The following is a 70684-nucleotide window of genomic DNA, read 5'->3' on the forward strand; positions in this document are numbered from 1 at the left end:
TCCGTTCCCTTTCCTCCCCCTCCCCAGGACAATCCCTGCTGAGGCAGTGCTGGGCTGACTCTGTTCCTATGGCTGATGGTTTCCACCCTTCCCTAAGCACTGGCTTTCACCCCAAACAGCTCTCTCGAGGTCCGACCTGCAGCTGAGTGTGTCTCCTCTCCACTTTCCAGGTCTTAGCTTAGTGCTTGACTTAATCTCTTCCCCCACCAGCCCTGCCAGCAGTAGCAATACTGCTCATCCTGGGGACTGGCCCTGCTCCCAGCCCAGCGTCATCCAGCTGTGGAGATGGATGATGGCTCTGGGGAGACACAGTGATCTCCTGCCTGTGAACTGTTGCTGGCACTCCCTCATCTCTCGGCTCACTGAGATATGTGCTTTGAGCCTCTCAGCCAGATGAGCAACTTGACATCTGGTTTGAAGGGTCAATGTCGGCCACCTCATCTTTTGGAGAGCACCCTTACTTCTGCATGTGGGGCTGTTGTGTGCTCTTTGTCCTGCTCTGCCCCACACTTCAGACCTCTATCTACCCCAGTTGTTCCAGCCCCCATGGGAGGCAAAATACACAGCAACTCAGGGCCACAATCAAACTAGGAATTGCAGATGTCTGGAGGACATTACAACCTCTCTAACGTAAGCTGCCCCTGCAGTGGTGAAGCAATGTGTCTAAGAGACCTTAACAGAGAGCAGTACATACCTTGAAAGAATGGTTCATATCATTCCTCCTCCATTACTGGATGTCTGTGGAGTGGTCCAATCTTCTACATGCTGCAGAGGACGCTGCAGAGGGCCAAGTCATGGAAAATGCATGGCACTGTGGCGTGTCATGGGAGCTTCAGGATGTTGAACAGTCTTAGAGATGGAAAAGAAGGTGTCTTCCTTCTGCAGAGTGATTAATCTCCTGAGTAGACAACTTGTCTAAGAAGATAATTGCTCAGCCTGAGGGAGGTTGGATGAACCATTCCCACTCCCCAGCATGTCCTGATGACAGGCTGGAATGGGGTGGGAATTCTGCTTTTCCCATGAAGCTGAACCACAGTGTGGCCAAAGATGTAAGTGCTAGGCAAAGTGAAGTCAGACAAGAAGGACTCTGAATCTACAGACTTAAAATGAAGATGTTTCCCTTGAGGATGGTCTCAGTTGTATCTTGGCCTTTTGATCATGTTATGAGGATCCTCAGAGGTCACTTGATCAAATGCATCCAGCTCCAGTTGTGCACTGACATATCAGAGCATAGCTCTGTGCATTGAATGTGTATCGCGTGTGCATTGCTGTTCTTTATCAGGCCTGGAAAAATCTCTTCCTCCCACTGTCATGGAAAAGTGCAGAATGTTGAATCTTGACTTGTCTACAAGCCAGAGGTGAGTTGTGCATTTGGTGCTACTCTGATCTCTCCTCCCTTTGCTTTACAGCCCTGGGATTCCTGCACCTGCCAGATCCACTCCTGATTTATGCTGGACTGAGAAAAGGTGGGATCAGGACCCAGCATGTTTCGGTGTGATGCCTGGATAGAGTCAGATACACATATCGACCCTGCTAAATGTCATAATGCACTAGGGTTTTGTTTCCTTTAAATCTTTTAAAAAGCAATAAAAGGACCCAGAATACTCGAAGCACCAAACATCTAGCAAAGTGACAGGCTGTCAAAGCTGCCTCACCAAGAAACCCTGGGCCAAGCAAATTTTAAGCAGGAAAATTTATTCCTGTGTCGCTCATCTCTCCGAGTGAAAAATGGCCAGGGCTCCTCTTTTGCATGAAGTCTTGAAACCACCACAGTGCTCAAACAAGCGGATCGGCCTGAAACAGAACCATTCATCATCTGGAACAGGCAGCAGCGACAAGCACCACCACCAAAAAGAAAAAAAAAAAATTAAGTTGTGGGTTTTATCCAAGCTTAAGTGATCCTGTCCATTAATATGACACGACAGGTTGCAGAGCACGCTTCCCTGGCTTGGCCGGTAAACGGCTTCACTGATATCTAACGGAGGTCTCCAGGAGAGCGGCTCTATTAGGTAGTCACCTTTGCTGCCGTGTACCTCTGCATGGGGTTTCCCAATTCCAGCCCCCCACCAGGGAATTTTTCCAGGGGATTTTGGTGACAGACATCTGCTGCGCAATGTCTGTGCTGAGTTTGTGTTGTGTTGACTTCCAGCATGGAGCTCAGAGCATGAGGGCAGGACAAGGAGTGGAGAACAAGAAGATGCAGAGGGAGCACTTTCAGAGCAGAACTTTCCACCCCTGGAGATGGGTTGGGAATTGGGAATGGATTTTGCTGGAGATGGTTTTGAGTAAGCAGGTTGACTCCAGATTGGCTTTTTTTTTTTTTGCACTGCCTGTGCCACACTTCCAGCTTGACTTTTGTTTGACTTTGGGATGGACTGCTCTTGAGCTTGAAGGACATGATCCTTGTAAAGCAACTAGCTCTCATGGACCCCTCTTCTTTCCAAGGCTGTATCCCATGGGATTCTTCCAAAGAGTCCTAGGCCTTCTCTCCACATGTTCAGGGCTCTGATGCTGCTTTTTGTCTTGTTCTCTTTCCTCAAGATCCTGAAGTTCACCATTTCATGGTCACTGCAGCCAAAGAAAATGCACACTCTCCAGCTCCCTCAAGAGAAAAAACCTTTACTCAGAGGCTGTGTGTGGCTTGTCCATCCACCAGATCCGAAGCTTAGTCTTAGTTCAGGAAGGTGGAGATCAAACAAAACGGCTTTTGTTTCAAGTTCGGACTCCAGATGCCCTGCCAAGGCACCGAAAAAAGCCACATCATCTGCACGGTCTTGTTCTATGGGCGCTGCAGTGCTGGTGGTGGTTCCTGAGCTAAGCATACCATTCCCAGGACACTGGTCAGCGACACCAGCCTCGTCACACAGCCTTAGCTGCCAATTGAAATGCTGAACTGGTGATACAGATCCCTGCCCAGTCTAATCTCAATCCCTAAGCCCAGCTGAAGGTTGCAAAGCCGTGTTTGAAGTGGGGACACCACACCTGGGACTTGCACAAGGTGTTTCTATCTATTCCCTCTTGTGTCCCTGCCAGTGAGCAAGAATAAGCTCCATAGAGATGGGCCAGTGGTAAAACCAGTTTGTTCTTGCTGGTGTTACAAGATGGTAGTGGTGGAGTTTGGCAAGGTGGACTTTTCCAGGAGGTGACAATGATGCAAGCAGATGGTCGCAGCTGCAGCCTGAACATCTGACCTTCGTTCCGGACAGGGGTGCGATGCTCTTTCCTCGTGCCCTGCTAGGACTTTGCCAGGTCCTCACATACGGACTCGTCACGTGTAACACAACCGTGGCCACTTGCAGGGCAGTTCCGCAAACTACAGGCGGATGTGGATCATGTTTTAATTTAGAAATGCTGACAGGTAAGGAGCTTAGGTCCAGCATCATGGGCAAGTATATCTTGTGGACCTTAATTCCCATGGCAGTTTCGAACGAAAAAAAAAAAAAAGAAAGAAGAAAACCCCTTCACTTTCTTCCCGAAGTCCCCTGCTCTCAGAGCTGTATTTAAAAGGTTGGGTTAAAAAATGTCTTTAAAAACCAGACTCCCCAAAGTATGCTATTGGTCCACCCAGTGTCAGTCACACAAGATGGAAGGGTTGCCATTTTTCACTCTGTTGTCTTCTCCATCTTTATTTGTGTAAGAAGCCCTCTGGAAGCACAAGGGAGCTGAGGAGATGGGTGTTTCTGGTCACTATGTGCCATCCTTGCCCAGCTGGTGCTGCGCAGGAGGTCAGCTGAGATTTCAATGTATCCTTCTGGCCTCTACTACCCTGTCAGCATTATTTCTTGCCTCATGCAAGTCCCCTGCTAAAATCAGACCCCAGCTGTGCCTGACGTTGCGCAAAACCCAGGTCCCAGCCTCGCAAGCTGTCCTGTGCGTGATGACAGAGACCTGAGGGGGCTGGCAGGGGATTTGTCTCCTGCAGAGCTACGTGCAGTGGATCTGCGGTGACGTGGAGCTATCTGCGGCAGATCCATGGTGATGCTTTGTCCCCCAGCCGCCCGAGGCTGTCCCACGTTTGCAGCCCCGTGTGGTGGCCTCTTTCCTCCTTGCAACCCCACGTGCATGTAAGATGCTCTCAGGAACTTGCACGATGATAAAAAGCCCAAACAGGAGCCTGACAACAAGTTTCCCCACTGTGATGTGACCCATGGGTGCAGACATATTACCATCACCCCAACCACCCTGCTTTGGCACTTGCTCAAGCCTGGGGAGACCATGGAGAGGTGCAGGTGCTGCAGCCCAAACCCAGACATGCCACACAGCCCCACCACTCACGCGGGTAGAAACATCACAGGCTTCAACATCTGCAGGGCAGACCTTTCCCTCCCCTTCCCTAGGACTTTGCAGCTCAAACAGATGTAGGATCCTCTGCAGTTGGTGGTCTTTTCCTTCTCTGTCCCGGTCTTTGCGAACCCAAGGATTCACTGATTGCAATGTGTTTTGGGCAGAGCCTGGCATCTTGCCCTTGGCTGCACTGTGCGGGGTAGAAATGCTGCTGGGAGAGGTGGACAGGGAGCATCAGCACTGGGAACGGCACCGCTGATGAGATTGCTTTTATCGTGCTCCTCTGCTGTGTTAAAGCACATAACAAAAAAACCAGTCCAACCTTTTATTTTAAAACAAAATCTATACGTTGGGCTTAGCCAGACCTGAGAGCACCTCTTAATTTTTCTTTAAATAACAAGTTGAGCGCTTGCCAAGGCAAGAGGAGGAGAAAAGGGAAAAAATCAAAAGCATCTTCCTAACATGTTTGGGAAGCCGAGAAGTCCCCTATTACACAGTCGTGGTATCAAACAGCCTTTTTCCCCATGCAGATAAAATAATTCCCTAGATCTAATTTTAGACGATTTGCCGTTTTGTGTGGAAGCTTAAAAAAAATTTAACTGGTGTCTCATGAAAGTCAAATCGAGTTGGGTCTTTTTCTTTCTTTCTTTTTTTTTTTTTTTCCTTAAAGATGATTTTCCCCTTTAGATTTTAATACATCTTGGTGTTCTCACTAAGTGAAGCCGTGAACAAAGTCCTTCAGCGCAAACTGAGCTCCTCCTTGGCTGCTTTCATGCTGTGCTCAAATATGAGAAGGAAATACATATAGATATATGTATATGTGCATGTGTGTGAGCAAGAGATACTTAAGAGAGTGGTTTTCTTTTTTCAAATATTAATGCTTAACCCGACCCACCTTTACAGTCCACCTCATTATTCATTTTATCCAATTTAGAGATGGGGAAACTGAGGCACACCGACTGTGCCTGCATTATGACAGATCCTGCTTGCTCAGCTCATGGCCTTGCACCTTGGCTCTGCCTTTTGGGCTGGATCCTGGTCTCAAAGCACTCTTGACAGGACAAACCTCCTCCAGTGACAAGGTACATGCCTGGACATCTGGGGAGTGTCATGAGGCAGAACCGCTCAATGACACTGGCCCCACACAGGGAGGTCCCCGTGGCTCCTGAAGTAATTTGTAAGCAATTGCTGACCAGTCAAGCATTTAAATACCTTGCAGACTCAATTAAAAGGTTTGGGGGAGTTGCTGGTTTTTGGGTTGTTTTTTTCCTAAAAGCTTTTTAAATACCAATAAGAAAGTCTTTATTCATTTCCGCTAGCGTGATTGGCAGAGCAAGGCTGCTGAAAGCCTAGGGTCATTCGGTGAGCCATTAATCCTGCTGGACATGAGCTTTGTTAGCAATATTTTCTTCTCCAGCTGGGTGAGATCCAACTATCACCGAGAGCCTGGTGGAGTCAGACCCACCTTTGGTCTGAAGCTGGGGCAGCAAGTGTTAAGGTCATAGGCACAACACCAAGTCGGGCATATCTTTATCTCTCCCTGTGAGAAACAGCGTAGAGCCAAGACACGAGGATTTTGTGACAGCAGTTCCTCTTTGCTGGGCATTTTCTTCACTTTTCAAGCACTGCTGCCCTCTGCATTTGGTAAAACACAAAGATCTGGGCAAGTCTTGGCTGTTGGTTGATGACAGAGAAGACGTGCTTTGAAGAGCCCTGAAGACGGGCAAGGCTCTTCCAGTTGCTGTTTTAGCTGGCCCCATGAATTTGGGTCTTTCAGGTGACTGCTTCAGCTTTCCTTCCAGACCGTTAGATCCACAGGGGGTATTTCACTTGCAGCATCACGTGTATTTCACTCTGTGTTGAACCCCCTGGCTTCATGGAAACCAAAAACTGAGGTGCCGCAGCTCTCAGCAGCTGCCTACTGCAGGCAGAAGGCAGGACACGCTGTGTGATGGCTCATGCTGCTGAGGTCCTCGCAGCAGCCAAGAGGTTCTTGGCTGGCCAATCATCTCCTGGGCTGGAGAGGAAGGCAAAGCCTCCCCAGATCCTTGCCAATCTGCCCTGGTGAATGAGGTTGCTCCTCTGTCCCTCTCCTGGGATCAGTCAGTCTCTGAGCACCCGCCAAGTGGTGGGAGGATGCCCTGAGTTCACCTTCGCTTCCTCTCCACGACATCATATTTTCCACTTGGGCTTGCTTCTTGCACTTCTGGCAGTTTTGGAGTATCTTTAGGAAAAGCAAAGCTTGCTCTTTGCCCTCCGCCACCCTCCACCACAGCCGTCATCCCAATCAGTCCAGGATGCTGTCCATAGCAATACTCGTCATTGTCAATACTGTCTTTGATGGCTGGGTTCACCAGGGTCAATATGGTCAGAATTCACCCCAGAATATTTTACAGTGGTTGTTACAGATAAAATCAATCAATCCATGAATGACTCGTTACCAGCAAGCATGGGTTGGGCCTTCTGCATCCCACTGTGGTGTGAGGTTGTGGGATAAATTAATTTCGCCTTTTTCTTGCCCCACCTCATTCCCCCTCTACACCCCTCCCCTCCTTCAAACATTCATATTTCTCATCCCAAGCCTTGGAAGGTGCCTCTAACGAGCCAGCTGGGGTTCATAAGCTCTTAAGCAGCTCTGGACATGCCCACGTCACAGAAGCCATCGCTGTGATAGCAGAGGTGAGCAGGACAGATTTTCAGAGGAGCTCATCTTCCACCGTGATGCTCCAAGACTTGGGCAGACGTTGGATTAGGTTCTTATTATCCTTCCCCAGTTATAGCAACGCATAATCCAGAGATGATGCTTTTGACAGGCAGAGATGAGCGAGTAGACCCATCCCTCCTGCCACTAAGGCGCTTTCAGCAGCTTTGTAGCCAGCCAGGCTCCCCATAATCCATCGGGGATGCTACCCCAACTCTGCCCTGGGTTTAGCTTGCTTCTGGTGAGGTTGGCAAGGGTCTGCACCCTTGCTGCTGCTGGACCATTTCCCTAGCCTTCAGCTGGAGAAAATGAGCCCCTTTGACCCCCTATCAGAGTTATGAAAGGGTTTCCAGTGGGACCAGAGGATTTCCAGCAGAGACAAACAGGAGGGACCATATCTAAGCACCCTTATCTCGCATCCCTGGGGACGGTGGCTTTGGGACACAGCAGCAGGCCAGCAGCTCCTCGGATTTTTCCTCTAGTGCAGCAACTGACTTGGCACTTTTGCATCTGTGTACTAACGAAGCAGTGATTAATTTCACTGGGCCACGCTGGGATCTTATTAAAGAGAGAGCAAGCACATCCCGAACCTGTCCCCGGCTCCCCTAGAGCGGGGCTGGGCTCTCTCCTCTCCCCCTCCTTGCTTTTCCACTCTGCCTTCTCTCTCCTACTAAATTAATCTCCATTGCTCCAAAGGTCTCTCTCGCACACACCGCTGACCCAAGCTCAAATTGATTTTTTTCCCTTACCCCTCACCCCCTGCTGTTTTCTGCCAGCAAAGCAGAGAGAGGATTTTTTTTTTACTAGTATTATTTTTATTTTTTATTTTTGGAGTACTAAACTTTGACCTTCTGGGCTCTGGAAAAAAATAATTTAGAAGTGAAAACTAATTATTTCAATGCAGGAAAGTGGAGAAGGAGCCTGGAGGGTGGGGGCCTTTTTTACTGACTGCTTAAGGGGTGAAGTTATCAAGCCAGCTGCTGGGGTTTCATTCTTTCTTGGTTGCTCCCTGCCTGCCCCAATTCAGCTGGGGGCTGGGGCCATTTATTTCTTCTGTTTCAGACAGATTGGGGCAGCAGCGTCTTGCCCGGTGGCTCTGCGATGTTATGATGGTCCTGGCTTTGGATAGCCCTTCAGATTCACCCTCTTTGGTGGATATGTGGTGATTTTCAGCAGACGAGCCAAGCACGATGCTCTGAATTATAGTGATGCTGATTGTGGTGCCTTGGGAAAGTTCCTGCCTCTCTCCCCCACTCTCCACCTCTCGTTAACAAAGAGGGCCGTTGCAATTAGGTCGTCAGCCTGGGAGCTGGGGATCTGCTGCGTGCCAGTCTCTGAGCTACCTGGGAGAAGTTTCTGCCAGGACTCGGCACCATCTGCAATCCCGGTGCTTGTCGGTTTATCGGCTCAGTGGAGCTGGTCTCTTACCGCATCCCTCCTTAGCACCCCACTTCACTGGGGGCTTCTTGATGTGGCCAAGAGAGAAATGAGTGCTTCTGTAAAGCTCCCTTCAAGCGGAGATGCTAGAAATTGCCATTCAAATCCTCTTGCTGACAATAAAGAAGGCTACCTTGGCAAGTGCCTGCTTTTGATGAAGTTTTTCAGGTCTCCAGAAAGAACCAGCAGTGGGAATGTTTCCTGCAAGAGGAAGCCAAAAGTTCACATGTCTTTGTGACAAAGACATTTAAAGTTTTCTATAAAAGAAGAAATCTTCATGCTAGGGTGTGGCAGGATGGTGGGGATGAGAGCTGGTCAGTCTCCACTTCCAGTCCTCCGCGTAGAGGAGAATTCACTGGCAGAGGCAGCAAACGCCTGCGTGAAGGAGAAGGAAATATTAGCAGTCCTGTTCAATAAGTTATGGCTGAATTAGCCAAGTAGCAGGCTCATGGCATTTTAAGAAAATCCACAGGACAGAGGGAAGAAGAACTGGGCATGGGAAGGGGAGCTGCAGTGGAGTGGTTATGTCGGTTAGGGTGTTTCTGATGATCTAAGACTGCCACCAGCCTGAAGGGGATGGCTTTGCTGATGGGGCAAAGCTGTTGGTGGTCCACAAGTTGGAGGAAACCCTGCAAGGGCCTTGTCCTGATGCATTGGGGCACCTGAAATGCAGGGTGTCCCTACAGCACCAGCCGACAACTCTGTCACTGTCCTTGGGTGTATGTTGTCTGCTGAGGGCAGGCACAGACTGGTGGGTGCAGGGAGCAGGAGGACAGAGGAAAATCAAGGGGTGACTCTGATCTACTGGTCTCCACCTTGGGGCTGAGGCACCAGGGAGTTTTGTCTCCTGGGAAGTTGGAAAGGGACGGAGGGATGGATGGGGCAGCTGAGATCAGTCAGCGCAGCTTCTCCTGGCTTGCTTTGTCAGCACAGCTGCATCTGCCCTACAAGTGTCCTCCCATGAGTTCCCCATCTCCTGTGGGGTCAGGCGTAGCACAGGGTGTGCTGGATCCTCCCTCTCTCCTCTTCCTCCCACACCTGAGCCTAGAGGTGCTGCAGGAACCTGTCCCATGGAGAAGCACGTGGGAGCTTTCCTTTACTTCTGCATTGGGTAAAACATACCACTTGCCCCGGCAGGGCCTCTTCCCTCCCTGCACAGCATCCCCATAAGGAGGGGACATGCAGCCAGGATGCTCTGAAGTCTGTTACATGCAATGAGAGGGCCGTTCTCAGCCCAGTGCATGGAACAGTTGACTCACCTTGGCCAAAGAACAGAGGAAAATATGTGTCCATCTCTACTCGCCCTATGGGTCTTTCTTCTTGTTGCGATGCTTGGACAAGGAGACAGTCATGCTCTTAGCAGGTGCACTGAGGGCAGTGTTAGTTAAACCGCATCAAGGCCCAAGGGGTTTTGTGCAGATGAGGGTCATTCTGCTCTTCCTTGGTACGAGTGGGTCTGAGAAATGAGTGGGAAAGTTTGAAAGCCTGGCCTGATCACGTCACAGACAGGAGCTCCGGGAGCGGCATCCCGGTTCTGCTCAGCAAAAGTCCTCCCTGGCAGGGACAGGACGGTCAGCCTCCTTCCAAGGGTCAACTTGGTGTTGGATTTCAGCTCCAGGGCCCAGGTGGGGAAGCTGGCCCCAAAATGCCTCCGTGTGTGAGCACAGCCAATGCACCAAGTCAGCAGCTTTGGAATTGGCTCCTCAGCAGCTTCTGGGGGACGTCTCAAGGACGATGCTCCTGCAGAGGCCACATGGGGCTGGGACGCCAGGATGCCACACACAGAGTGGTATGGCCAGTGTGTGGCAGGGGTGGAGTGGAAGGAAGAGGGCAAGGAAGAAGTGCAAGGAGTTTGGGATGGACTCATCCCTGAATCTGGTGTACGAGCAAAGCTGGGATAGGTGGGTAATGGACCAGTGTACGCTCTAAAGTGCCTCCAGGGCATCTGTTCATCAGACAATTTGCCTTCCTGCTGAGCAGCACCTTGGTCAGGGAGTGAGAGGTTCAGGATACCCCTCACCATACCCATAAAGCAGGACTTCTGGGGACAACCCTGCATGGGGACAGCCCCTGCTCCAGGGACTCCCGGTGCTCTTGAAAAAGTGGAGAGAGATGTGACCTTGAGGAGGGAGACAGAAGTGACCAACCCATCACACAGGGACTCTGAGGCACCAGGGATCACCACAGTCCCAGCCTGGCGCATGAACAGATGGGGAAGAAAAAGGCACCAGGTTGATCCCAGGCAGCACTGCTATCCTTGACAGCAAGATTTGCCCTTCTTTTGCTGAGCACTAAAGCTCTGGTGCCACGATGCTGTCAAAGACAAAGACAGTCCAACAGGAGAATGAGACTGGACTTTCTAAATATCAAAACCAGCCCAAATTCCAGCCTCCTTTCTAGACTCAAATGCAGCCCAAACAGAACTTTTTCCTGCCCCGTCCCCCCATCCCTGAAAAATCATGGGAAAACATTTCCTGATCTCCTTGGACACCAGAAGTGATATTCACAGCTTCTCTATCCTTCTTCCTTTAAAGAGGTCTCGTGGTCTGGAGGGGCTTTGCTCCTTGCACCCCACCAGAATCACCTCCCAGCCACCACCGTCTTGCAGCAGCCCACGAGCAAGTACAGGAAGCCAAGGATAAGAAAAAGGAAGGTATGGGGAGCAGCAGGGATGGGGTCAGCCATTCCTTGAGCTGGATAAAGGTCCTTGCTTGGTGCTGGAAGAAACCAGCTCCTTCTCCCGTGGTTCTTTACCGTTGGCACTTCACAGCCTGGAGGTCGGTGGTGTCAGAAAAGGGTTGAAGCATCCAGAAAGGAAATGCTTTGGGGGCTCATCTGCAGGGTGAAACATATCCAAGTGGTTATGTTGTGTCCTCAGAGGCTGCTCGGGTTTCTTCTGCTTTGCTGTGCAAAACAGCCTGGCGTTGGATGGTAGGGGAGGGGAGAGGTGGTAGCTGGGGAGGATGTTTCCCAGCAGAACTGCTAGGGAACATGTCCAGCTGCTGAGCAATATGGGGATGCAAATGCCTGTGTGCTGCTGGTCCACAAATTAGGGGATCCACCAGCGAGCAGGGGAGTCTGCAGGGCAGGATGGAGGCCATGAGCTTCCCATGGGGCATGGTGGAGCCGGAGGAGTGGGTGTCAAGGTCAGTGGCTGAGGTGCATCAGGTCCTTTGGGATGTGTCCACATCACAGCCACGTGTATCAGTGCAGGCAGTGCTGGTGCAAAAATAGACACAGCCCCTTTGCCAGAGGCTTCAGAGAGGCTGGGAGATGGTAGGAAGGCAGTTGGTCATGCAAGGTTAGGGCCAGCCCAGGCACGCCAGAGTGATGCTGCAATCCTGGCAGATACATCGGTGTAGGCATGACCTTCGCCTGCCCATTTGCCCACGTCTCTGCTGTGCATTGCAGCCAGGGCTGCAGGGAGGCCAGGTGAGAGCACGTAGCTGATTGCCTCCACAGCATGTGAAGAGCAGTGGGATTTTGGGGTGGGGGTCCCTAGGTGTCAAGGCAAGGCTTTCCCGTTCCTTAGCAGAGCGGCTTGGTTTGAGTCGATGGGATCCACTCAGATGCCTGCAGCATGTGCAGAAAGGAGAAACAAAAGAAAAAAAAAGAAACAACAAACCAACACACCCAACACCACGTTTACCCAGATGAAACATTTATACGCCCATTTGATCTTGGAAATGTAATTACTGCCGCTTGCCCATTGATTGCAGCGAGGCGTATTGACCAGCCCCGGTGCTTGTGGAGTCCTTATCCAACTCCGCTGAGATACGTATCGCTGAGGCCAAGCCCAGAGCCAACTCTCCCCGTGGCTCCAGCCCCTTACGGTAACCCCACCTTCATGTGCATCACCCTAGGGGCAGCAAATGCCTTTTTGCTCTCAAAAAGATTGGTTTAGGACGTGGTGTTGTTTTTCTTCAGTCACCAGCTTGGCTTCTCTGGGGGCCGGATGGATTGAACCTGCATCTCTCTGGGACAGGAGTGTCTGGGGTGAGACTTGCTGTGAAGCTGCTCAGCTGGAACCAGGTTGAACCTGGAGAACCTGGAGAATGGCTAGTAAACAGCATGGGGTGCCAAGTGGACAAGCTGGGACCACTGGGCACTTGGGCTTTCCATCTGAGGAGATGCCTATTGCTCTGGCCCCAAGGATTCAGGAAACACCAGCCTTCTTGAGGGCTGCCCATGCACCTATGGCATCCGCAAATACACACGGGGATTCCATGCATGGGGATGTGTGGGGGACAGCTCTCTCGTGGGCACCAATGCTTTTGGGGCAAGTGGAGGCATCACACCTCCATGTGCCTCCATCTCCCACCCACCGCTGGCAGCCCTGTGGGGTTTGTGCCCATTCTGCTGAGCTGGTTGCGCTTGCAGCTGCGTGTTGGCAGGGAGAGCAGCAAGCTCACATGAGCAGAAGGTCCTCACTTCCCTCTGGACGTATGGGTGCATCACTTCCCTTGGGTTTAGGATGGAAAAACCCGGAGTGAATTCATAAACCTTCCCTGCCCCAAGGCAGCCATCGCTTCTGCACCGACCTCTATAAGCTCTCAGCTGCCCAAGGGTGAATATGCACACGCGCGCACACGTCCAGCGTGTTTCCCATCCTCCGTGCAAAGTCACAGTGCAATCATAAACAGGGAAAAGCCCTCTAATTTCAGCCTCAAAACTCCCAGAGTGGATCAGATCAGTCACTTTTTGCACCCCGTTTGCACTAGTGAAGTAGTTTGTAAGTTCGGTAATAAGGGCATGAAAATCTACAGTTTTAATGCACGTGGTGTTTTCTCTCACCAATGTTTATTTTTATTGAAATTCTCCACGTTTTCCATGAGAAAATGAAACTGCAAAGCCTCAACTTCCAAGTTTTTGATAAATGAAAACACTTTTTAAAGGCAATTTGATAGTTTTTAACAAACATACCTAATCTTAAGGGTCTTTTCCATCCTTAACAATTCTATGATTCTATGAAATAATGCTTTGAAGGGGTCAGTGGGATTTGGGTTTTTAAAGAAGACCGTCCAAACACCACTTTTTTGCTGGAAATTTTTCATAAGTAACAAACTCCATTTCCCAACTCCTTCTTCTTCAGGTGAAGGCTTATGCAGGCTCCAGAGGGTTTTTATCTTTTTTTTTCCCTTTCCCTTTCTCTTTTTTCTTAAAAAAAAAATAATAATCTTTTCATTTAATATTTCTGAAGGAAACCTACCGTTAATCTGTCCAAATGCTTCAAGTAAGGGCCGCCCGGTGTGTGGTAACAGCCGTCTACCTTACAGCAATAATGCCGCAAATGGATCCCCGAGGGGAGGTGAAAATCCTGATATACTATCGGCCGCGGATCTCTTTCAGTGGAGACGTAACCACTTTACAACCAGGTAGGATTGCGGAGAAAGGGGGGGATCAAATTGGAAAGGGATGAGTTTGGGGATGAGTGCATTGCTACTCCATAAATACGGGGTTGGGGCAGGGGACCGGGACCTCTCTGGCTGTGGGTTTTTGAGGTTGTAAGGAATATGAGCAGTGGCACTTGCATGGTGATGTTGGGGGACACCGTCCAGTCTCTTCTGGCTTAAATCCATGCAAATTTGGTCATGCCACAAAAAAAATCCCTCCTGGTTTCCACCAGTGAGCCCTGCATTAAGCAGGGATGGGCACAAGGTAAAGACCCTGTGGGGAAGGCTCAGATGGAGGATAACATGAGTGGGGTTGCTAACAGGGAGAGGGCAGGGTGCTGGGGTTCATTTCCCAGAAAAAGACCCCCTTCTGCTACCGGACACTTTGGGAAAGTGGGTTCATCCCTACCCTGCACCTTGGTTGCAGAAAGGGGTTCACACCGCCGGCCCTTGGCGGTGATGCTGCAGTACATGGGGCTGTGTTGGATGTGCTCTGCAGATGCCTCTGGTCTCTGAAATCCTGAATTTGCCCTTTCTGAAGCTGCTCCCAAAGCAAGGCAGCCCCATGGGGGCACATGGGAAGGTCCGAGGGTGTGCAGGTCTCTAGGACCATTCCTGGTCACCACCACCCTGTTGAGCTGGACCTCTCTGGTCTTACATTCTCTGTTTTCTTCTGCTTTGCTGTGCAAAACAGCCTGGGTCTGGCACAGGCACTTTATGCTCTCAGGATGCAAAGGGATGAGGAAAGGGTTAAGACGATTGAGGGCTGCTCAGGCGTCCCTGCTGTGGGGCTGGCAGCCCCCCACCGTGGTCTCAGGGTGGAAAAGAAGGCTGAGGGTTAAGGACACCCCAGGGAAGGCTGCCTCGCATGCAGCCCATTTCTAGAGGCTTTTTCCAAGCCGTGCTTTATTTACCTGTTCAATATCAGAGAGCAATTCCCACTGCAGCCTTAACATTACACGCTACAAAGTGCTAACTCTGCGAAACACGGCTTCCTCTTAAAGGAGCACATGCCGTAACACCCTGCACCCCACTGGCGCATGGGGCACCCGTGCACCCCCAAAAATGCCCCACGAGGGGCCCACAGGCTGCACAAGAGCATCTGTATATGGATTTGCACACACAGCATCTTCCCACACGCACACAAATAGGGTGCATTTGCACGCTCGGAGATGGATGGCAGCCCCACGCGCACGCCTGCAGCAAAGCTCTGTTCATGGCATGTTGCAAGCATGTCCTGTGCGCGCACACACACACACACACACACACAGAGCTGGAGGGGAATTTGCTCAGATGCTGCCTGGAATTTGCTCAGATGCTGCTGGGGGCTCCGGTGTGCTCGTCCTGTGCCCATCTGGTTCCGAACCTGTCCCTTGGAGGCTATCCAGGGAGGTATGGAAATAGGAGCCCACTGCAGCAACAGAGTGCAAGGTAACAGCAGAGGGCAACGCATGAAGGGGCAAGGAGATGCATCCCAGAGTTCTGTGTATTGCTATTTTTTTTTCAGTGGGGTCTGGGTGAGCTTCAGTGAGAAAAGGGGCTGAGAAACCACTGCCAGGACGAGAAGACACTACAGGCTGGAGAGTCCTGTGCAGCACCTTACACCAGCAATGTGCCTGTGACCCACGAGGGCGAGACAAGTCTCAAAAGACCTTGCTGAGCCACAGGTCCCCCCTTAGGTGCACCAGCCTCAGAGCCCACCGTCAGCCCAGGAGGCCTTGAGCTACCAGCGGGTCCCACCTACAGTGCGACACCCCCATCCCTCCCCAGCCCACTGATTTGCACCACTCTTGACTGCATCTTCTGTGGTACTGGCTTGTGTGAAATCCCATCTCCATCCCCACTGTCAGCCTCGGTCATGTCCCAAGGTAGGGAGGAGGATGGAGGCTCAGGGGCATCACAAGCTGCGATCCCTTGCTGCAGCCCCATCCCCAAAGAAGTGCATCTCCCTGGGAACCAGGATATTGCCCAGGATTTTCTGGTACGGGGAGGCCCTGGAGTCCCCCCTGCCCGCCGATGACAGATGTGCTCATCTGCTGGTGGCTCGTGCTGCCGGTGGCTCCCCTCCTTGTGCCGGGGTGATAAATGGATTTACCCTGCGTGAAATTGCTGGCAGCAGCTTGGCCGATCCATCAGCTGCTCCTTGCTCACCACTTTTCAGTTCCCCAGGTGAGCTTGGTATCCACAGCCTTTCCCCGAGGCTTAGAAAGCCTGGGGATGAGGACAGGAGGAGCTGGGGTCCAGGGGAGCAGGGACATCCTGCTGGGGTTCACCCCATGGGCTCCCCAGGGCTTGACATGTGGTTTCAGTGCTTGCAAACCAGCCAGAAAGCATCTTCACATCCGTATTTTAAATTCCAGGTTTTTAATCTGAAACTCCAGTGGGTATCACCCCAGTTGTGTGATGAGTCTTGTCCCCTTCGAGAGCCTGATCCAAGGGGGGTGGTCAGCTCTTCCCTCCATCCCTGAGGCTGGCAGAGGGGTGGGGAGACAGGCTGTGGGGTGATGGAGAGGGACGGTGGGGCTGGGGGCAGGCGGCGGGTTGGGGATCATGCTGGGGAGCTGCTCCCTGCCTTGAGCTGATGCCTGTGCTTGGCAGAGCCCGACTCCGTGGAGCCCGAGGATTAATGCTTGTCCTTGCATTTCTGATGGAAACCCGTCTGCTCCGAAGGAGCCGGCTTGCCTGGTACTTTTCCTGCTGAAGCCTGGATGCTGGGACAGGGAAAATCCTCCCTGGGAGGATGCTGCAAGGTGATGGGGAAGGTGGTGGGACTCAAGGCAAGCCTGGTCTTGGGTTGTCCTCATGGCATGGGACAGCAGCTATGGATGTCAGCGCAGTGCGGACGTTGACCTGGATTTGGATGGGGACGTTCATTCAAAGGGATGGGGAGGGTTGATAGCAGGGTTGAAACCTGCAGCCACAGCCAGGAGAAACATGAAATAAGTCAGGTCCTGCTAAATCATGGATGCCCAAACCCCCAGCCAGGGCTTGAGGATATTATAAATGCCTCCACCAAGGATCCCCTTGATTCACTTCCATCTCCTCTCACCCTAGACATGCATTCAGATGCTGCCTGCCAGGGCTGGGAGCTGTTTCTTTCTCACCTGCAGTAGCAGAAGGGAAGGAAGAGCAGGACAAAAGGAAGATTAAGCTCATGGACCAAGGATTGTACAAAGTCCCAGCCCAGCTGTGAGCAAAGACTCTCAAGTTCCCTGTGGCTGAGGTTTAAGAGACCAACTGGGCTGTTCTGAGAGCTCACAAAGAGCATCCTGGTGCTTCAGCAAGGGTGGCCCTGGTGAGGGACCCCCCAGGGTGCTGCACCCACGCAAGCATTGCTCTTTGCCACCGTAGCATGGTGTTGGGGCTCAATCAATAGCTCTGGATATAAAGAGCCGCAGCAGCAGCATCGGCGTGGGCTTGGGCAGGGTAATGGATGGGAAAAGCCAGTTCACGAAGAGGGAAAAAAAAAAAAAAAAGAAAGAAAAAAATCAATGGGCAGGATTGAGATGACATCATATCGCCATTATTATATCATCAGCCCCGCGCTGTTGATTTATCGCTTGGGTAATCACTCTCCTTCCGCACCCGCTGGCCTCGGCCCGGCGTCTCCTGCCTTACTTACACCAGAGCTCTCAAAAAGCAGCTCTTGGGTTAAAAAGCAGGGCCCAGGGCCATTACGGGCCCTGTGACATCCCTCTGGCCTCCTCATTCTCTGCAGATGTCCACAGAGGGATGTGGGGAAAACAACGCTGCTGGTTCTTCACTATTTGCCTTTTTGCTAGGGCACGCTGGTGCATCCTTTGGGGATGAGCCTTTGCTCGAAGGCTTCCTGAGCCTGTGCTAATCTCTTTAAAACGATGAAAACGATGTTTTCATCGTTTGCCTTTCCTTCTGCGGAGGGAAACACGGAAAGGAGAGCCCAGTCCCCTTTGAACAGCCAGATCCTCGGTGAGGGGATCAAAAACCTTCTTTCAAATCTTCTGATGCATCATCTGTTATACCTATCCTGGCACCAGGACAGAAATTCAGCTTGTTGACTTTCCCACTTTCCCAGCCTCCTTTTCCATCCCTTTCTGTTGAGTTTTGGTGGAGATAACATCAGCACAGCACAATGCCTGCAGCCTTTCACTGGGAATGTGGAAGGGAAAAGGCCACGGTGAAGATGCCACCTTCAGCTACAGTTTTCTCTTAAATCGCAGAAATAATGTTCGCCTCAGTCTGATTTAAATAAAAGACCAAAAAAAAAGTCAGGAGAAATTAAACACGCCCCAAATCAGGTAATTAAGAAGTTCAGGTCTCTGTAGAAACATTAACTTAGTAGCATTACACATGTATGGCAATTTTTAATGGCTGTTCAAGCAATTTAATATGCACTTTAATATATCTGTGTTCTCCACAATACGGGGCCTGGGCAGGGAGGCTGATTTGGGCTTAGCAAGGATTAAACGATTTGGTTATATCACATAAGCGGCTGAGGAGATGCCACCTCCCAGCCCTCAACCTGGTGATTAGAGAAGATAAGGGCAGCAGCAGACCCAGCCCAGCCAGCTGACCCCACCTGCCTCAGTTTCCCCTCTCTGTAGCACAGACTGCTCCAAGGAAGCAACAGCACGAGAGTTCTGGGGATCTGCCTGGAGGGCCAAGCCAACCAGACATAGGAAAAGCCAAATTTTCATGCAGGGCTGAACCGAGTCCAAGCAAAGCATCCCTCCAGAGTCCTTGCAAGCCACGTAACCCTCCTCCTTTGTTTTCACAGAGCCCAGAAGCACCCTCCCAGCCTGACCGGCCGTTCCCACTGGGGGGACAGGCACTGAACCCCCCAACCCTCCCAGTCCCGCCACCTGCTATCAATTTTTGAGCTTTGCCAGGCAGTGACTCACTGGTTTTGCTCACGTCCCACTGTAGCCTTGCTGCAGCCATCGCTTTCCCTCTGCTGCTAATTTTGTTAACAGTAAAACCAAAACTGTGCCAATCACGTTCGTTTTGGCAGGGCTGATCCCCCACAAAGCCCCTCAGCCTTTCTTATTGCTGTGCTCCCGGCATGGGAACAGCCCCCCTGCCTTGCCGTTAAACCTGAGTTCGTTATCCAGTTCCCAAAGCTCGGCGCTCCGGGGCTGCAGCGGTGTTGAGGCCGCACAATCTCGTTGCACCTGACTCCCTCCCAGGCTGTGCAGCATCCAGATGTGCAGGGCTCAGCGTTCAGCTGTGCTGGATTTGGTATCCAGCTGTGCCAGGCTCCAGATCCCTGTGCAGAGCTCAGTATCCAGCTGTGCAGGATTCAATATCCAGCTGCGCAAAGCTCCTGATCCCCGTATAGGACTCAGCACCAGCCCATGCAGAGCTCAGCACCAGGCTGAGCAGCATCCAGATGTGCAGAGTGCAGCATCCAGATGTGCTGCATTCACTATCCAGCTGTACGAGGCTCCTCATGCTTGTGTAAGACTCAGCACCAGCCCATGCACAGCTAGAATCAGGCCTCACAACATCCAGATGTGCAGAGCTCAGCATCCAGCCGCGCCAGAGTCATATCCAGCTGTGCAAGGCTCCTCATCCCTGTGCAGGACATACCACCAGCCTAGCACAGCTCAGCATCCAGCTGTGCAGCACCCAGCTGTGCAGAGCATCAGGGCACAGCATGCAGCTTGCAGGATTCGGCATCCAGCTGTGCAGGGCTCAGCACCAGGCTGCCCTGGGGCATACTGGCCATGCAGGGGGACGGACTTGGATGTTTGTTGGACATCCCCACCAAGGCAGGAGTCCAGGGAGAGGCAGAGGTGATTCACAGCTGGCCAGCTTACAGCAGGGATTCGCTCCAGGGAAAGGGCAGGGAAAGTTTTGGCAGGCTGGAAATATTTCATCACCGAGATATCATCAAGCTGAGATCTTTCCTCGGGGAAATGTTTTTTTAACAAAACATTTCCAATAAGCATTTTCTTGTCTGAGAGAGTTACCTGCGTGTTATGGGGGGGTTGCAGTTTGGTTTTCTTTCAAAAAGAAAGAAAGACCCTATGTTCCTGGATATTATGGCATGAGAGGTGCTGCACATCAATGTGTTCATTGACCCTGGTTGCAGCATCCACGTGTCTCCTCTTGGCCCCTTGCAGCGTCGTCAAGGGGTTAATGAGGGATGCAGGGGAGGCAGAAGGGACCTTTGAGACCCCTTTGAGACCCGGCAGCCTGGATCGTGCTCCCCAGCTGAGCTGGTGGCCGCAGGTGGCAGATGCCACCGCCCTGCCCTGCCGTGTGGCTCTGGAGGCAGCAGTTTCACCGGGGCTTGGCAGCACAAGGTTATGGACTCTCTGATTTTTAATTAATGCGATTGACTCGGTGCGTGTTGGGAAAGGGGAGGGCCGGGGACGGGAAATTGTCCCTTTGAGGGACAAACCCTGACAACCTTGTCATCCCCAATTAGCGGGTAATTACCTCAATGACGTACATCTTTATTAATCCAATTAATAGAGCGGGTGGCATGACCTCGGCAGATCTGCTGACTCAGGGTGATGCTCGCCAGGAGGGGATGCAGGAAGGGAGTGGAGGAAGGAGTGAATTCCTCCTCTCCCGTCCCCTCTTCTTCATCACTAATTAGAGTGGCTGTTTGCGAGCCCACAGGCTGGCGAGGTTCGAGCAGACAGGGATGTCTCCCAGCCGGATCCCAACTGTTCCCTCTTTCGCTCCTCCTTTCCCTATCTGCCATCCATCTGCCTTCTTGTCTGTTTGTCCCCTTATTCATCCATCTTCCAACAGACACTTATCCGGGGAGAAATAACCTATCTCAGGGTGTCTAGCCCCAAACGGTGGCGATCCAGGACATGGGGACGTCTTCCATTCTGGAGTGTTGGGCTCAGCCCCGGTGACTTCTTTAAAGAGCTCCAAAGGTCTCAGTGTACAAAGCTTCCCTGGATGGAGAAAAGCTCAGTGCTGGATGACGGAATAGATGGAGAGAGAGATGGATGGACAGATGGATCAATGGAAGGATAGAGAGGTGGATAGATATATAGATAGACTGATAGATGGATGGATAGATGGATGGGTAGATAGGTGGATAGATGGACTGGTAGGTAGATGAATGGATAGGTGGATGGAGAGATAGATGGACAGACTGATGGATAGGTAGATGGATGGAGAGAGAGATGGATAAATAGGTAGGTAGATAGACTGATAGAGGTGAATGGATGGATGGATGGATGGATGGATGGATGGATGGATATTGATGGGGCTGAGGCAAACAGATTGATGATGCAGATGTGTATGTGTACGTGTATGTGTGTGTATGTCTATGTACATGGGACCAGGTGTCTAGGAACCTATGGGAACAGCTGGACAGACTGATGGGCGACTGGAGGGCCACGCGCAGGTCAGATGGCTGGAGGGACAGTCAGATCTACCACCCAGGCCATACCTCTGGTGAGGCCACTGTGGAGCGTGGGCAGCCAGTGCTGCCCAGTAGGATGGTGGTGCTGCCTGCACATGCTGATGGGCTTTGTGGACCATCGCCGCTTGTCCTAGCCGACGGTGAAGGGGACACCCTTGCAAAGCCAGAGGGGATGCAGCACAAACGGGGGTGCCCCCTCCCTCTGCAACAGACGGTCTCGGGGTGCCGGTGGTCTCCCCTAGGGAGGGAACACTCTGAAGGTCCCACGTCCCCAGGGCCACCAGCTGGGGTGGCATTTGCTGCTGGGCACTAATCAGGCAGGGCAGGAGCGGGGGAAGGTGGAGAGAGCTCTTCTTTTTTCATAGCTCTCTTGTGGAGCGACCTCTCCTCTGTCTTTCCCCACAGATGGAGCCTCAATTAAATTCGGAAATACATTTTTTAATAGGACTTTCACCTCAGCTCCCTCCCGGGCTATTAAAGCCATTATGGCAGAGTTAAGTAAAGAACTAGCGGCCAGGCAATAAGCTTGAGAGCCTCTGTTGCTGTCATCATATGTTTATGGCCCAGGCAATGTTTGCTTTATTAAAGATTCAGGAGCCATTTCCGAACGGCTCAGTTCTGTCCTTCCCATTAAAGACTGGGCCCTGGCAAAGGAGGCCCTTCGTGAGGGCAGGGAAAAAGAGGAGGACTGCTCCCGAGATGGGAAAAAAAATAGCCTGATTTTGTTGGGAGAGTCTGGGGGCATGGCAGGAGCCACTCCATGGCAGGAGAGAAAGAGGGAAGAGGCAGAGGAGGGAGATGCACCCCCACAGCACTGCTTTGCACTTATTGCCCCTGGGTGCTGCAGAGAAGGGCCCCTCCATATGCTGCAGGGTTTATTTGCCCCTGGTCCCCAGGAGTTGAGCAGGACCCACAGCTCCCAGACGGTCATGCAGGCTGCTGGCTTGGCCCAACGCAAGGGCACATCCCTGCCTGGCCCAGCCGCTGCATCCAGCCATGCAGAGCAAGGTGACACCAGCTGGGCTTGCTCCAAGCCATGAGGGTTCCCCACTGAGTACCAGGACTCTGAAAGCCCCTTTTCCTCACAGCATGACCCCCTTGCTCCATAGCACGACCCTCTTTCTCCATAGTGCAACACCCTTGACCCACAGCATGACCCTCTTGCTCAATAGCACGACCCCCTTGTGCTACAGCATGATGTCCTTGCCCAATAGCATGGCCCCCTTGCTCCACAGCATGACACACTTGCCTCCTAGCATGATCCTCTTGCTCCATGGCATGACCCTCCTTCATCACAACATGACTTCCTTGCCCCGTAGCATGTCCACCTTGCTCCATAACATGACCCTCATTCATCACAGCATGATCGCCTTGCCCCATAGCATGGACGTCTTGACCTCATTGCTTGTGTAGACCCAGACTGGCCTCCCAGCGCATCCTGTAGCCTGCACAAGTCCTACATCCCTGGTCTGGCCTCAGTCTCCTATGCCAGCGGAGTTTGTGCCACAGTGGAAACTTGCCCGTCTCTTGTTGCTGCTATAGCAAAGAGGCGGTCAGAGGCAGCTCCTCGTATGGGGATGCAAATCCCGAAGTGGGGCAGCTTTGTACTCTAGGGTAAAAGTTTTACAGATTAAAATAAGGAAGAGGGGGCTGGGCAAAAGCTACTAACTTAGAAAAGGTGATCCACAACAGCTCAGGACAGGTTCTGCGGATGAATCCAGTAGAGGACCAGCATCCTCCCCCATCCTCTTTTGGACTACAGAGCACAGACCCTGCAGAAACACTCATGCCCCACAGAAAACAGGGTACAAGGGATCAAAGGAGGTTCCCTTTCCACCCCTGCCCCGATGCCAAACCAAGTCCACTCTGGGTGAGGTCTAATCCGTTCCCACATGGCAGACGCTTGCTCCCATGCATGGGAAGGTGGCTGAGCGCTCCCCAGGGACCACACAGGGATGGAGGGGTATCCCCAGCCGCCGCTTTTGTCCCTGGTAGGAAGCAGCTGAGGATGATGGGCCCTGGGGACAGGCAGGTGCCTGGCAGGTCCCTGCTTGTGGCAGCTCGCCTTCCCTCCTCTCCCAGCAGCGCTTTGCCCACTGGGCAGATGCAAGACGACTTTCTGTCGGGCACCATCGAGGCAATTGCTAGAGCAAGAGCTGGCTTGGGTGCGAGCATGTAGATGGGTTTGCACAGAGTTACGTGCATGGAGCTACATGCATAGGGGTATGGGACAATTTGGGACTCAAACACCATCCCACCCTGTGCTGGGGTGGCTTGGGGTGATGAAGGGCTGGCTGGGCTGTGGGGAGCAGGATTCAGCGTGTACCCACTCTGCCCTCTAGTGCAATGCTGCCAGCTCACAGCCCCACCAGCTCCTGAACCTGCTGGGCTCTTGCCTGCAGCCTCCAGCACCTTGACCTGAAGCCTTGACCCACCCAACTCTGCTGCCCCGGTGGCTGCACACCCCTCTGGCACAGCCCATCTCTTGTGGCCTCACGTCTGGCGAGCTTCCTAGTGCTGTTTGCTGCCGTGCAAGGCCACGCAGTACGGCTTGAGCACCTCCGAGGTGCTGAGGAGCCAGGGCCAAGAGGGAACCTTCTAAATCTCAGAGAGCACCTTGGCAAAGCTTTTAGGATCAGCCCAGGGGAGCAAGCCCCCCATTGCAGCCCCAGTGGGACCCGAGGGCTAGTTGGCAGGAGCAGGATGGGTGCTCCCAGTGCTCCCAGCAAAATTTCAGCCCTTCCTTTACAGGATGGATGGAGCTTGCTACGAGCTCAGGGTGCTCTGCCCCAGAGGATGGTGCACTGCATGTGCGGCTTTATTTCTTGCACACTTGTCCCATAGGGATCTTGCAGGATATATGGTTTAAAACAGCTTTTTAGGTCATGCTTTGCAATGCACTGGTCTCCAAAGCACCCCAGGGACACCTCTACTCACCCTTGGGTGGCAGCGTGCGTCGAGGGGTGCCAGCCTCACTGGGCAGATGTGGGGTGCCGGTACTGCGAGGAGCGGGCGCATCGGACAGGGTGCTGCTGCCCTCCAGTGGGCTCAGGCTGGAAAAGAGGGTGGCAGTGGGCACCTTGCTCTGCACCAAGCCCATGGGTGCTCAGGAGGGCCAAGGTGGGGCGTGGGGATGAAGGTGACACCTTCCAGGGGATGGAGTGAGCACTGGACAAGGGAGCAAGCGGGCGCAGCATCGCTCCCCTTCCTGGGAGCAGGAGAAAGCCTGCTCTGCCCCATCCCTCCTGAGATGACCCTGCTGAGCTGCTCCTGGCCCAGGACTGTTTGAAAGCAGCACCAGGTGCACCAGCACCTGATCCCGCTAGCAAATTGCCAAATTCAGTGTAGCGAGCACCTTGCACGGGTGCATGTCCCAGCACCAAACCACGCCGGGGCCAGGGGCCCTCAGCCCAGTAGCTGCTTTCCTTCTGTGGTCCCCAGGGACAGGCAGGAGCATTAATTTGTAGCCGGCAACAGCTCCAGAGGAGCCATTATGGGTTACGGTGCCAATGAGCTGTGAAGCGAGGAGGCAGGCGCACAGCCGCGGCTCCCGACATCGCAGGTACCTTCTCGTCTTCTATTAAGAGAGCTGTTGTGTACTTAATGGAGGGGAAAATCAAAACACCTTCCCACCACGCTGGAAGGGCTGATGTATGGGCTGGGACATTTTTATTATTGAGCGTGAAGCTCTGAAAGGAGGAAAATTCAACCTCAAAGGCAGGAAACTTGGCTGAACCCCATGGGTTTGTCGGGCTCTCCCTGATGGGGTTTCCAGGATGGTGGGCACCACTGATTTCTGTCTCAAGGGCCCGAAAAATCAACAAGGGATAAATATAAACCCTCTTTGCACCTCCCCTCTGGTCATAAGATGCTCCTAAGAGTTGCACTAACTGGTCCCAGCCCAGTACGCCTGGACTGAGGAGCATTGTGCACGGCCTCAGCTCCCGAGCCCACCTGGAGCTCCTCTCCACAGGGACAGAGGTTGGAGAGACCTCAAGTTCTTGGTTACTGTAGAGCTGTTTTTGCAGTGGTTCTTGTGTTTTCTACCCCTGTTGGCTCCCACCACCAGGATCCTACAGGACCCCTCCACCTCCAGGTCCAGATGGAGAAGACAAGCACGGAGAAATCCAGCTCCATAGCCTCTCAGTAAAGAGGGAGGGAGCACCAGGCTCTTGCTGATGGAGCACACATCTCATCTGAAAACGTCATCAGAGGGGGAGGCGATCCCAGCTATGGAGTCATGAATTTCCTGCATCCACCGAACGTAGGTGGGAAAGGGATCTACTGCAGCAGAACTTCCATGGGTGGCTTAAAACCCTCAGTAGGGCTTTAAGGTTGGTGCTGGGTACAGGAGGTCTGATGAAAGGAGAAACACCTTAAATTACAAAAATAGGTCAAAGAAAATCAGATGCCATTTTAACCCTGGCTTGGTAGACAGGAGAAAAAAGAGGCTCCCCACCACCCTTTTATGTATTAACCCGATGTTGAAAGCACTGACCCTGGTTCATTCCCATCTAAGGGGGTTTAAACCCACCTCTGTGTCTCTGAAGGAGTTACCCCGTCCTTGAACCTCCCGTGGGGTGCACAGTCCCTGAGCGAGGGACTCGTCTGGCTGCCAGGACCCCTGGTCCAGCCCCCCAGCCCTGGGCTTGGTCACCCTCCCAGGATGGTGGGGACCAGTGAAACACAGACGCCCAAGGGAAAATGGGCTGGGGGTGGTCCCACGCCAAGGCTTTGCTGTTTACCAGCTACCAATGAGCTCCTCGAGCACGAGTGATCCCTTCGTTCCCATTGATGGGCTCTTCCAAAAACAAAGGGTTTGGAAACCCTTGTTGGAAATCCCCTTGGAAACCCTTTTTGGAAACCCAAAACCAGCGGATCAAAACATGCTGTGTGAAGCAAAGACGACTTTCTTGAGCGGTTTCCTTTTTTTTTCCCAGGAGAAAAGCCCCCATGGGATCCAGCCTGAGCCCTGCTCTTCACCTCCTGCATCACTTCCATGAAATAACTCATGCGACAAAGCCACCAGCTCTGATTTCCCCACACTGGAGATGATGGCTCACCATGGGCTGTCGGGCTGATCTGGATGCTTAGGAGCTCAGTTTGCCTTGGATTAGGTCATACCAGAGCCAAACGACCTCTCCCAACCTCAACAGCTCCAGATTTATGTAAAAATGACCCAAAACTGACCCATTCAAAAGCCCAGCCAGGGCTCGCTCCCCTCCATGGCTGGTGAACTCGGTCCACCTGTGACTTGCAACAGAGATGCACGCTATGAAGTGTTTTTCAATCAGTGCTTTTTAATCCATAAAAGGTGAGAGTCCACGTACAAATTAAAAAAAAAAAACAAACAAAAAAACCCCAAAAAACCAAACCAAAATAAAAACACCGGTGTTAGGGAAATTATCCAACTCGCACAAAACGCAACGCCTCCGCCACCGGAGGAGTTGGGTGGCGCGGGTGGAAACGCGATGCGCAGGCTCGCCGCTTGTGCGTGTTTCTTCTAAATAAATACATCTCCAGCTCGGAGACATCCACGTCGGCAACGCATTTAGGATCGGGGGAAGATGCTGCCAGGATGGTTTAATGGCAAGGTGGCCTTTTCTGTGAACCTACCCCCCCGCTTCCTTACCACTCCCGCGCCAAGCAGCTGGCAAGATTACGTAGAAAAGCTGACTGCACCAGATGGCCTCGTGGTGGCAGCCGGATCTGTAATCCGGTCCGATGATGTCTCGGTCTACGGAAAGGCCTCTCGGTCAATAACGCAGAGCTAGAAGCTCTCCTTTAGTTCTCCTTAAATAAAACCGGGGCTGAAAGCTTGGCACGTGGGCACTGAGCCACCTAGAAGCAGTCACAACCCCCGGGGGACGCTCTCGCGACGATATCCTGCCGCCGGCGCGCGTTCGCTTCATTAAACTACCGCTACAAATTTGTCACGACTTAAAAAGTACAAAAATACAATTGCATCTCTGAAGGGTATTTTATACCTACCAAGATCATCCAAGCACTGAAGACCAGACAGCTCTTTAGCCTTCAGAAAAATAATGCACAAGGCAGAAATGGGATTGAGAAAATTTTGCCAATATATCTAAGCGCGTATTCGGAGTCTCCCAGCATTTCCAGTACAATTACCAAGATGTATGTATTCATCAGCCCAGCTCTGGTACGAATGCTGACAGCACAGTGTTAGGGTATTAGCAACGTGTGCAAGATCCAATACTAGCACAAATTTAGTAGTTTAATAATCTGGAGGAGCTATCTTCCTGGAATTTTAATCTCATACCAAGAAAAAAACCAAGGCTCTTAGCTATTAATCTACTCACATATTTAGGGCAATCCACCTCTACTGATTAAAAAAGTGAGACAACAAATGCACGGTAAGTCTTTCCCTTTTCTTCCAAAGCAGCAGGCTGTGCGGCTGGGCTGTATTTGCTGGGCCAGCCTAGGTGTCCATTAAAAAAACCCAAAAAGCACTAAAAAAAAAATGGTCAAACCCATCCTAACTTCAACCCCGTTCACTGGGACATCCCTAACTGGTACCGCGGCAGAGATGCACAGCCCAGTGCTGCCTGGGCAGGTTTGCACCGGACCCCGTGATGGGATCACCACAAGTCATCGATGCCCACGCTATCCCCTCTCCCGAAAAAGGGGAGTTGAAGGTGACCTCCAGCTGGAGCCGCTGAACGATTCGGCTCTGCCAGCAGCTCTCAGCGAGCGGCGGCAGCAGTGCCGTCTTCTACGTTGCAGAGAAAGCCTAGGAGACGCTAAAGAAGGTTACAGCTTTTGCTTTAATGGCTGGGGCTTGGTTTGGCTGCTCCTCGCACTGAGCAGAAGACACAAACCAGTCCCTGCTTTGTACCGAAGCACAGCTCCCCCCGACCCCTTAAGAGAAAAAAAAAAAATTAAAAATTAAGAATAAATCGGTGTTTCCCCATATTGTTTAGCTGAGGATCGTTTAACGCAGGAGCTGGGAGATGGAGGAGTCTGGCGCTGTGCGTCGCTCGCCTCTTCGGAGAGGATCCGACCAGCGGCACGTCCCCGGGGCGGGGGTTCCCTGCAGCACCGACAACAGCACAGCCCGGACAGGCCACCGGTGCTTGCGAGGGGTGACGGGCAGCCAGCCCCAGAGCTCGCAGGACACGACCTAGCCCGGTGGCCGCTTCAGTACATGGCCTCGTTGTCTCCCACCGCGGTGAAGGGGACGCCGTAGGTGCTCTTCTTGCTCCGCTTGCTCTTCTTGCTCCAGACCAGCAGCGTGCTGGCGCTCTTGCTGTTCATCAGGCTCTTTCGGCTGTTCTCCTTGTTGCTCTTCAGCATCCCGCTGCCCGAGGACATCGCTGCTGACTTCTTGTCTGCCTGTTTGGGAAGGGGAGCGGAGAGGGGCGTGAAGCCAGGGCAGCACCCGAGCTGCAAATACGGTGCCTGGCTTCAGCCCTGCACCTCCATCTTGGGAGCAGGACACTGGGGAACCTCTGCCCACCTGCTTCGGTGCCTGGTTTGAGGCTAACAGTGAAAGAGCAAAGCTTTCCATCCCTGGAAATCCTCCTTCACATTAGCTAAGCCAGCTGCCATGCTGGAGACAGCGCAGAGCCTCGTTTAAGCAGACCACAGCCCATCTCTCCCCCTAAGACCTGCGGTTTCCCACCTGAGGCTTTGGGACGTGACTTACGGCTTTGGGTCCCTCTGAGCCCTGCAGGGTTATCACAGTGATCTCCACTCCCTCCTCCCCAGTGCTCTTCAGCAGCTGCACCACCTCGGCGTGCTTGGACCACTTGCAGTCCTTGCCGTTCACCGAGATGATGTAGTCTCCCTCCTTCAGCCCGGCTTCCTGCAGGGGAAGAAAGGAGGTGTACATGTCTGAGGTCATGACTGCTGCTGCACAAAGCCTGCTTGGTTTCCACCCCACAGGTCCCAATCCTGTGGAGACACGGGGCCAGCGGGAGGGTTGGAGTCCACCCTCCACCTACAGCACAAGACAGTCGATGCCTTCATTATCCTCAAGATTTTACATCTTCTTTGCTGTGTGCATGCAGAAGTGGGATGCTCTACAGCCTAAGGACCTCTTTCGCAGCTGCCGGTGATGGCCACGCTTGACACCCAGCATGCTCTAAACTCCCAGACCTGTGACTTTTTGCAACCTTGCAAAAAGGTTGCAAAAAGTGCAAAAAGTGCATGCATCTCTGACTCTTCAATAAAGGTTAAATGCTGCAGGTCTCCAGAAAAAAAATATAAAAAACATTGCCTGCAAGCCTTGATCCCTGAGAAAATAGAGCAGGCTCAGCAAGGTTCTTTGTACACCCTCCATCCATCAAGGCATCAACAAGGGTCTTGACATGATTGAAGGAAAGCACGTGCCAGCTCGGGGCTGGGGGGACAGCATCAGAGCTAGAAGCAACCCAGCCAGGACATGCTGGACCAGCTGCAATGGAGGTTTAGAAACTTGTCCACACAGGGACACCCGCATTTCGGTGTCTATCTGCAGGCCAATCCCACCCTAGCTGAGTGGAATGGATGTTAGTAGCCCAGCGGACACAACTGTGGTCCAGATATGGACTATGTATGGTTGTTAAGAAGATTTTCATCTCCCAAAAAGGGCTGTGATTCTGCTGCTAAGGAGGGTGTTGTTACAGAGGTGCTGGGCTCTGGATGGCAGGGTTGATGCTGAACAGTGTTGAGGGAGGGGGGAGACCTTTTGGGTGTCCCACCAGGATGCTCCAGCAAGCTTCTGCTGGAAAACAAAGTTGCCCCTGATACATCAGAAAGCCCATACGCTGAGACAACTCGCATTTCAGACTTGCCATCTTGTTCCATGCACCGTCACATCCCAAAATGAGGGAGAAGGGAGCTGGGTGCTTGCCAAAGAGAGGCTGCCAGCAGTTAAAAACCAAGCTAACCTCCATATTTTTTCCTTAGCTGCCTCCTAAAAAAAAAATAAAACCTTAATTCTTTCATGACACCCATCTGCAAGCCCCGGGCTGAGATCTGGCAGGGATGTCTCCACCTGAGCACACCAATGCAGTTACCAACTGAGTGTTAAGACCTAAAACCAGCTGGTACCCCCCGAGGCAGCCCCTGACACCTCATTTCCAGCAGCCCCACGGGGACAGCAAGACCCTGGGGTACTCACGGCAGCGCAGCCCCCTGGGATGACACCAGCAATGAGGACGGGGGAGTCTCCTCGCAGTGTGAACCCAAAACCATTCTCTCCTCTCATCAGGTGGACTCTCCGCGCTGGGTACCACTTGTTTTTGGCCGAGAAAACCGAAAGAGGCCCCTGGGGTAAAGCAGAAACACGGAAAATTGCCTTGCAAAACACCCACTGATGGGGAGGAGGCAGAGCAAGAAAGCCTGTCTTTTACATTTCTTTAAGGATGTGATTTTGAGCCTGCCTGGTGTTTTACCCTGCCTGCAGGCCCAAAAATGCAGATTTATGCACTATAAAGCTAGAGGTGCTTAAAAGCCCATGTCAGACTTATGAGCAGCAGTCTCGTGCAGGTTGGGAAGGACCTCAGGAGGCCTCTGGTCCCAACCATCTGCCCAGAGCTTAGGTCTGGACATCCTCCTGGCACTGCCCTGCTCCTGCAAGGCAGGAGGAGGAGGTCTCAGCACAGTCAGCGAGCTGGCATCACTTTCAACGCTATAATCCTGGAGCAAACGAAACAGAAAGCTCCGGTGGGCAGAGCTGGCTACTTAATTCCCCCCTTCAGGAAAAAAACCCCATTACCCAAGGAGGGAGGATGGGGGTTGAGGTTTTTCACTGCTGCCTGGCTCTGGGGGACGCAGCCCGGCTGGGGTGGTCCAGCAGTAGGGTGCGAGGCGGTGGGACAGGTCACCTCTTCAGGGTCAGTTCCCCTCCAGATCTTCAGATCTTTCCTATTTTCCTGTCTTTTTCTTACATTTCTATTTCCGCAGGAGCAGGATATACCTGCCTGCCCTGGGGCTGTTTAAAAGCAGAGATGCCCAACCTCTCCCTGGGGTGCTATACAGCCCTTGGGGTGCCTGGGGGATGTGGCACAGCCGAGTCCTACAGCACCCCCAAAGCTCAGCCCTGCTCCCCGGGACCCTGTAAGCCTAAAGAGGGTAGGGATAAAGGTCCAGTGAGATTCTCCTGGTGCCTCCCAGCTGGCACCATCCTGCTCTGCTCCCCCAAAAAGCTTCCTCTAAAGGGTCCCTTCAGTCCTTCTCAGGTAAAGCCCACCCGAAATGCCTGTGCCCGCTCCCCCATGCACCGGAGGAGCTTCGCGACCCATTTAGGTCTTGCAGAGGCAGATCTGTGCCCTCCCACCCCTCTTCCCGCACGGGTCCCTGCCTGCAAGGAGGCAGCTCATCCTCCTTGGAAACCCGCCCGGGAGTGCAGCGGCTGCACCGGGAGAGGGAGAGGAGGCTGTGGGGAGGAAGGAAACCAGGCAAGCAGAGCATGCAAGGGAGGAGGAGGAGATGTCTGCTCCCTTGGGGCAACCTCCATCCCGTAGCTGTACGTACCAGCCTGTGGAAGAGGTCGGTCACCTTCACCTGGGAGAAGTTGGGGGATTTTATCTCTGGTTTCTGGTGCGTTTTGGCTAGTGGTAGGGAGAGAAAAGCACATATGCCGGGGTCAGGTAGTTGCAGCAGCTGCTGCCTCTACATTGTGCTCCCCGGGAAGGGATGGTGCGACCCATAAGAGCTGGGACCTGCTCAGGCAGCTGCCAGCCACGCAGCCTGGAGCCCCCACTCCCACCCGTGATGCTCCACCGCCGTGCAGGGAGCTCTGGTCCACAGCGACACGCCGCAAACTCACACCATGAAGTTTGCCCACCCCATGTAACCTGCCACAAATCACCTCCATAGCTGCACCCCAAAAAACCACTTACGGTGAATGTCTGGGGCATCTCCTGTTTCGAAGAAGTCCTCCTCGTGGTCGATTTCCGAGTATTTGCTCAGCGAGCGTTTGTGGGCGAAGGAGAGGACCTCCTGGAGGATATCCATCTTCCGCAGGATCTTGCACAAGCCATGGATCCTCATGGCTTCTTCGTGCTTCATGATGGCTTTCTTCAGATGAGCTTTGCCTGCAAGGGAGCAGAGAGATCGCAGCCCGAGCGGAGCGGAGCAGCCCTGCCGCCACCGCCGTTCCCTCTCCGCTTGCTCGGCTGCCCACGGATGACAGCAGCCTCCGCGGCTGTGTCACCCAACGTGACTCAGGGACAGCCCAGTCACGTTTGCAGCCTGCCAGGCGTTCAACGTGCGCTAAATGGAGTAGGTCCCAGCCGTCAGCTCGAGCCCCCGATGTAGGGCTGGGAAGGGACCTTGAAGGGTGACCTACTTCACTCCCCTGGCGCCGGCAGCAGAGCTGGCAGATGTTCCCGAAAACCATCGGCGAAGGAGCCGCCACCACATTGCACCGCCCCCGAAGTCCCTCCTAACGCTTAACCTCAATCTCCTCCGCAAATTAACTTCTCTCCATCGCCTTGTGTCCCCCGGGAGGGGGACATGGAGGACAACTGAGCCCCATCCTCCTGGTGACAGCCTTTTAGCTTCGGGAAGATGCAATGCATCTCCCTCTTTTCTAGGCTAAGCAAAGCCTTCTCCCTGCCCTGCAGGTCCTGCTTTCCACCCTCTTCAGCATCTGCTCTCGCTTTGCTCCTCTCAACTTGCCTTCAATGTATTTCCACCCTCGTGAAAATGGAGCGGCCGAAAAATGGCCAGAAGAGACGAAATCACGATGACCCATCATAGGTATCAATGCAAACATCTCCCTTCCAAGAGACCGCAACCAAGACACCCGTATCCAACGCTAAACTACCGAAAAAGCTATATATATACACACACACACGTATCATAGAAACACGTGTGCCTGTAGCATTTCCAGTTTTAGGACACACGGTGGCAACATAACCCAGGGAGATGGTTGGAGTTTGCTCCAGATTTATGAGGACCATAGCTAGTGGCCTGAAGACCTCTGCTTTCCCCCATGAGAAGTTGCAATCGAGGAAATATATTGAGGCTGGACGGAAACTAGAGAAAAAGAGACTCTCCAAAATAATTGTATCGAATGCAATCAGTCATATTTTATCAAAGCACCCACAGCCAGCCCCATCCATGGGCAAGAAAACAACTATGTTTTATTGAATATCATCAACTGCTATTTTCAAGAGATCACTGGGAACAGACGTTGAGCACGGAAGTCATGCAAGCTTTTAGCTCCACTCTATTGAAGATGGTTGAATATACCATGTCTGATAAAACATAACGTTTTAGACTAAGAGACAAGGGAAGGGGGAAAAAAATATCCTTTCAAGGAGATGGTTTTAATGCTGCAAGTTTCTTCCCTTCCTGTAAGCCAAACCCAGAGCTGAGGCTGGCGTCCGCACGTTCATTTTTCACCGGCGGATGTTGAACGGAGCCCGTTCCCCCCAGGAAAGGCAGGCAGAGCTGGAAGCTGGGTTGATGCAAATCGGGAAGCCAGATGACGGCAGCTGAGGGTGTCGGGGTGGTGTTACCACAACGCTCTGGTTTTGGGGTTCATTTAAGGAGTCTCCACCTCCCATCCCCAGCAGTGAAATCTGGCCGAGCAGCCAGGGAGGACTTTGCTGGGGCCGGTGACATGACAAACTCATTCCTGGTGGGACCGGTCTCCTTTCACCCATGTGCAATGAGGGGAAAGAGCATCAGGAGGCAGCTTGTGGGGGAGGCAAACAGGAGACGACACCCCAAAATCAGGGCGCTGAGCTTGCTCTCGTTGCAGTGTTGCTGGGGAGCGGCTGCCAAAACACGACTTCAGCTGAATAAGCAACGCTCTGTTTTTCCCCTGAAGCTGAAAATCTGCATGGGAGGAAGCTCTCGTCTCCCAACCCTTTTGAAACAGCTAAAAAAGCCACCCCCTGGCATCTGCTGTGTCTTCTTATCATCAAGCCAAGTCAGCGGCAAGCCCAAGCCAAGCAGCTTCCAGGATCTTTGTGTCCCTACGGATTTCTCCATGCTGCGTTGGGTGATGTTACCTGGCTCAGGACACCTCGGTACCCGAGGTTTTACTGTCGAACTCGGCTGAACAGGTCAGTGCAAGCACCATGAGTTGGTCCTCAACGCCCTAACAGGGAACCGTGACACCTTCCTGCCTTCCCAGGAAAGGCTCTTTTCAAAGAGAGCCCCAAAAAATGTGTCTTTGCATGGAGAGACCTCTCCAACAACTCATCACATGCCTTTGTGGAGACTGCCTACACAGGTAGGGTTACGATGGGGCTCGCTGCGCATGCATCGAGGTTTTATCGCAAGAACTGGGGGCTTTGACCCCATGGATGCACTTACCCAGCTTCCTCCTCTCCTCGGGGTCCTGCAGCAGGATGCGGAGCGATGGTCCCTCTGGCATGGTGACATGGAACTGGATAAAAGCCTTCTCCTGCTCTGGAAGTTCCGCGTCAGATGCCGCTGTGTGAAAAAATTGCATGGGGATGGGCTTAGAGAGAAGTCAGGGTGCTGCTCGGCCACCCAGGCCCCCGTGGCGGTGGGGACAAGGGATCCAGGAAGGCACATCCATGTTCACGTGGCCCTGATAACTTCAGCAGCAGCTTCCTCTCACCCAACCACAGCCCGCAACAACCACCAAGACATCACTGACGGGGAGAGCGATGAGTTATCACATTCGAGGCTGCACCAGGCTTTGAAGCTAAGTGCAGGATTTGTCCTATACACAGCACAAGTATCCGCTTCTTTTACCTCCTTTCCTCTGGTCTGGAAGCAGGATTGGAAATAAAGGGTTTTCCCCACCTGGAGGTTAGTGCCACGGAGCCAAGTCAGACAACAACTAAAGCACAAGAGCGGGGCAGATTAAAGTGTAATTTGGGAGCTGAGCCCTCCTTGCTGTGCCTGGGACCCTTGCATGGGCAGAGAGTTTGCAGTGCAACCAAGGGAGCCCTCTGACAGAGAAACCGAGATGGATAGAGCTTGCAGAGATGCTCCAAGCACCGCGCTAGGCTCTGTAGTCATGATTTTTACACCGTTATTTCCAGCCAAAGCTGTTCCTAATCCCCTTTGGTTCATAGGGAACTCTGGGTTGGATGGCAGCCTCCCCGCCTGGGCGCAGGGTGTGATAGAAAGCCGCCCAAAGGGCTCCAGGGAGCCTTGTGGACTTGCTGGTCTGAACGTCAGGAGATCTCAAAGCCTGGTGAGCACTCCCAGCATAGGCACCCAGCGGGCTGGGAACCGGCAGCTCCAGGGCTGGCTCTCCCCATGCCAACCCTCTCTGTGCCAGCATTCCTGGGGGATTAAACTGCATGTGTTTATTGCCAGCTGGTTACGGGAGCAAAAGATTTATTATTCTGAACAAGGGGGTCAGGGAGAAGCAGGGAGCGGGCACGTGAGATCTCAACAGCATGCTCTGGATGGGAAAAAAAAAAAAAAAATCCTCAAACACCCAAATTAGGCATCTCCTGCAAATTTGCACTTCCCTCAGCACCTAAGGTTATTAGGCCAGGCAAACAGCCTCAAAATTTTAGGGGAAAGGTTTGCCCTGTCCCTTGTAACCCCATGCAAACCCAGCCCCATCACCGTCCTCTGCCGTTTCTGTCTTTAAGCCGCTCCAGCCCCACAGTACTCCACTCTTTCCCGTCTCTGCCTCAGCAGCTCTCCTTGCTCAGTCCTGCTTCTGCAACACCCACGCAGCACAGGCTCAGCAGCAAGATTTTGGGCAGGCTCCGAAGCGGGGGAGGATGCTGGGACAGTCTGGCAAGCATTGCCGTCACCGGCACGGCACTGCTTTCGGCAGCCATCCCCCAAGAAGTCCCCCAGCCTGTCCTCAGGCACCCCACCAAGTGATGGGTCAGCACCACAGGTCACAGCGTGCATCGGCTGCCCGCCCCCAGATTCCCTGCCTGACCCGAAATTGCTTGCACGGGTGTCGGTGATGGCGCGGATGGAGATCACGGGTCGCATCCTACGTCCACGCTCCAGCTGGCTCCACGGAGCCACATCAGCCCGGCTCCAGCACAGCCACGCATACCCTGCTGCCAGCACCCCACCACCCTGGGATTCCCAGGGCAGCCAGCCACGAGGCTGGCAATTAAATTTGAGGGTTTTTTGGTTTTATTTTTATTTTTTGAAACCCCAAGCTGGCCCACCACGTGGACCAGGTTGCCTCTGGAGGATGCCTGGCCGAGGACACCGGCACACGTGTGGTCAGCAGGCAGCTGACCCCTCCCATTTACCCACCCAGCCCCAAAGGGGACAGCAGGTGACATCCCTACAGCACCTTTTTGCTCGCCTTCTTAGAAGGACTTTGCAAGCACTGTGCAAACCAGAAACATGGGGGAAATCTGCCCTGTGCATGAGTCGCTGAGTCAATAAGCGAGATCAACAGCTCAGAGCACCCCAAAAACTTTAGGTTTTGTACCCATCTACCCCGTGCATATCTCCCTTCACCTCTTTTTCTGCAATCCCTCCCAAACACCAGGCTACCACGTGGAGCCAGCACTTGGCTGAGCAGGCAGCTGCCTCCAAGCTGTAACACTCACCGGGGCAGTCGCAGAGAGCAATGGCAGCGAAGTAGTGGGAGAGGGCTTTGAAATGCTCCGACTTGACGTGGACCATGGTGGTCCAAGAGAAGGGAACGTAATCCTTCACGTGGGCCTGGGTCATCGTCTGGTGCACCAGCGAGTAGACGTCTTCCACCTGTGGAGCGTCAAGAGACAAGCTGCTAAGCCATGGGTTGAGATGTAGGACATCCATCATGAGACAGTGACAGCAGGCTGTCATCTCCTGGGGGGTTATGCCGACCACAGCAGGAGACTCTCCAGCGGTGAGAGCCCCACCAAGTCCTCTCCTCCCCAAGGCACTCACCCTTGCTGCCTCCTGGGCAAGCTGCAGCCGGGTAAGGAAGTCGTGCTGGGCACGCAGCAAGGTCATCTTTTCAAAGACGCACTCCTGGACCTGGGCGACCATCAGCCGCACCAGCATGTTCAAGGAGGCAGCGCTCATATCCAGGCTGGGAGCATTGGAAAAGTTTTCCTTCAAGTAGTTAAAGGCACCTGCACGAGGGAGAAGCTCCTGGTAGCAGCCAGGCTTGCAAGCAGGGGGGTCAGGCTTTCAGAGCAGGAAGGTTTCCCCACTAGCGGTGTAGAAGAGCCTCCAACCCAGCTCAAACCTCAAACATCTCACCATAACCAGCAATGATATCCCAGGGAAAAAGGCCCAGGGGTCCCTCCTTTGCTACCTAACCCATCCTTGTGCCCACAGCTTTCTTCTCCAATGCCCTGGGGGATCACAGTCCTAGCGTCCCTTTTTTCTCAGCTGCTCGCAGATGGATCAGCATCTCTCCTCGCCCCAGCTGGGACATCCCTACTGCTGTGTGGCAAGAGAGAGGCGTTTGGGTGGCTGTTGGGTCATGTCAGCTCCTCTTCATAACCCACAGAAGCAGCGTGGTGCCAACTTGTGCTTGGTTTATGGTCCCTTGGAGATGCCCTGTCCCCATCCCTCTTTGCACAACTGCTCCCTTCCCTTCTTGCACTCATGAGGATTATTCCCACCTTGTGGAAATACTGCCTGCATGCTCCTGGGGAGCTGGGGAAGGAGGGAAACCCACGTACCGGCTGCCTTCTGAAAGGCATCGATGGCCTGGTTGAGCCCCGGCAGGGATGCGCGGTCCTGCCGCGCTCCGATCTGGGTGTGCAGGGCTCCGATGTTGAAGAGCACGCTGCCCTTCTCGAAGGCCAGCGCTCGCTGGTGGGATGGGACCCCCGTCAAGGAGTCGTACCTGGGGAAGGGAAGAGTCAACGGCTGCCCATCCCCAGCTCCTTGCCCATGGATGCAGGAGGAGCCTGGGGGGTTTTCAGCACTCTGCGTGGGCTCGCAGCCACCATGGGTCATCCCCGCGGGGCACGCACTTTCCCCTGCCTCCCCTACAACCCACCCAGGGCAACAGCAAGCCTGGAGCAAGGGAAAAACCCAGCCCCCCACATGTGCCAGCCTGAGCTTTTCTGCTGAGGCAGTGATCCCATCGTGGAGGCTTGGTCCTGACTCCCTCCCCACTTGTGATGCCCCAGGGGGGATGGGGAAAGCTGCACCAACCAGTGGAAGAAGACACCCAGGCTTTTGGTGGGAGGGAAGAAACGGCTGTCGAGGAAGTAGAGCTGGTTGTAATACTCCATCAAGAGCTCGAGCCCAGCTTCGTTGCGGCTCGGGGTGCGCATCGCCTGCAGGGACAGGAGAGAAGGCACGTGGGTGGGAAGAGAGGGGGAAAATGGGAAGAAAACATCAGATTTATGGAGCTGCACATGCTGGCCAGACCGGGGGGAGAAGTGCCACCCAAGTTATTAGATCAATAGGATGAGATCAATTAAGATTAGATCAATAGCGGACAAGAGGCTGCGCAGCAGCGGGAGGCAGCCCTCCCGGCACAGGTTCAGTTGCGGGAAAACTCAAGGAGGCACCAATTCGGTGCTGGGACACCCAAATCCAGAGCCAGCAGCCTGGGAGCCGCGCTGATGGCAACACTTGCCTAAACCAAGCTGGGATTATTATTTTTTTTTAAGAGAGAAAGTAATGCAAAGTCTGCTGAAATAAATGCCAGGGAAGAAATAGGATTTTTTGCTCTTAATAAAAAAGCCCTTGAACTTTTGACCTGACTCAGGGAGCAGAGTCAGAGCTCTCCTAATGCCTAGTTTTAACCACGGGGCTTTTCCCAGCTTCTGGATTTGCAGGGCTCCTCTCCCACAGCCTGAAGAGGAGGATCAGGCCCTTCACAAGGACTTGAGCAAGGCTCTTTCCGTTCTCCCAGATCAAAGCTTCACAGTAAGGCAAAACTTGAAGCTACTTATGAGACCTGTTTCAGAGGAGAGGAGAAAATTCACCTTTACATTTCCTCTTCTCCAAGCGGTAGCTGGAGAGAGAGCAGTTGTTTAGCCTTGCCGGGGTGAACTAATATTCATAAACCAGTAGTGGGTTGCATTATAACTCTTATTGCTGTTCAGTTCTAGGTTAGCAGGGCGTTAAAGGACAGGGAACGAAAACAATTACTGAATGGTCTGTAATATTTTGTAACGTAGGAACCGAAGCCAAGGTGCTCTAGCGTGGGAATCCTGCACCCCAAGACACAAGGATAAGGGTGCAGTTTGGAGAGAGGATGAGGGGACCCCCGGAGCAAAATGTGGCACCTCCAACGAGCGTTTCTGGACAAGCCAAAGCAAGATTTTGCAACTCAAGGGACACCGACCTGCCGCAGCTCCATGAACTCTTTGATTTCTTTTTCAAACAAGACACTCTCCTCTCCATAGTGTTCACTGATGAAATCCTGGGTGGGAAAACAAGAGAAAAGAAAACCCCGAGTCACCCTTGGAAACAGATATTCAAGAGTTAAAGGGTGATTTTGGGCGATTCTGTATAGGCAATTTGCAAGCTCTCTCTGCAAGGAAACTTGTGCCAGGGAAAGCCATCTCCTCCCCTGCCTGGCTCTTGCTCTCCAGCATCTCCAGACCCTCACCTCCCACTTTCCCATGTTTTAAGTCCAGTTCCTCCCATAAACTTATTTTTTTGCAACCGTTGCAAAACAGAAAATGTGTTGCAGCTGCTGCTGCATCTCCTCTACAGCGCCCAACCGTACCCATGTGCTGAAATATCCCTCAAAGTGCGTGGCTACTCCCCTCCATCGTCTTGCATCGCATCGAGCGTGCAAAACCCCGATGCTCACCTTCAGCGGCACCAGCAAATCCAGCTCCTTCGTCTCCTTCAGGCCCAAAGGGATCATGGGGACGCTGATGGACTCGCTGGAAGAAGACAGCAACCTATTTGGTGGTTGGTTTAAAAGCCTCGGAGAGACCCTGTGTGCCCTGGGCTTGTGCTGCTCCTCTTAAAAGTAAAGCTAGAAGAGGACCCAACTCCGCACAGCAGAAGGATGCTCGTCCCAGCGTGATGTCGGGAACGGCAGCGCAAGAGGAGGGGTGGACGGAAAATAACCTGAAACCATCACCCTTATTCCTCCAGCTTCTGCTTTTCTCTCCATAAGAAGTATAATAGCAACAAAATAGATTCCAGTAACGAAGCGGCTTTAATTACCAGCCCTTGGGTGTGATGCGAGCACAGGTCATGGATTCACCTACTCCTATGTGCTAATCTGGGCTTCGGTGCTGATAAGGACTTGCTCGGGCTGCAGGGCTGTTCCTGATATTGAAATTTTCTACCTCTGTTAAAAGCAGTTGTCTAATAATAGCCCTTATCGCAGAGCCCGTTTGATATCGTAAGACACTGAAGATGACGACGGCTCTGGGAACACCCAGTCGGGGAGTGGTTTGTGTTTGAACGTTAAAACATGGCAGTTGCGCTGCAGGGTGAGAGCCAGGAAGGACCATCTTTTGGGGGATTTAGTAGCTATTTTGATTTTCTTCTGTCAAGAAGTAAAGAAATGGTCTGTATAAGCAGCAGAACCTGGAGCGTGCAGAAAATTACAGCCCTGCAAAGAACCCCAAAGCTGGCCCCATCGTCCGGCTCCTGTATACAGAGATGGGGGTTGGGAACCCATAGTGGCACCTGCAGCTCACATCGGCTCCGCAAATGCTTTCCCTGATACCCATCTGTCCCCCGGGGATGTCCTCAACCCTGGCACCGAGCCACGTTACCGCATCCCCGGACCCTTGGCCTCCCAGGGGACTGGTTTAAAGAGATGAGAAAGGTTCAAGAGAGTGAGAAAGGGGAAGCGGGTAGGGCAGGATCAAGCCCTCGCCAGCCCAGGTTTGCACAACAGCCCCCTCTCGTTACCTCCAGAAACGGCTGATAACTCGTTAGCACATCACTCATTAGTCCAGGGAGGAAAAGAGACAAAGAAAGTTGCGAAAACCTGGGGAGCAGGGCAGGGAGGTCGCACCCACATTTTTATCAGTTCATACTGAATAAACAGCTTCAAGAGCTATAATTAGTGCAGAAAAGCCATTATCGTTACTTCCCTAACGAGACTTCCACTTGAATCCAATGCCTGGAGCAAACAAAGGGGCTTTTGTTTGGCCTGGGAAGGGTTTTGGGGTTGCTGCTGCTGCTGTTTTTTTTGTTTTTTTTTTTAAATCAGGGCAAACAAGTGGCGGGTTGGAAAAGCCGAACATCCCTGATAGGGAAGAACTTGGGGAGGATGCACGCAACACGGGAGATCCCTAGCACAGAAGAAGGACCAACATCCAGGATTATATTCAGAGACTGCAACAGACCCTCTGAGTGCAGCAAACACCCAAGGGTGGTGGAGATATGGAGTCCCTCGGCTTTCTCCCCACAGGAGACCCCACGACCCTAACACAGTCCTGCACCCAGATCATCCTGGTCCTACATTTAATATTATTGCAGCAACCTGCAGGATGGAGTCACTGATGCTCTCCTGGTCTTTGCACCTCTCTCTGCCCCCAGCAGCACAGCAACCCTCCCCTGAGGAGGAACATGCGCTGGGAAAAGCATGGGGATGGACATAGAATCGTGGAATCATAGAATAGTTTGGGTTGAAAGGGACCTTTTAAAGGTCATCTAGTCCAACCCCCCTGCAATGCACAGGGACATCTTCAACCAGATCATAGAATCGTTTAGGTTGGAAAAGACCTTTAAGATCATCAAGTCCAACCGTTAACCCAGCACTGCCAAGGCCACCACTAAACCATGTCCCTAAGCACCACATCTACCTGGCTTTTAAATCCCTCCAGGGATGGAGACTCAACCCCTGCCCTGGGCAGCCTGGGCCAGGGCCTGACAATGCCTTTGGTGAAGAAATTTTTCCTAATATCCAACCTAAACTTCCCCTGGCGCAGCTTGAGGCCGTTCCCTCTCATCCTATCATTTGTTACTGGGGAGAAGAGACCGACCCCCCCCCCCCGGCTCCAGCCTCCTTTCAGGCCGTTGCAGAGAGCGATGAGGGCTCCCCTCAGCCTCCTCTTCTCCAGGCTGAGCCCCCCCAGCTCCCCCAGCCGCTCCTCATACGACTTGTGCTCTCAGGTTGCTCACAGCCCCGTCCAACCTGACCTTGAGTGTTTCCAGGGATGGGGCATCTCCCACCTCTCTGGGCAACCTGGGCCAGTGTCTCACCACCCTCAGCGTAAAACATTTCTTCCTCCTATCTCGTCTGACTCTCCCCTCTTTGAGTTGAAAACCATCACCCCTTGTCCTATCAGTCCAGGCCCTACTAAAAAGCCTGTCCCCATCTTCCTTACCAGCCCCCTTTAAGCACTGACAGGCCACAAGAAGGTCTCCCCGCAGCCTTCTCTTCTCCAGGCTGCACAACCCCAACTCTCCCAGCCTTTCTCCAGAGCAGAGGGGTTCCAGCCCTCGGACCATTTCCGTGGCCTCCCCTGGCCCCGCTCCAACAGCTCCATGTCTGTCTGGTGCTGGGGACCCCCGAGCTGGAGGCAGGGCTGCAGGGGGGTCTCAGGACATGGGAGCAGAGGGGCAGAATCCCCTCCCTCGCCCCGCTGCCCACGCTGCTCTGGACGCGGCCCAGGAGACGCTTGGCTTTCTGGGCTGCGAGCGCACACTGCCTGCTCATGTCCAGCTTTTCATCCCCCAGTGCCCCCTGTCCTTCTCCGCAGGGCTGCTCTCAATCCCTCCATCCCCCAGTCTGTGCTGATACCGGGGATTGCCCCGACCCAGGTGCAGGACCTTGCCCTTGCCCTTGTTGAACCCCATGAGGTTCACACGGACACACTTCTCCAGCCTGTCCAGGTCCCTCTGGATGGCATCCCGTCCCTCAGGCGTGTCAACCGCACCGCTCAGTTTGGTGTCATCAAACTCCATCCACCCATCTGTCTTGGGAAGGGAAGGAGCGGCAGTGGCTCCCACATAGCATCGCCGGTCTGTTCTGCCTCAGGGATTTCTGCTTTTCTCACCCAGCAAAACGGTGCTGCCGAGCCGCCCCAGCACGTTAGTTTGCTGCTGGTGAGCGTGCTAGGATTACCGCTCAGGTGAGTCAAGCCCGAGGTGGCTGGGTAAGTGTTTCAAAGCAAGAGAGCGTTTCAATTAACAAAAGGTCTAACCTCGGAAAGAGAGAAAAATAACCTAATACCCTCGATGGGAAAATAAATCAGCAAGTAATCTGCTCTGTGAACAACCAGAACAGGAGGTTGGACACCTGAGCAGCCGTGCTTTTAATTTCTTCTGCTAAATACCCTATTTCACTTGCTGGAAAAAAAACACGGTCTAGTGGGATGCTCAGGAAAGGGGGCCGATGCAAGCGGAGGTGGCTGTTTCTGACGTACCCAGCCTGCTTTGGGGCACTGGTGTCAAAAGGATGCACCATCCAGCCCCAAATGCCTCCTAAGTATCTCCTAGGAAAAGCTGTTGAGTTTGCTCTCCTTGCAGCTCTATAGATGAAACATGGATGTTCCCGGGATGAAAAACTGTATCCAGCAAATCTGGTCCATGCCCAAGTCCCCCCTAATTCTCCAGCCACCACCTCGTGGTCCCTGCCAGAGGGCCAAACCCTGCGCAGAGCAGGGAGGCAGAGCAACGGGTACAGGCAGGAGGCTGCCTCGCTCCCAGAAAAAGCAAAAGTGAAATAATAATAATAAAAATAAAATCCCAACTGAGCAAGCTGCTTTTCCCACACCACAGGCGCTGCCTGCCTGGCGTACCTGTCGTTCTGGTACACGTCCACACTGCTGTTCAGCTCCTCCAGCTCCTCCTTCAGCAGCTGCAGGTTGGAGTTCACGTAGCTCAGCTCCAGGGCGACCGTCTCTTTGACCTTGTGGTTACTGGTGGCCCTGCAAGACAACACCGCGTGGATCAAACCTCCTGCATTTCATCAGCGCCTTTATTTATCAACGCTTGGTCGCATTGATAGAGATTAAGTTATCCAGCGGTGCAACACCACGTGCATCCATCCAAACCTTCCCGCAGAACCGTGCCTCTTGCTCTGCCCGTGATTATAGAATCATCAAATGGTTTGGGTTGGAAGGGACCTTCAAAGGTCATCTCATCCATCCCCCCTGCAATGAACAGGGACATCTTCAAGCAGATCAGGTTGCTCAGAGCCCTGTCCAAGCTGGCTTTGAATGTTTCCAGGGATGGGGCATCTCCCACCTCTCTGGGCAACCTGGGCCCTTTCAAATCCCCCCAGGGATGGGGACTCAGCCCCTGCCCTGGGCAGCCTGGGCCAGGCCCTGACAGCCCTTTTGCGGAAGAAGTTTTTCCCAATACCCAACCCAAACCTGCCCTGGCGCAGCTTGAGGCCGTTCCCTCTCGTCCCATCGCTTGTTCCTGGGGAGAAGAGACCGACCCCCCCGGCTCCAGCCTCCTTTCAGGCCGTTGCAGAGAGCGATGAGGGCTCCCCTCAGCCTCCTCTTCTCCAGGCTGAGCCCCCCCAGCTCCCCCAGCCGCTCCTCATACGACTTGTGCTCTCAGGTTGCTCACAGCCCCGTCCAACCTGACCTTGAGTGTTTCCAGGGATGGGGCATCTCCCACCTCTCTGGGCAACCTGGGCCAGTGCCTCACCACCCTCAGCATCAAAAATTTCTTGCTTAGATCTAGTCTGAATCTACCCTCTTTTAGTTTAAAACCATTACTCCTTGTCCTATCGCTACAGGCCCTGCTAAAACATCGCTCCCTGTCTTCCTTACCAGCCCCCTTCAAGTATTGAAAGGCCACAAGAAGGTCTCCCCGCAGCCTTCTCTTCTCCAGGCTGCACAACCCCAACTCTCCCAGCCTTTTGGGACCGGGGAAGCCAGAGCATCCAGACCACTGTGCCGTGCAGGTTGAGGCCAGGCAAAACTCATTACAGTGTTGCACCCTGCTCAGATGAACCTGCTGTTTCTTCCCCAGAGCAACCTTCCCCTTGCCTATCCATGCTCCCACCTCCAGTGCAGTTTCAGATTTGGCTATGAGCCCACACCAAACAAAAGTGCTTTATGGTTGGGTTTGAGGAGGAAAAACTTGGTTTTGGGTGCAAACAAGCCTTCTGCAAGAGAAGAGGCTTGCTGTGCTCGCCCATTAGCAGAGCCAGACCCTGCCCTCCCTTCCCTGCTTGTGCACGTCAGGAGATGTAAACACCAAGGATTGATTTCAGCTGCCTACTCCCAGCAAGACAAGCTCCCAGGCTGATAACAACCTTCTTATCGGCTCCAAAGGAAAGCGAGGAGAGATAACCCAGAGCTGGCAGCGTGCAGTCCAGTTGTCAGCTGAAAGGGGCTCTGGCTGCTCGCGCGAAATCACGCCGGGCTCCAGGAAAAACAACACGTGCAGGAGCTCTGCTCAGCCAGGGCACCGCCTTCCCCCAGCTTTTGCAGAGCGCGTTGCCTTCGACTTGTGTTTTTTGTGGATATCGGCCTTCAGGAGCCTTGCCCTGACCCGGCTCAGGGCAGTAGAAGGAGCTATGCTGTTTTTCTTTTAAGATGCTGCTCCTTTAGTGTCTCCTCCCCTGACACCCCTTTGCTGGGATTTCCCAAGACCAACACATTTTTTTTTTTTTTATTCTAAACAAAGCAAAACCACAGCAGGTCCACAGATCTCCACGACCATTTAAACATCCTTCAGTGTTTCTGCAATTCCCCATACAGTATCAGCACAGTAATCATCCTCATTCCACATAAACCAGTATTTAGTTGCTGTTTTAGTCCTCCACGCATCGCAACACCTCCAGGACACAGGTGCATCACTGCTGTCACTACAATTTTCTTCCAATATGAATTAGAGAGTTTCCCCTTCTCGGTCCTAGCTGGCGAGAATATGTTTTTTTTTTTTTTTTTCATTTCTTATATTACCAATAGCTGGTTTGTACAGATTTGCAACCCAGCGACACCAGGATAACATTTGCATATACACAATATATTTCTGAGCCGTGCTTTCACCCCTGCTCTGCAGCAGAAAGGACATATCACCCTGCAACGCCTGATTTTGGATGCACGTGCAAGTTCTTCAAGGATTTGTCATCAGGTTAAGGTTTTAAAGTCCAATGTCACTGTGGGGCACTGCAGCTTGCACTCTGCAAGTGCCACATTCAGCAATTAGGAGCACAGTATCTCTCAGAGAGGTAATTTAGGCGAGCACTTGATGATTTCCGTGAGCAAACCTGCACCGAGGCACTTTGTGCTCCCTGTCCAGGGCAAGCGCTGATCTCCATATGAGCACGCAGAGCCTACGTGTCTCCATCAGCCTCCTCAGTGAAGTTATCAACTGTTTGCTTAGCTAACACCAAAGACTGCTGATTTTTTTTTTTTTTTAATTTCTTTTTAAGAAACTGGTTTATTGGCGGCACCTTTATCTCCCCAATTGCTTCGCTCAGCTCTAGTATTTGAACAAGAAAGGAAAAGGTTTCCACTGCCTCTGCCCATTTATTTATCCAGCAAACAAACCCTCTTAGCACCACTGAGCGAACACCACGTGCGTTTTTTCCAACACACCATTCATGGCAACCTCTCCAGGAAAGAGGACTGATAGGCTGAACAGAACAGTTCAGGAGACTCATTTTTTTAAATTATTTAAGTTTGCCTCTGAAAAACAAACAAACAAAGAAACCAGCAAGTTAAGCTGCAAACTCTGCTCCAAGCTGGACAACCTACAGCTTTTTCTATTTGCGTTTAGCACTGGCCTAGAGAGATGCAAAGGAAGTTTCTCTGTGCAACTCACGTCTATAATTTTTAAGCTATAACCTTTAGATTTACAACATAATCCTCCCCTCAGCCTTTAATTTCAGGCACAAATTTGATTTCCCCCCCGCCAGATTTCCCATGTTTCAGAAGCTCTGAGCACCGTAGCACCCAGAAACCCACATTATTACTCAGCTGCAAAGTGGACTTGTGGGAGGGAGGAAAAGTGGCAGCTCCCAAAGGACATTCAGATTGCTGATCCAGCAAAAAAAACCCCCAAAAAGCAAACAAAAAAAACCAAAAAAAAAAAGAGCCCCATCAGTGCATTTCCCTGGCCGAGTAATTAAGATGTGTTTTGCATCACATTTTTGCTCGCTCCCCTGCACGCGGCTCCAATTCCCGCTGTTTGTACCAAAACCCCGGCCAGGCACGTTTCTGCTGAGCCAGCACATTTTCTCCCCTTTTTTTTTTTTTTAATAATAAAGGGGAGTCGCACGGAGCAGCACACGTTGGGATTCCATGGCCTTTTTTTAATTAGATGAGGCATGGCAGCCTGGTTGAAGCAGCAGGGTATGGGGGCTGTAACCTCACCTCCCCGGGGAAGCCCTGCTGTCCTCGCCCACCGGTAAAATACCGCTTCTTCCTATAGTTCGGTGGAGCAACTATTACTCCCTTCTTCCAGGTGCAACAGGCACACATCACCGATGTTAAATCATTCAAGTTCAGAAGTGAAAAGTCAATCTTATTTTATTGAGGGGAAAAAACCCCAACCAACTGGCAAAATATGCCAAAAAAAGCTATTTTAGGGCAGCCTTATGGTATTTTTTTTTATATTAACAGACCTGCTCACCCTGCACATGTGCTCCAATATCCTACAGGACCATGACATACAGACAAGAGCTGCAAAAAAGGTCATCTTCAGGTTAAAAAAAGATAAGATAGCTGCAAAAAATCATGCAATTGCATCATGAACACTCTACATCAGTAGTAGCAATGCGCTGGCTCTGCTTGTGCTGGACCGGCTGCAATCTGAAAGCCGTGCGAAGGTACCAACTTTTGCACCATCCATAAATGCATCCTCCAACAGGGTGAAGAGCCACCGCGCTGTGCCCATCTGCAAAGACATACCTGAATTTTCACATTCTGCTCTGGTGGAAGCAACAGGATGGGGATTTTTGGAACTAAAGCTGGATTTGACCCACTTGCTGGGGCTATCAGGCAGGAGATCCTGCACTCCAAGCTCAATCCCAGTTCAACATTTATTCCCATTATTCCATTTGCTCACACCCTGCTTTGTACCAGGTTTCCAGGACATTAAAATGATAATTTTTCATTAAAACGCATAGCATTAGCAATCCACCGAACGGAGGGCAGGCATTTCTAGGATGAATGCTGCAAAGTCAAGGGAAGACTGAGCAAACCCCAGCCAGAGCCATGGGAGCGCCAGCATCGGTTGCCTCCGAGACATCAAGACCATGTTCCCACCCCCAGCCAAACCCCTGGGCCAAAGGGATGCTCTGGGGATCAGGACTCACCTGAAGAGGTTTTCTGCTCCCGCTCGCATCCTCATCTCCTTGTTGATCTGCTGGTTAATCCGTGCCCGGCGATGCTGCAGTTTGCTGCGCTGGGTCTGAGCGAAGGGGTCGCAGCCCTGCTGAGAGAGAGGGGCAGGGTCTCACCAAAAAAAACCCACCATTTTGAGATTAAAAATGGCATTTTCAGAGCCCGGCATTGCACTTGAAATACAAGTTTATTATCTAATACCACATGTTGCTTACAGTAATTTATTTTCTAAGCAATTCAGAAAAGGCTTCCCAAATACAACCATGAAGGGATACAGGAACTAAGCATCTCCTTTCCAGGGTCTCGCCATCCGGACACAAAAACAAGACCCAGCGGGCTGCAGATGAGTTCATTATAACCCTCGAGCTTGGGAACAGATGTGACCCTATGTCTATAAGTGCTCCCATCTCCTGCCAGCTATAGGGGACGGAGAGCAGGCAGCAAGTCAAGAGTTCATGGGGGTGGAGAAATGAGTTGCACAAAGCAGTAAATTAAATCCATCCCTGCCTCCTTCTTTGGCTTCGGCTCCGACTTTCTGCAGACAGGGAAACATGTTTAATCTCAGACTTCAGGAAATAACAGACAGCAATATCCCTCCGTCTCGTGGGGGCAAGAGGTTATTATGGGATGCCCCAGGCAGAGAGGTTGCCATGAGGAGGGTCTCCGAATCCAGGGCCACAAAAGCTCTGTCCAAGCAGAGGTGATTTCCATTGTGCGAGGAGAGGTTCAGATAGATGAAATGAGCCACTAAAAGACCCCTGGATAAAAGAAAAAAAAACCTGTTTGGGGAAGCACAAGACGGGGCAGTTTAAGAGGATGAAAACCTCCAAGCCTGCTTTTCACACACCAGCGCAAAGCGCAGGCAGATCCCCCCAAGAACATATTAAGATCCACTGTAGCACTAAAAGAAATTCCTCAAAGCCACTATTTCACCCTCTTGCTTCCCTTAGAAAACCTCCGTTTGCTGCGCACATCAATCTCCCCCTGCTCCCCACCGCTCTACATCCACCACTGCTAGTGGACCCCTTCCCTCCACATCAAGAAGGGGTTTTGCTACCCAAGAGGCTCTACAGAACTCCAGCAGTGCCCACTCTTGTCCTGTCCCAAACACTTTCTCAGCTCATTTCTTCCATGTAGAGACCTCGGTGGGCTTCACCAGGTTTCAACTCATCCTCCAGGACGGGTTGCAACAGTCTCAGATCCAACAAGCCAGGGCAACGCTTGCTTACCTCTCCCTAAGACACTGTAGGTCCCAGTGGGAAAACTTACTTCTAACAAATTACTGATTTTTCTGGGGAAGTAGAAAAGGGAAAAAAAATAAATCTTTGCTCAAAAAAAAGTATGAGACTAGCTTTGATTAGTAAGCAGGGAATGGAAAATTTTGCATTTTCATGGACTTCAGCTTTCTGAGAATTTATTTAGTCCACTGAGTGGTGCGCCCTTTGAAAAGGGTCCGGGATTAACATTGGCATTTTCATTTAAGTGAAAGATTTGAGCTCCTAATTGGTACATTTGAGACTGTGGAATCAGAGTCACTCCATCTGGTCCATAAATCCGCAAGCTTAGTGCTTTACAGTAATCCATGAATTCGTTGAAATTACTGAAGGAATAAACTGGAAGCAGGAGGCCCCATTTATTCTGGAAAAGCAATTAAGTGGGACTTTAAGGAAAACACCTCAACAGCTGCACAAATCTTAAGTCAGGAGCACATACAGGAAAGGCTGATCCAGAAGTGTAGCTTCTGGATTTGCCCTGGGGAACCCCCCCCCATCCTGCACACACCATTAGCTCCCCAGGGGAAAATCCAGAAATTGGAAGAAAAAAAGGAAAAGGATGAGTAATCCCACACCACGGAGACCAACAAGGGACCATGCCAGGTTTTGTCCAGCAAGAAGGAACTGGGTCATCGCTGAACGTGGCCCTTAAAAAAAACAACCCCACAAACCCAACCATGCAGGCACTACTCAAATCTGAGCACCCAGAGGCTCCCAAAGCAAAGACGACAGCACCAAACTCTTGTCTAGAAAGTAGCTGCTCACGCAGACGTAGTTCAAGACATTGCACAAGTATTTCTTTTATTAATTAAAGGCTGATTACAAACATTGTGCCTTCAATGATGCTTCCTCATGCAGTGCAAGACATTAACCTATATATGGAAGTTAAAGCTTAAGGGAGGGAAAAGGAGCCATAAGGAGAAGGTGGCGCTCATTAAAATTTCAACAGGTTTACAGATGAGAGCTGTGTGCACTTGTCAGCTCCAGAGACGTGCAAGCCAAAAGTGTCTGCAAATATATTAAAATACACACAAGTGAGCAGGATTCAGGCCCCCCATCTCTGCCTTCAGAGCCATAAAAACCCATCCAAAACTCAACAGCTCTGGCAGCAAATGCTGGGGGTGGAAAGCACCTCTATTCTGCCTCCAGCTCTTCCTACAGGAGCGTTCATCACCTTTGAGACCTCCGCCCTTCTTGCAAAGGTTTGCTTGAAAGCAGTCGGAGGTTTGTAAGATTTTTTTCGGGGCAAAGACAAGCAAAGACTACCTGAATACATGGGCAGGAGGCCAGAAGAACTGCAGGTGAGAGACGATGGAAGAGGCACAAGTGGAAGGACTATCCAAAACCACAGAGGTCCACAAATGCCTCCTTGTCTGGAGACGAGGCAAAAAGAAACTAATTAAGAAAAGAAGCGAGATGCAGACTGGCATGAGAAGACACTAGGATGGCTCTACAAGATGTTCAAAACCAGCACTAAAACCTCTTCACTGCAAAAGCAATTAAGGAGTTTAGCGAATTGACTTGGCAGCTCCCCACTTCTCCCATGCCCAGCTTGAGACAACACCAAGGGGCAAAATTCCAGTGGCTACGATGTCAAACCTGATGACCAAGACTCCCCTCAAGCACGCAAACAAGGCAGCACTGATGATCATTAATCACTTTAGCTTTCCACAAGGGCGCAAAGGAGCTGCCCTCCAGGAACACTTGCAAGCCCTGCTGCAGCTGAGGACCAAACATGGTTCAACAACATCCAGGACATCACAGCATTTGGATTTGCTTAGCCTTGGAGAGGGAGGTGCTGAGCTCTTCTCCCTAGGATCCTGTGATAGGACTTGTGGGAATGGTTCAAAGCTGCACCAGGGGAGGTGTGGACTGGACATTAGGAAGCATTTCTTTACGGAAAGGGTGGTCAAACACTGGAACAGGCATCCTAGAGGGGTGGTCGATGCCCCAAGCCTGTCAGTGTTTAAGAGGCATTTGGACAATGCCCTTAACACGCTTTAACTTTTGGTCAGCACTGAATTGGTCAGGCAGTTGGACTAGGTGATCATTGTAGGTCCCTTCCAACTGAAATAGTCTATTCTAGTCTCCCTCTGAGAGACACTAAGCCATTTGTAGAGCTGCAAAGCTTTTTTTTTTTTTTGCCCCCATCTGAACACTGGGTGTCTTTTCAATCTGATTTAGTGAGATAATTATCAATTCCCATGCAGGCTCCTAAGCCAACAGCAAAAAGGTACCGGCAAGTCAGGTATTGGAGCACCTGATGTAACACCAAAGCCTTGTGAGGATGTCAAGTCAGGATCTCAAGACTTGCTGCCCTTAGGGACTTCATATGATCTCCCCGCACTTCACTTTCCTCCTCACGCTTTATGAAGTTGGGTAACTGCAGTATCCCATGGGATTGCAGCACATCTGGCCTCAAGAGGATCTGCCCTTGATCCCAAAGCATCATCCCTGGCTGGCATGGACCAATACAAGCATTATGCTAAGGCCACCGTGGGGAACAACCAAGCCCAGTCTGCTGCTGCTGCTCCTGGAGCAGGGCAGAAATGACATTATTTCACAAATATTGGAGCAAGAAGGAAATCGAGCTCCAGAATAAGATGCGCAGCCCAGGTTAACTTACATTTGAAAGGAAACACCATCACAAGCAAAAAAGGCCATATTTAATTCAAAAGGTAGATAGGGGAGACAGTCAAGAAGAGAGCATGCCCATCCTCCAACAGCTTGTGTCCAAAGGAACCCAACGCTCTGCCTGTGCTCATACTCTCCAAGTTGCAACCCAAAGCTAAAAACTACAGCAAGGAGTTTCTAAAGTAAGTGGCGATGGATTTAAGCATGCCTTACATAAGGGGGGCATAGGGAAAAACACACCAACACGTACTGTTAGGTTATAAAAGGGATTTTCCTTGCTTAATTCTTCTTTGTACAAGCTCTTGAGGTCAACCCTTTAAGATCAGAAGAAAGATGTGTTATTTCAACCAGCCTCTTGGGCTTTGGGGTGCACCTAGGGACATCAATAGGAAAGTTGGGTGCTTAAGAAGTGGCTATGTTGAACATGAGATTTCTTAGCCTTCCTAGTTTAAAGCTTTTACAAAGGAGAAGCAAGCACATAACTCTTCCAGTAAGAGGCCATGAGTTGTGTAGCAACCAGGGAACAGCACAGCTTCTATGTACACAGAGGACAGTGTATGTTAAGAAAGCCATGAAAATGAATGATGTCATTAAGTTATACGAGTTGTGTCCAGCTCTGAAGTTTATCACCTCTGACAAAGCAGGATTAGAGCCAGTATTATTGTAGCAAGGCCATTTTACATGCAGAAGACATCTGCCAACTAACACTGCGTTCAACCCTCGGCATGGAAAGACGACAGTGATACAGAAAGTGCTCAGCCAATGCCTCCACATAAGGAATAAAAAGCAAAGAGGCAGAAGACCCCTTCCAGAGGAGGCCAAGACAAACAGATCCCCTTCGAGGGGTGTCAAGGCTTCTGCCAACTCAAACCCTATCTTTGCAGGGAACATATACAATGATGTAATGGTGGTGTTAACTCCCCAACACCTCTTCCAGCTCAAGAGCACCCATCTGGAGTGTTAAATAGGGCAATTACACAGTTAGGTTCCCTTCTCTAAGCAAGTCCTTAGGGAATGTTTGTTTAGAGATGATCACCAAGTGTACTTTGCACTTCACATCTCCAGTAAACAGAAGGAGATGAAGCCTAGATATGGCCTTGGTGACAAGACACACCTAGAGTGTTATTTGTGACCCTGGTGCCAAAACAAGGCCACCGCCTCCCAGCCTTCCCAGCACTAATGAGAGAAAAAACCTAATCACCTCTAGGAAGAGGTGGATGCCAGCAAGTCCAAAGGGCAAAGCCACACACACAGAGGGACTAATTTCCGCTCTTTCGTTTCTGCTAGAAAAAACAGGAGCTCGGTCACTGGAAGCAACTGAGCAAAAGCAAAACTTAAGGATATGAAGCAATCAAAGGATGACTGTGAGCTGTTACTGTGACACCCGTGAGAAGGGAAAACACGATCCCAGGACATGCTGTTAAAGTTATAAGCAAGAGTAATGGAGATGTAGATGTGGTTGCTTAAGGGGCTTCTGCATCCCTGTCTGGAGCAACAGGCACAGATCAGGAGCGTGCTAGTAAAAGCAAGGCATGGATCTCTTCAGAGAGATGAGGAAAGGGTCTGTAGCTGGGCGTTGAGTTACAGACCCAACAGGTATCACAGCAAAAGCTCCCAGCTACCTGCAGAGCTGGGCTGGATCACAGGAGGAGCTCCACAGCCGACCTGCTGAAACACGGACCAAGCCATGCCATCTCCAAGACCAGCTTTAGCCACGAAACAGGCACCACCAGGATTATTGCCAATTAGAGCAGCCGGAGAGCGCCCACAGAATAGCAGGAGAAACTAAAGCAGTTTAATTTGCACGTAGACTGGAGACGTCCATAATACAGCAGCGGTGAGATGAGTCATCACCTGGTGCTGACCTAGGCTATAGAGCCAGCCCCACCACCGAGCAGACGACCTTCACATCCCCAAGGACAGGGAAGTTCAAGGAGAAAGCTGCAGGGGGAGCAGGGCACCAGCCTTGTATCACTGCCATTGGGTATACAAACATATGAAGACGCTTGGTGCCAGACAACGCAATATGTAAGGGATGAGCTGCTGCTTCAGGGGAGTCAGGAATTTTTCCCTGACAATTGTCTCTTCCATTATCCCAGACTGTTGTACATGTTCCTTAAAGCCTTAAGGATTACTTTGTTTTAATTTTATAATTTATCCCTCCCAGGGAATAGACAGCTTATTGCTTTTTTTTAGGGAGGGAGTCAAAAGGCATCGAGAGTGTTACCCTTCAACCCTTCCCCAGGGAAGGAAGAGGACATGGTTCAACTCTTCTGTTGGTCAATCCATTGGGATTTCACTCATTTGACCTCTCCAGTGCTGCCTTGTTCCCTCCTCACACCAGGCAGTTGCTGAGGTTGGTTGCTCAGGGCATAAACACCCCCCTCAGACAAAATGACAGGAGCTGTGCTGGAGCCTGGCTCACCATGACTCACCTCCACCTCATCTCCTCCTACCCTGGCAGTTCCCACAAAAGCCACCCCAGGTGCTCCTTCTACACACACACACAGAGAGAACTGGTAGTCAGAATAAAATAAATAATATAAAAAAAACCCTTTGGAGCCAAAGGCAAAGCCAAACAAGGCTACGAAACAAGCCTGAGATATCTCGGTTTGACACCTGATAACCACGAGGGCCATGCTCCAGATAAAGTCACAGCAACCTTTGGACACCATGAGTCATCCCATCCGCAAACTGTCCTCTCATCCAGAGGAGGAATTCCTTTAGGTAGGACTGGGATTCACGGGAAATGGCAGAGCCATGCCAGATTCTGTTGATTGCTAACCCTAGAGGTCCCCAGTCTTCAGAGCTGACTCCTTCGTGAGTCCTGGGTGGTGAGCTCCTACAGCATTCACCACCATCAAGTGAGCGACCAACCAACCCTTCCAGCAGTACCAGTCTGCCCTCACAACGCAGCTAAAGAAAACGGCACACGAAGAAGCACAAGGTGCTAAAGCACAAGGAAACCAGATGGCTTTTGCCCAGGAAGCCTCCAACCCCAGCAGGGATGGTGAATGAAGAGCCAAAGATCAGTGCTTGGGAGGGTCAAGCACCAACCATCAAGTGTAATTCAGGCAGAGGTGGGGCACCACCATGAGCGTAGGTGACGTCCAAGCTGCGTTTGCTCTCCACTAATTCACCCAGCTTGCATCAAGGCACATCACAGAATATCAACATTTGCTCCATAGTTCAAACTAGAGTAAAATACCTGCACAGAGACAAGGAACAGCCAAAAATGACAACAGCTCCAGCAAGCGCTGACACACAAGCTATTGCTGTCGTTATCAGAGGTAACCTTGATCCATGACGCCAACCCTGCGCACTGGGCACAGTCTCCAGCTGCAGCCTCAACCCTACAGGTTTTACCCAGCAATTGCTTACAACATCTCCCACTGGAAAAAAAAAAATAGGCAGGTACTCACTTTCATCTGCTCTCAGGAGCAATAATATTTCCTAACACAGAGTTTTGTCCCCAAAAAGGGATGTCCCCGAGTACAGAGATGATCCAGCAGCTGGATGTAGAAACTTGCTGTAGAAATAGGGTAACTGGAACATCAAGCTCTCGGCACCTATTTTATTTCCAGAACCACGCTGGTCTAAAAGCTATTTTGATAGAGTCAGAGCTGTCAACTGGGGTTATTATTCCTCTTTGCAACCCACGAGTTTGAGTCAGGCCAGCACAGGACAAGTGGCCAAATGACCCTGGTTTAGCCACATTAGCCTGTGAAACAGAAAGCAAAACAAAAGCCAGAGAACCACTCCACACACAAAAGCAGGCTTTAAAATTATCTTTTTTTTAAAAGATTATCAATAATTTCCTTCTCCTCCCAGCCAAGGGCATTTCAGAAAGTAATATGGGCTGTTACTACAAGACAACCAGTAGGTCACAACAAATGTTTTTACTCCCTGAACATTTATTTATATATAAAAAGTCCCTATCACAAAACTAATCTCATGAAGCACTCCAGCTGAAAGCTGTTTTTCTGTGGGAGACATTACCAACTAAAACCTCTAAAACCTTTTATTGAGAATATGGTTACATCACACAGCCTTTTAACAAATGAGTGGAGGATTAAGGTTTTAAATTTCCCAAGGAAGTGTCCTCCCTGTTGGCTAATGCACTTAGCAAGAGGAAGGAAAAATAAAATCGGGGGGGGGGGGGGGGGGGGGGGGGGGGGGGGAATAAATATATGGGGGATTGGTGTTTTTAAACAGCAAAACCTGCATCCAGAGCGTGAATTTTCAGAGTGTGAAACTGCTCTGGGGAGCTGGGGGAGGCACAGGGCATCACGAGAGCCAGGGCAGGGCGCCAGCAGGAAACAGATGTATTAAATCATCAGCCCCAGTACGTGAACCCTGGCAAAAACCACCATCGCAGCAGCATTCAGGATCCCCTGCAAGGGAGCAGACGTGCAGTGGCTCCATCCAGAGCCCCTGATGCTGTCAGGGTGGAAAAAAAGAAAAAAACAACTAGAAGAGGCTATATTGACAGTTTCTTTTAAATAAAAAACTGATATCATTAATAGGAAATGCCATCAGGTGTTTTGTTTTTTTAATTAAAAAAGTAATCATGTTATGACAGATGCTGCATATCCCCTGCCAGTTCCCCCCCTCCAGAGCTTTGCAATATTTTCCTATGTTATTCTCCTCTGTGCTACTGTCCGACAAATCCAAACAGGGTAAACCAATTGCTCATGTAAGGGAAACAGGGTGTCCACATACAGAATAAACTGGAAAAAACCTCCTGCCTATCTTCCCTTACAAGCAGCACCTGCTATTTAGACAAGCTCTGAGTAAACTCCAACCTGGTTTAAGGTTGCAACCTCTTTAGCTGCAGTCAGAGGCCAGGCTCAATGACTCAAGATCAGATTGATCCTTGTTCAGCCGAGGTTGCAATCTCAACCCTCACTCGGGGAAAAAAAAACACCTTTAGAGTCTAAGTGAGTTTTGCTTTTTTGGTTGTTTTTTATTTTAAATTTTGTTTTTCAGGTGTTTCTTTTTTTGCCAAAGGGCTGCAGAAACACAGCTCTCTGCCGAAGAACAAGTTTTGAAAATTATACACTTGCAAGAAGAGATCAGATTACAGGGCAAACTCACTGTAGGTTTATAAAGCTCGCTCCCAGGGGACAGACCTAACGGGAGACTCACTTAAACAGCCCCAAAAACTAACGTTCACCCATCTTTTCTCGCAACAAGCAGTACTCTTTAAAGCCTCCTCGACCCCAGGAGCATGCATTGATGACCAAGGGATGGCGGGGGAAAGTCGAGCCGCGGGGTCGGTGGCAGCCTGAGGACAACCCCCGTTGGTTTCACCCCGCTGTTACTAATTAAATGAGTGACGCCAGCGGAGCTATCGGCCCCATCTCGCACGCATAGCCAAGCTGCTGTTGCACGGACTTTCCTTACGGGCAGCTCCTGGGGAAGCAGCATGTCAGAAGGCAACACCCTGCCCAGTACCTCTGATGGTGAGTGGGAGGACAGGCAGTACTCAGCTGGACCATCTTCCTATGGGCAGGAAGGAGAAAAAGCCAAAATACAGGAGAATTTGGTTAAGTCACTGGGAAGCTTGCAGATGGAGCCAGTGGAGGAAGATGTGATAGGAGTGGGGCTTAAGAGAGAGTTGTGCAGATAGTTGTGAGATAGAGCTAGAGGATAGTTGTGTAGGTCTGCTTATGGATGAGCTACGGGACACATTTCTATCCCACATCAAGCCCTTCCCCAGCTAGTCTGCCGCCCTGACACCCCCCAGCATGGTTTGATGGCCAGGATGGACCTGCACGCCCACCCATGCCCTGCAGCACCCATGGGGACCACCATCACAGGGATACCCAGCCCCACGGAGCATCAGTTGGGTGCTTTGCCATCCTGCCCCCACCCACGGCACCCCACCGCCGTGCCTCACCTTCCGGGTGCTGCCACTCTTCAGGGCTTGCAGGAGGACAAGGCCACTGTCCCCGTCCCCCTCTCTGCCACCGGCCGGGCTCTCCTCCTCGGGGGGGCATCATCTCCAGGGGCGAAGCATCCACAGGCTGAGAGGGGGTGGGCCCGCAGCTGGGGGGCTCCTGCCTGACCCCTCTGGGGCTTAGTGTCCCCTCCTTGGGCTGCTCTGGTTTTCCTGGCCTAACCCCACACTCTGCTAGCCCCTGGCGGGGTTCAGAGCCCAGCCCTGTCCTGGGTGAGAGCTTAAACTAGCCCCCGTCCTCTGATGCTGCAAACCCCCATGCACCTAACAGCTGGCTAGATGCAAGCCCACGGCCTGCTTCCCCCCTTGCAGAGCCACCCCAGCTGGGGGGCAAACCCCCGCAGACCCCCTTGCAAGAGCTACCCCAAATGGGGGGGGGAACCCCACAGACCCCCTTGCAAGAGCTACCCCAAATGGGGGGGGGGGGGAACCCCACAGACCCCCTTGCAAGAGCTACCCCAAATGGGGGGGGGGGGGAACCCCACAGACCCCCTTGCAAGAGCTACCCCAAATGGGGGGGGGGGAACCCCACAGACCCCCTTGCAAGAGCTACCCCAAATGGGGGGGGGGGGGGAACCCCACAGACCCCCTTGCAAGAGCTACCCCAAATGGGGGGGGGGGGGGGGAACCCTACAGACCCCCTTGCAAGAGCTACCCCAAATGGGGGGGGGGGGGGGAACCCTACAGACCCCCTTGCAAGAGCTACCCCAAATGGGGGGGGGGGAACCCCACAGACCCCCTTGCAAGAGCTACCCCAAGTGGGGGGAACCCCCCCAAATCCCCTTTGTAGTGCTACCCCAGCTCGGGGGGGGGGGGGGGACGACGACAAACCCCCACAGACCCCCTTTACAGACCCCCTACCCCAAACGGCGGGAGGGGGGCAACCCCCCCAAGCTCCCTCACACAGACGCCCCAGGCAGGGAGCAAACCCCACTGACCCCCCTCCCCCCGCACTGCCAGGGCAAACCCCGCGCCCCCCGGGTGAATCAAGCCCCGGCGCCCCCGGCAGACGAGGCCCCCGCTCACCCCTCGGTGCCCCGCCACGGCCCCGCCGCTGAGGCGCTGCCGGCCAGAAGCGAACGCGGCGCCGGCCCCGCCGCCGAGCGGGGCATAAGCAGGGCGGCGGGGCGGGGCGAAGCGCGGTGGGGGCCAATGGGAGAGGGGGACGGCGGGGATCGGCGGCGGCGCTGCCCAATGGGAGCGCGGGACAGGGAGAGGCGGGGGGAGGAGCGCAGCGGCTCGGGGAGGGGAGGGGCTGTCGCCCGTGGCAACGGTGGGAATTAGAACGCCGACGACGTCACGGGCGGGGCGGGGCCTCGCGGGGCGCCGCGCCCCTCCCACCGCCACAGCTGGGCGCGCCCCCCCCCCCCCGTACCACATCTGGGTGCGCGTCCGCTCCGCCCCCAGCCACATCTGGATGACCCCTCCTCCAACCAGCCGCCCCCCCCGTCCCCATCTGGGCGCTCCCCCCCCCTCCCCGGCCACATCTGGGCGCTCCCCCCCCCCCGGCCACATCTGGCCGCCCCCCTCCTTCAGACCCTACAATTCCCCCCCACCCCCCCGCAACATCTGGGCTGCTGTGGCAATAAGACAGCACCCATCGTGCACCCCCCACCCAGCTCCAGCTGCCCTTCTGCCCCAATGCTGTGCCCCAGGCGCTCCCCTCTCTGTGGGGGCCCACATCGTATCCCCCCCCCCCCCAAAATAAAAAAAACATCTGGATGGTGACACTGCAGCTCGCACAGCTGCCGGAGCAATTCTGCAACACCTGGGCCTGCCGTGCCCTTGCCCTGCGATAGCCATTAAACGCTGCTCCTGTACAGCCCTGTACAAAATACAATATAGCATAAAAAATAACACAAAAGTAAATTAAAAAAATAAAATAAACCCCACTTTCTTACTCTTTCCAGCCAGACGCAGGCAAATCCTGCCCCGCTTTCCCCACTCTGAGCTGTCTTCTTAAGCCATAGCAGGATTTTACTTTCGAGAACGCTCATAAAATAAGAGCCGGACCAGGCAACAGCGTCAAAGCCAGCAAAATTTTATGAAAAAGCGACCTGCGATTGGGAAAATCCATCTCCCGAGATGCACACAGGACCCTAACATGGGATGCTGAGCTGGGTTGTCACCGGCGTGTGTCACCACAAAAATGTCCCTTAGTTTTTACCGGGGCCTGGCTTCGTTTCTATAATGAAGTTAATGAGACCACGCTGGTGCATGATGAATCCTATTCACGTCAATAGGGCATGGGGAACACCGTGCAGATTCAGCTGTTTAACGAGGGGAAAAAAAATTAGCCTGGCATACATTAAACCTTTTATATTGCATGAATTTATTTTACAACTGCCTGAATATATGAAAACATTTCCACTTTTCCCAGACGATTTTTCCTTGTCGGGGCTTCGAGGATTGCATGCGGTCCCAGGGAAGGGAGTACGTTAGGAAGGACTTTTCTTTCCCTCCTGGAATTCCCAATCTGAAAGGAGCCACCGGACTAGAAAAGCAAAATTACTATTTAATCCACGGTGTCACCAAACAGCGCAGGGACCCCATTTGCAGTCTGGTTTTCCCCAAGGATGAGTCAGACCCCCTTTGTGGTCCTCGTTTCCCCACTGCAGAGCCCTGGATGGAGCCATCCTGCTCCCATCTCCCCCATTGCGAAGAACACCTGCAAAGGGAAAATGCATAAAAATATATGAAACTTATCTTATTATTAAGAGGTTTAACCCAGGTTGTGCTTGGGCACGATGTGTAGACAAACTGGAGCTGGTTTAGGTCAGGAAAGGTTTCTCCCAGCTCACTCACCCTGCAAAGCCCGTTGTTTCCCATCACGGACATCCCAACTGGTGCGGAGAGCTTGAGAGAAGCCTTCACCAAGCATCAGTGCTGAATAAATCTATACGGGACATAGGGTGAAAATGAAGGAAAATCAAATATACACCAGTCCCTGGCTTGGCAGAAGGCGGCTGAGAGCGAACAAGCCCCGACACGACAACGTCGTCCTCTCCTGCTCCCTGCCCCGGGGTAGGCTCCCATCCCTTGACAACTTTTACTCATCCAGCAAGAAAGGTGGCTTGGATGCCTTTTCCCCGGGTGGCGCAACGGGGATCAAAGAGGTTTTCCCCGCAGCCAGCCCTGCCTCCAAGGGTTTCCGCTCCCGGCCGCAAACTGGGTGGCACCTTCCCAGGGGAATGCGTGGCCCCGCTACTTGTCCCGGCCGGGGATCTCTGCATAGAGCAATCCCTTTTTTTGCTCCAAAATCCAGGATTTTGGGGGAAAGCTCATGTTTCTTCATGCTGTGTAAAGCCTCCATAGTCCCTTTGCACCAGCTCCTTCCCAGCAGCGCTGCTTGCACCAGGTTGAGGATGCTTGAGATGGTTTTGAGGCTCAGCTGCGTTGAGGTTCTTTGATGGCAACATGGGCAGGTGAAAGCAATAGACTCACCTGCATGAATAGGGCTGGAGAGGAGTGGGGTGGGTGAGTGCTTCAGGATGAGGGTTATGGGCAGCAGTATCCAGCACCCTGCAGGATCTGGCCTCTGCACTCAGAGTCTGGGCTCAAAGACTTCTCTAAATCCAACCATGGGGCTCTGCTGGGTAAGAGGCAGCTGAGAAAGACTGAATTTTAGGACTAATGTCCTCATATGATTTAAGAGGGGATATCTCCTGGAAGGCAGATTTCCCTAAGCAGTTTTTAAAGCGATGTGTTTGGCCCAATCTGCCACCTGAGCGGTGCAAAGTATTTTCCCCCTAGCAGGTCTCTGTGCCAAGGGGATGCTGGCTAGGGGTTCTCCTCAAATTCAGCTTTTGGGCTAAAACTTCATTTCCCAGGGTGCATCTTGGGCTGGGAGCCTCCAATTAGGGCTGAGGGAGTCTTTAAATAAGCTGCCTGTAGGGGGGTATTGCCCTTAGGGAGGCAGCTGGGCAGGGGTTGAGGTCTTCTCCAGTCTGGGTGGCTTTGAGGGAGCATGCCACCCTTCACTGAGTGAGTGTGGTCCCACCGGCAGCTGCAAGTGCTCACGGCTCGGCAAAGGCTGGTAAAACATGGAAGTTTTCAATGTGTTTTCTACTCCTTGCAAAGTTTGCAGGATGTTTCACGGTGCTTTGTAGCTTCTCTCCTTGAAAAGTCCCCTTTTCTTTCCTCAGTGGTGAAGGTTCTCCATGGATGGGGACCACCTTGGCGTTGTTTGAATACGATGTTTATTTCTTGCATTTTCTGAGGGCTTGAGTTTCCAGGGGGAGCAGGGATCTGAGGGGGTCTGGCTGCTCCAGCCATGAGAAGGAGAGGAGAGGTGATAGCTGGGTGATGGTGGCCCAGCTGCCTGCTTTGGTGGGGGGAGTCAATATCTCAGTTTTGCTTTTGTCTCTTTGCTGTGTTTTATTATTTTCCATTGTGGTGGCTTTCTGGGTGTAATTAGGACCTGGATACGGTGTGCTGCATACTCTGGACTGCTCTGAGGGTGCAAATCCAACCCAGCACATGACCCTCATCTACCTATACGGACCTATGAATTCCTATGCTATTTGGGGGGGCTTTCCTTTTGTTTTAGCAACAATTTTATTTTTACCACCCCCAAGTGAGCTCAAGACTTTTCCATTTGATGTTCTGCTTTGGTTCTTGTTAGAGCTGAGCTTAACCCTGTGGGGTTAACCCAACTTCAGGGTTGAGCTGTGGACTGAGCATCTATTGGGGCTTCCCCGAGTGCAAAACTGGGGTGCTACTGGCCATATGTTGTCTCCATCTTGTTGCAGTGGCTATCCTTGGGGACATTGCCTTAACCCTGTGCCATATATCGAAGGCCTGGTAGGTGACGGAGCCATGGGGCTCTCAAGGGCCAGTGGGGTGAAGAACAGCAGCAGCAGGTGGGTACCATGGGGCACGGCAGGGCATTTGGGGGGGCCTCTAGCATTATGTTATCACGCTTGTTGCAGCTGGCTCTGTCGGGCAGCTCAGCCCTAAAATGGTCAGCAGGGAAATCCCTCCAAATTTCCTTTTGGAAGCCCTTCTTTTGGTGCTGCTGGACATAAGGGTTAGGCAGTGCAGCAGCATGCCATGGCTTATTTTCCCCACCAAGAGTTTTGCTGCAGGTGTTGCCTGCTTGGCCTCGGTGGGATGAATTTGTTCTTGTCCCCAGGAAGCGAAAGAGCGAGTCAGAGAAGGGGCAGGAGGTGCCAAAGGTGCCGAGGGGAAAGGCTGTGAAGAAGGAGCCAGAGGAAACACCATGCACGGTGCAGGTACCAGCCAGCCCTCTGCATGCCTGGGCACTGGGGTGACCCTTGTGACTGTCCCCAATGTTTTTTGGGCATCAAACCCACTCCATGAACTTCCTTCTCTCTTATACCACTCTGTCCTGATGTGCAGCCCCCTGTGGTAAAAGGGAAGAAGAAATTGCCCAAGGTCAAGGAGAAGCCACTGCAGGAAAACATCATCAGCAGGTAACTCCTTGGCTGGATGGGGGGGCTGATGGTGGCAGCCAGGGAGGAGATGGCATCAGTGGGGCTTTGCCCCTGCTATGCTGGGGTTCCCCATCTGGGTTCACTCCAGTAGCACCATGTCCACCTCTGCTCTCTTTGTGCTGCTTTGATTATCAAAAAGGTTTTTTAATTGGGAAAAACTTGTGTTCCTTCTCTGTCTCCTTTTTGGCCAAGAAGCTCTCTAAAGCAAGAGGGTGCAGAAGGGAAAGGTCTCGGCGCGAGCCTGCGGGATGGGATCCCAGCAGAGGAGGGAGCTGCATCTGGGTTGGTACGTAGTGGTCTCTGCACTGAAGGGTTAAGGAGCACTCGTGGTTTGTTCTCAGAGGAGCTGTGAGGATGGTGTCCTACAACTTGTGGTTGTGTGTGAGCCCCTAAAAGGGATCCTTTGAGCATCTTGAAATAAATTAAAGAGTAAATTGCCTAAAGCTCATGTGCCCCACTAGCAGATGCATGTGGCATTGGGGTTGAACCAGTCATATTTTGGTCTTGAACCAAGAGTGCAAGCTGGTGTTAATGGGGAGTACCAGGACACAGGTGACTCCAATCCCAACCTTGTGCTTGGGAAGCAATGGTTTCATCCTGGCAGCATTCCTTTCTGAAGCATTTGGCCTTCACTGCTGTTCTTGGGGTGGTGCTGGAGAGCACAGATCCTGGCTGATTCCCTGTATATTGTGCTTTGCCCACGTTGGCATATTGCACTCGTCCTCTTAGCGTGTAAAACCAGCAGAGGTGCATTTTCCCTTCCCCTGGTGAGTCTCCATCCCTCTTGCAAACAGTGTCCGAAATGTCAGCAAACTCTCTTGGATGGATGTTATCAGAGCTCCAACCTTGAAACCCCCCAAGGGTGCCTGTGGTTGGTGTCCTGGTATTGCCGGCGTTCCTGGTGCAAGTGCCAGGCATTTGCATGCAGGATTTCTTTTTTTGAAGATCGTGGCTGTCTGCTCCTGAATTTACCAACCTGATTTTTGACAGCAGCTGAAGGATTGTGAATTCAAGAGCAGGCGTATTCCCAGGGAACGAAAGTATATATTGTCATAACCAACCTATAATTAACTCAGGTTTTTTTCCCCCTTAATGAGTTAACCTAGCAGCTTTTCAGCAGCAGGTTTCAAGAAAAATCCCTGTGTGGTTTTGGCCTCCCTTGAAAGCCTTTGAAAGAGAAACTTGGGGAAGTCAGAATTTATAACGAGAGCCTCGATGCTTGGCAAGTGTCGGGTGAAGCTGGGATGGGTTTCAGGGCGCTGCATGGTTAGACGTAGCCTTGCACACCCAGGAGCAGAAGAGCCTGGCTTCAGCTTTGAAAACAAGTGTGCAAATAGTGTGATAATATTTCTGATGACCACCATAGGTTAGCTCTTGGGGCTCTGTTTGAGTCCCCTCTGAGCTCATTTTCTCCTAAGTCCGGTCCCCATTTTCCCTGTGCTTTGCTTTTTTTCTTTCTCCTTGCTCTTCTCTTCCTTGCCCTCTGTTCACCCTTGTTGCATTTCCCACCCCGTGGCTTTGCCCCCCACTTCTCTTTCCCTCTTGCCATCTGCTACAAGGGTTACTTAATCTTCTAAGGACCAAGCTGGTGCAGATGCACATAACCTGTCATTTGATGCATCTTTGTGTTGGAGCCCTCCCATCCCTTCTGCTGTTCTGGACTGCTGACCCCGATAGCAGCAATGCAACTAATGAGCAGGTGGTTGAGGAGGGGTAATGGTTTTCATGTGTTTGGTCTATAAAATGCCTTTTCAGTGTTGTCGGAAGTAAGACAGGGATTTCCTAACCCCATAAAACCTCAAAGTTTTCCTCGTGCTTGGAAAAGCCTGCTGTTTTGAGCTCCTGGTTTCTAGCCGAGGTGGCTGAGGAAGGGGAAGGCGATGTCAATTGGACATAGGTACCGTGGTCTGGCTGGCTGCCATCGGGGGGCTGGGTGATTGCTTGGGGGTGATGCTGCTGTTGGGGTACCCGTGCCAGATAACCTCTCCCAGATCAACACTGTTAATATCCTTCAGGAAGAGACTGAATCAACCCTCCACCAAGGGCCATCAGTGGGGCTGAAAGATTCTTCAAGGTAAGTTGGGCCACTTTCTGAATGCTTTTTGCTCAGAGAGCTGGAAATTTGTCCTTTCTCTTCTTGCCATGGGGTTGCACGGCCTTGGTTTTCCCTCCTGTATCACTGAGACCACCCTGCTGCTCATGCCTTCACTGGGCAGCTTGGCCATGTCCTGGTGTCTTCGGTGACCTTAAAGCTTGCCAAAAACATCACAAGCGGAATTTGAGGCTCCATCCTGGGATTTGAGGGTGGGGAGGGAGGATCCTGGTCCCTTCCAACCTCCCCAAGGATGCTCGAGTCAGCAGGGCGCGATCGCTCAGATGCACATACCTACATAAATACAGAGGTAGGCGGTGGGGAAATGCTAGTGGGGACAACCAGCCTTGCAAAGCCTGGGAAAAGGGTGTTTCTTTTCCTCACCCCATGCTAGATCTGAGCAGAGATAGGAAGCTGAATTCATAAAGCTGTCCCTTAGCAGGCTAATCCTCTCTGTGTCTTAGAGGCAGGGGCTTTCATGTCCGGTGAGAGGCCTCTAATAAGACCTTTTGGGGAAGGAGCCGATCCCAAAAGGTGGTAGGACTTGGCCTTCTGAGTCATGAATCTGCTGGTGCTTTGCTGCTAATGAGATTGGAGGGGCTGAGTGTGTTTTGCTGGGCTGTTTGCCCTAATGAGTTTAGTGGAGATTGTGTAATGCGTGCTCCGGCTGTGCGGAAAAAGCATCCAGCCCCTGTTTTTTTGGGAACTTGCTGCCTCCATCCCAAAGAGGCTCGAAGGCTTTCTGAGCCCTGCATTGCTCCCATGTCCCGCAGCCTGATAAGTTAGCATCAGCCTAAACGATCTGTTAGAAAAGGGCCAAAATCTCCCCTTCTGTTGCAGGAACATTTTCTGCGGGATGTTTTGGCTAAAAGCAGAAATTGTGGCTCTCCTCTCTTTGTGCTTACCTGGACATGCAGGAGAGCCATCGTCACCATCCTTGGGAGGAGAAACGTGGCTTCCCAGCTCCTTCCTGGGTGGCATCAGGGCAGCTGGCCACGCTTTCAAACTGATCCTGCTGAGGGGTGCCAGGAGCGGGGAAAGGCAGGCAATGGGCCTGACCCATGGGCTGGTGCAAGGACCTGAGCTCAGCTCCAAGCTTGCCTGGCATGGGCTGGAGGAATGTGGCTCTGGTTGCTTTTCACCTGCTGGCCTGGATAAGTTTATTGTCTGTTGGTTTTTTTTTTTTTTTTGGTGATGGTGCTGATTGCGGGCTGGGGATGTGATGTTCTGCAGCCTGGTGGGCATCTCACTCAGTTGGGAGGTGGCAATGACCAAGCAGGGACAGCCCCAAGTTTCCCTGTGGGCAAGGGGACACCACCACTTCAACCCTGTGGAGATGTAAGCTCAACCTACAAGATGTAGGCTCGGTTTAGGTTGTGCATACTACTCCCTTGTTCATCTCTTGCTTTGCTTTTCTGGAACACGAGCGACTTAAAGATGAGGTTCCCAACTCCCTGCCTAGCTTGGGGGAAGCCTTGGAAGAAAGTATTTTATAGAGCAGGTTGGTGCTTTATAATGTTGCATGTCCCACAGAGCTCTGACCGCTTTGCTGACCAAGGAAACATTCCTGTGTTCCCCACCCATAATCCTGATGGCGGAGGTCATGGATCTGGACGTTTCTGGTCCTGCAGCTTGTTGGGGAAGGACACAGCTTCATCATCACATCACGCCAATGCTCAGGCTGCCTCCTTGAGAGAGGAAAGTGGGGGACCCTGTCCCCACAGTCCTAGGAGATGTGTCCCATCACAAGGTTTCTTCCTCCAGTGTGTCCACGATGCTCAGCCTGATGCAATCACTGTCCTGCTTTCTGTTGGTGCTGCCAAACCTTGCAAACCTGTCCCCTTCTCTGGGCAGAGGTGTCCCTGGGGACGTTTTCCTTGAGGACTTCCCCATTTGGTCTGGAGACCTTGTGGTCCTGCTCATTTGAGCTTCATCATCCCATAAACTGCAACCTGGGGCCGGTCACTGCTGCTTTGGGGTGTTTCCATCCACTGCAGCACCTGGAGTGCTGCCATTCTTGAAGGGAAACATGGGATCATTTTGGGGTGATCCCCTAATTTTGCATGTAAGAGGTGGAGGCTGCTGCTCACCCCTGCAGTGAGAAGTGGCTGTGCTTTTGTTGTAGGTCACAGCACAAACCCCAGAGAGCAGGGCCTGCAGTGGGACGTCGGCTCTCAGCAACCAAGGCTGAAGTTGAGGTAGGAAACCCAGGGGGGACTGTCACCCCCTGGACCCGATCCTGCATGGGGCACATCCCTTAGCACCTTCTCCACGTGCCTGGGCTTTGGGATAATCGCTCTCCTTTCCCAGCTTCAGCCTTTCTTCCCTTCTGTCTGCTTCCCACAGGTCCCAAAGCCAAGTGATGGTGTTGCTGGTGGGGCTGCGTCCCTTTCTGGAGAGCCTGGGGCTTTGGAGATGGATGTGGCCACCACCGCTACGAGGGAGGGTGAGGAGAAGGAGCTGGACCCCCCTGTGCCACAGCAGCGAGGGGATGCTCAAGACCTGAAAAGGAAAAAGGAAAGAGAGAAGAAGCAAGAGCAAAGGAAGCAGCAGGAAAAGAGACTGCTGAGAAAAGGAGGGAGCAAGAAGGATGAATTTGAGGAAAGTCCTGGGGATGTGATGGAGGGCATCGAGGAGGAAGGTGCTGATGGGGGCAGCAATCGGGCAGCGGGACGTTGCAGAGCCAAGCGAGGGAGCAGCAGCACCCAGGCACGGGGTGATGGGAGGCAAAAGCAGAAGGGGAAAGCAGAGAAGCGCAAGAAGGTGAAAACAGAGGGGGAGGAGAAGATGGGGAAGAAAAAAATAAAGAAGGAAAAAATGTTGGAAGAGGAGCAAGAGCTGGAGAAGACAGATGAGGAGGAAGGAGAGAAAGGAGTGGGAGATGAAGTGGAGGAGAGAGATGGGGTGGGAAAGGAAAGCAAAGATGGGAAAGGAGTAAAGGAGGAGGAAAAGGAGGTAGATGAGAAAGGGGATGAAAGATGGGGAGAGACCCAGAGCACAGAGATTGGGCAGAAGGTGAAGGAGGAGGAGGAGGACGAGGCAGGGAAGGGAGATGTGCCAGGGAAAGAGAAAAAGCGGAAAATGAAGGAGACAGAGCCAGAGAGGGAAATGAAAGAGAAGAGGAAGAAGAGCAAGGAGAAGAGTGAAGAGGAGAAGACCCTGGGGAAAACCCACAAAAGGAAACCTAAGGAAGAAGGAAAAGAAAAGAGCAACAAAAAGGCTAAAAAGGAGGATAAAGAGGAAGAAAAAAAAGAGGCGGAAAACAAGTGGAAATGGTAAGTGTCCTGCGTGCCTGTGGGCAGGTCTAACACTAATGCAATTGGGGTTTTACTTTTATTTCTTAGGATAAAACTCTGAAAATTCTTTTTTTATTACTATTTTTTAACTGCTTGGCTGTATTTTCTTAAGCCTTGAACTCAGCACTCTTGGCAGGAGGAAGTGGATGAGAGATAACAGGAGGTCTTGGATACACAATAGTATTTGTATATTTTTTTTTTTATTCTTGTAACAGTATATACAATATAAATTCCTCCTGAACTGGCTTTGCTGGTGCCTAGCCAGGGAAGGGAGATGCTTATGGCTGGTGGAAGGAGATGATCTGCACAACCCCCTGTAATAAAAGAGTTTCCAAGATAGCAGGAGTTGTAGAGGATATAAAAGGGCTGTATTTTTCCCCCACTTTGCAGCAGTTTTTGGATGATCCAGGCAAGCTTTTTGGCAGGAGAGCATTGGGAAAGGATGTATAAGTGGGGCTGATGGATGTTGTATTTTTTTTTTTTGAGGTGGCAGGGAACAGTGGCTTTAGCCACTTGGTGTCACTCTCTCCCGGAGCACCCCAATATTTGGGGCAGAGAAGGAGCATTTAGGGGGCTGGATGCTTTGGAGCCTGTTGCAGACCTGGGCTGCGGGGAGCTGCTAGGGTGTTATCCCAGCCAGGGATGCCCATGGGTGCCTGGACCTTTGGGACAGCTCTTGTGGGGCACAGGGTGGCACGAAAAGCGGGACTATGCAGCTTTTTTGCTACATAACACCTTGTTTTGGGGGCTGGAGACTGGCATGGAGGTGAGAGGCCGGTACGTAGCATCAGCTCCATTTGCAGCAGTTTTGCCCCGAAACACGTGCAGGACTACATTTCCCATGAGGCTCCACTGCCTTGGCACGTGGGGAGTGCCACAATCTGGACTGCTCGGACACAGCGGTGGCTCCTCATGGCAATGCCTTGGGCATCACCACCACCATGTCCTGGTGGGTAGCGGGGTGCCGGGGCAAGATGCTTGGGGTGACCTGGGCATCCACCAGCCTCGCTGTCTCTGTGGGTGGTCAGCGGCATGTACCGGCGTCTCTCCTCGTTGCTTGGCCGTAGGGTCCGTCATCCCCAGCTTATCCCCGTTTGCCTCCGACCAGGTTCGGGGGGCTGCAGCAGGTGAGTGCGGGCGATGCTCTGCCGGGATGGGGCAGCGCATGGGTTTGGGAGGAGAGACGGAGCCCTCGCAGCACCCTGCGGATCACCCTTGCATCTCAGAGACAGGCAGCTGCTTTCAGCCAAGTTTTCTGTAGCTTGTTGATTTTCCTTTAATACCTTTTTTCTATGTTTTCCTGGCACAATGAACCTTTTGATGCGATTGATTTATTCCACCCCGCTTCCCATGAGGAGGAGGAAGGTCAGAAATATTTCCGGGGCACCGCTGAGCAAGAAACACAAGGGTTTTTCTTCCCTATGGTGAAATCTTGCTGTGTTTTCCCAGCAATCCCCGTTCTCCCGGTAATGCTGGGATTAAGGGGCCAGTGCCAGCCTGGCTGGCGCTGAGCCGCAGGATGCAGATCTCTTGCCTGTCCCATGTACTGCCATCAGTAAACACTTCTCCAGTGGGCTTCTTGTGCCCCTGACCTGGGTTATTTTTTTTAATGTTATTCCTTTGCTCTTCAGGGTGGATGTTTTCATTATTTTTTTTTTACTTTTTTTTCCTTTTAAATTTTTTTAAAACCATTGTTTCTCAGCTAAGGCTTGTGG

The 70684-nt window shown here is 52.1% G+C and overlaps 2 protein-coding genes across 2 annotated transcripts in view; one reads left to right on the forward strand and one right to left on the reverse strand.

Moving 5' to 3' along the window:
* Positions 1-28348: 28348 nt before the first annotated feature.
* RHPN1 (rhophilin Rho GTPase binding protein 1) lies at positions 28349-58158 on the reverse strand (the record flags this gene model as incomplete). Its single annotated transcript, XM_082315668.1, has 15 exons — positions 28349-28543; positions 28857-29015; positions 30315-30461; positions 31670-31746; positions 32038-32232; positions 34469-34588; positions 36670-36826; positions 36995-37182; positions 37741-37907; positions 38222-38346; positions 39366-39443; positions 39840-39915; positions 43744-43872; positions 48228-48346; positions 58066-58158. Coding segments are annotated over 15 exons (2025 nt in total), but the record flags the coding sequence as incomplete, so codon positions are not given.
* An 11843-nt stretch (positions 58159-70001) lies between these two features.
* Positions 70002-70684, forward strand: part of TOP1MT (DNA topoisomerase I mitochondrial) — a gene marked incomplete at both ends in the record, with an annotated part of 12788 nt that continues 12105 nt past the window's right edge. The window contains one exon of the mRNA XM_082306088.1: positions 70002-70096. Within this exon, the coding sequence (XP_082162214.1) occupies positions 70002-70096 (95 nt within the window). The remainder of the gene's footprint in view (positions 70097-70684) is intronic.

Source organism: Platalea leucorodia (genome assembly GCF_965183815.1).
Source record: "Platalea leucorodia genome assembly, chromosome: 1".
NCBI lineage: Eukaryota > Metazoa > Chordata > Aves > Pelecaniformes > Threskiornithidae > Platalea > Platalea leucorodia.